This window comes from Monodon monoceros, unplaced genomic scaffold, assembly GCF_005190385.1.
Source record: "Monodon monoceros isolate NGI ecotype Baffin Bay Population unplaced genomic scaffold, NGI_Narwhal_1 Super_Scaffold_6, whole genome shotgun sequence".
Taxonomy (NCBI): domain Eukaryota; kingdom Metazoa; phylum Chordata; class Mammalia; order Artiodactyla; family Monodontidae; genus Monodon; species Monodon monoceros.
Window position 1 is genome coordinate 43,018,377 of NW_021703783.1, and position 64,749 is coordinate 43,083,125.

Below are 64,749 nucleotides of genomic sequence, written 5' to 3' on the forward strand. Positions count from 1 at the left end.
ATATCCTTTTATAATAAACTGGTGATCTAGTGAGTAAACAGGTTTCCTGAGTTCTGTGAACCACACTAGCAAATTAATGGAACTCAAGGAGAGGGTTTTGGGAACCTCCAACCTGTAGAGAGTTAACAACCTGGGCTTAAGATTGGATCTGAAGGAGGGGTGGGGGTGGGGGACGTCTTGTAGGACTGAGCCCTCAACCTGTGGAATCTGATACTATCTCCAGGTAGATAATGTTGGAGCACTGCTTGTTGGTGTGGGAAATCTCCCCCTCCACACACTGAATTGGGTCTAGAACCTTTAATACCGAAGTCTTTAAAGTAAATCATCATGTAATAACAATAGCACACATATGCAAAGCTAACTGGAGAAGGGCCAGGAATTCAGCCCAAGGTCTTTTTGACCAGGTCCCCTTAGGCATCAACATCTTTACAACAGGAAGAAGAAGGCCAGGATTCCTTCACACATTCTCCAAGCACAAAAACAGAAATCCAATTTAAGGTTTGTCTTCATTTTGCCTGTAATGCCCAGTACTGCAATTTTCATTAGTCCCACCAGAGAGCAACCTTTCTACACTTATGCTCCTACTTGGCAAGAACAGAACCACCTCGTGAAGCTTTCATGACCCAAATAAATTCCCCAGACTCTGCAAAATTACCCCACTTTTAAACCGTCTAGGTAGATCATTTTGAAAAGCCAACAATATAACGCGTTGGAAAAAGGCTTGAGGATTTGGGGTGAGGGTATTCTTTGACCTCTAGCAATAAACCTGACACCAGAGATACTGAGGTGAGCGCCCGCACCATAGAGCTGTGGGTCCAAAGTTGCCCCAGTCAGGTTCTGGGAAGAGAGCACTTTCACTGGGGTGAAGGACCTGCAGGAACTGGTCTCTGGCTCCATGGCCCTGACTTTACACAGCCTTGGGAGAACTGAGTGTCGACTTTGTATCAGGGTGGTTCAGGACCATGGCCAAGTCCCCTACACCGGGCTAAGACAGGGAGCCTGAGGACTTCCCAGGCTGTTCCATTAGGGTACAGAACTCCCCTTGGGATCAGTGGGCTGTGATAGCTAGCACATCAGATTAATAAAAGACACCCACACACACCTCATTTAAGTGCCTTATGTACACTGCAGACTACTAGACCAGCATTACAGGGGCTGGTAAGAGTTGCATCACAGAAGAGTAGGAAATAAATGTTTTCCCTTTATAACTGGCCACTAAGGTGGCCAGTTAACACTAAAAAGATCTGCTCTCCTCTTTCTCAGCCCCTATAGTAACTTCCCTGTCTATGCCCCACCCTAGCAAGATCAAGTGCTGTTTGCTTGTCTAAAGCCCTGCTACAATGTAAACTCTGTTTACGGATCACCATCTTATCCACACGACCTGTTGCAGGATCCAAGTTCAATATTCGGTGACAGAAAAATAGTACAGTGCTTGGATGCACCCTCCTCTGGGCTGGATCTTCGCACAGCCTTGACCCCACTTCTCTTCTTTGAGTAGGATTCAGGGACTGATGTCTCCCAGGCCCATCCTGGAAATACAGACAAGCCATTCAGAATATCTGTACTTCTTTATCTAAATCTGGTCTGCGAAAGTCTTTGAGTGCTAGAAACCATCTTCCAAATTCATTTCTCCTTTTAATCACTAAATAAATCTTCTGATACTAATTGTATGAAGCAAGGAGTAAGACACTGTTGGGGAAACCAATATGTGTACAAAATAAAGATACTTCCATTTATATATGATATATGTGTGTGTATCATATATATATATTTGTGTATGTGTGTGTGATGTAGCTGCAAGAGTCAAGAAAGAGGAAAACCCACCCACCAACTCACCAACCAAATACATCACTCTACGTCATAATATGTAAAAATTCTTTATTGTTGAGGCGTGGAGAGAGACATCATATTTTTAGGATGCTACAGAAACTCCAGGGCAACCTATAGTCAATGCCTGCAGGGACTGGGGCGGCTCACTAGGCAGTTTCTACAGCGGGTGGGGTAGAGGGTTGGAGAAGGGGTCAAAGCCCAGGAGTGTTACAAGGATGTGGGAGAGGAAGGGAAATAGGAGTGCGTGCACCTGGGGATTGGGAGAGGGTGACAGATGTCTTCACGATGCAGCCCAGGAGTCCAGAAGTGGAGTGCTGAGGACCAAAAAAAGAAGAAATCACATCTCTGTCCTGTAAAACTCCCACCAACCACCCACTGGGGAGGTGGGGGAGAAAGGGAGGGGCATCTGTAAGGGAGAAGTAGAGAGAATGGAAGTCTTAACCCTCAGCTATCCCTGTAGTCTTTGAACTAGAGGACCGAAGTCTCCTAGCCACAGGTGCATGCGTCTTCCCAGCTTCCATGTTTATCACGCTATGGTCTGAGGGGCCCATGCAGAAAGAAGTACTGGCAAAGTTCATAGCATCCTGGCATCCCTATGAGCCAGGCATACACACAGCCCTGTCCAATGCACCCTGGCACTAATGCTCCCCTGGCCTCACTCAGTCCCTCCTCCTCTTTCCAGAAACCTCCCAGAGGAAGGACAGGCCCAGGGATCACTTCCTTTTTCAGCAGTTTCACATGAATGAGATAAGATGGCACAATGATCTGTGTTGATCCATCTCATCTAACCTCCTTTAAATGCCAGCCCCCAGGGACCTAAGTGTCTATTCTTCCCAGCACCTAACAGGTTGAGAATGCACCATCAGTGGTGAGATTATGAGGGCTGCAATTATGGGCCTGGTCCCTCTGAAAGAGCCTACGTTCACCAGAAAGCATTACAAGTAGATTTCCACGATGCACTTGTTTCTGCCATTTGTATAAAATACTATGGCAAAATTGCACTGTAGTTATCTTTATGGTTGATGCATAACGTTGGGGAGTGTATATCATCCAGATATAGCCGCCCGTATAATTATCTGACCGTCAGCAGGACTGAAATAACAATCTAATGACAGCAAAATGATACAGTAAGTACCATGTAATCAGTGAGTTACGGTTATTACGGCTTTTTGTACCCTCTCACCCAACACTGAATGGGGGGCCAGACCCGGTCTCTGGGCCCGGGGAGTCACACATAGGCAGTTTCATTGAGAACCTGCTCCTGGTCCTTGGGGCTCCCTTGAGACCAATGAGTGTGGGTAACAGGGCCACAGAGAGAGGGGCAGGAGTCTCTGTGAAGACTGAGCCTTCCTGATCCCTCTCCTTTCCTCCCCTGACACCTTCAGTGGAAGCCAGTGCAAAGAAAGCCATCAGTGAGCTGCTATTGCTGTGTGTGGGAAGATGGTGTCGAGGCAGACGGTTCCGTGTTTTGACAAGACACTTCCCCGGGGGACTCACACTTGCATACCAAGTGGAAGAGCTGTCAGCCCACTCGGGCCCAGGGTCCAGCCCAGACAGCTCCAGGCAGACAGACCGGAGCCCGCCAGGGTCAACACTGGGACCTTCCCCACACTTCCCAGACTACAGTCACAATAAAGCCAACACACAGCACTGTGTGCCAGGCACTGTTCTGAACACTTTACCTAGACTCAAAACCACAGCCCTGCAAGGTAATACTATGACCCCTGTTGTTCAGATGAGGAAATTGAGGCACAGAAGGGTTTTGTAACCTGGCCAAGGGACACAGCTAGTGAGTGGCAGGATTCGAACTCAGGCCATGCTCATATTCATTACACTGCACAGAGCGATTAAGATATGGTTTCCAGCTACTCCCCATTAGATTTCAGAGTTTGTTGCATTTCTTGCTAAATCACCCTTGCAAATAACTATATAGTGGACCCAGTAACCCGAGATTCTGAATGATCTGAATGGTTTCAGCCTGCCTGGGAAGCAAAATGCTTCACCTGTGAATAGATGTGGTACCTGTAATTATCAGATGATGGTCTGTCCACCTTTTGCACAAATCACAAGAATGGAGTCCAAACAAGAGAAGCTGCTCATCAAAGAAACCCCAGGGGAAACCCCTCCCTTGCCATTTCCTACCACTGAGCCATAAGCAGGGATCCATGAGACTGGAAAGAGATGAGAAACAGGGTGTGTGTGTGTCTGTGTGTGTGTGATCACAGGCAAGCACACACTTCTAAGTGTCAGGCACTGGTAGTGTATTTAGGCCATTAATTATGAGCATTAATACACATAGCATCAGAGGAAATGCTCCAATGCTCCTCTGGCAACCTACTCCCCCCACATACACACACACAGTCCCCTCTCCTCTCCCTAAGTACTTACTTCATTCCACATTGGAGGGATACTTGAAGGTGCCAAAGCTGGGGACGTTCTCTTGGTTCACATCAATAGGATTGTCTGTGGTGAAGTAAACAGTGTAGTTAGGAGGGATTTTTTTGCATATGACCTTCACCCTGACCCAATAGCAAAGGGCTGGCTATGAAGGACAGCTTTGGAAGACAGAGTTGGGAAGTAGACGGATGCTCTGTTTGGGAGATGGGGGCGGGGGGCGGGGGAGAAGCAGAGCTTGCCTGACCCCCTCCCAGCTACAGCAGAACTACCTTATAAAGGTCTCCGTCCTGTGCTCCCGGGGAGGGCTGGACTGTGGACCCAAGCCGATTGGGTAGAAGGGGCAGAGGAACCCTCACTGTAGCTAAGAAAAGTCCTGTCTTTCCCTCTGGTGACAAATATGAAGCAGCTGACTTCTGCTACATCTTTGCCAGCACCCTAGCCCTTCCACCGACCTCCACATCTTCCTACCTGGCTGGATGTTCCTCTTGCCCATGAGACCCACAAAGAAGTCATGCATGTCACCTGCAGAAACAGGGCCAACATTTTCAGCGGTGATAGTGAGGGGCTGATACATTTCCCCAGACATGTGTCAAGACTTCTGAGGTTGGGCTTCTGGTCTCTGTTTCAGTGTCTCACCACAGCTTACTCCCCGCAGTTAGCAGGCTGTCCCCTAGGCCCACCCTCTCTGTCTACCTCTCCCTCCCCCACATTTCGAGAACTCTCTGAAATTCTCCCACCCAACAGGTACCTGGCTTAGAATCTTCACAGCCACCAAGAGATCCTCTTGGTTCCCACTAACCTACCAGTGGAGGGAGACTCCACCGTGCCCTGCACACCTGCTTCCTCTGGCTCTCAGCGGCCTCTCCCGTTCAGGAAAGGCTGGCTGAGAAGTTGCAGCTGGCATGCTGTTTGCGCCAGCTGAGCCGGGGCCAGCCGAAATAGTCACTGTGCCCTGTGCCCATGGAGCTCTAGGCAAGTGTTCAGCAGAGATCAGGAGGGAGAAGAGTCTACTCACGTTTCTGGGGAAGTGACGACTCCTTAGGACCTGTGAAGCAAGAACAAGCATGTAACTGGGGAAAGGAATCTGCAAAGTGATGATTAGAGGGGGTTCAGATCACAGCCCTCAATAATTCACTAAGCCATCTCCAGTCTCCTTCCCACGCGAAGGGGTCTCCCAGGCCTATTTAATCTTCAGAATCCTGCCCCACACGCCCCTCTGCCCGGGGCTGCTTCCTACCCACGCTAGCCTTGCTCAGCATTTTGAGCAATCCATCTAGGGAGACTGAGCGGCTGTCATCGAGTCTCCGGAGCAACGACGGGGGCAGCTGGTAGAGATTCGAGTCCTTCTGGGGAGAGAAACAAAGAGGGCTGAGGAGGAGGCTCACACCCAATCCACTCACTCTTTCCCCACAAGAAATGGCCTCTTCTTGAGCTCATCACAGCTGAACTTAACATACTATTTCTTTCAGGATTTCCTCTGGTTTACAGCAGAAGCGAAGTAGGCTCTCAAAGTGTGGTCCATGGACCAGCAGCATCGCCGCTGGGAGCTTGTTAAAAATACATAATCTTGGTCTACGCCAGACCTACTGAGACAGAATCTGCATCTTACCCAGGCCCCCAGGTGACTCATAGGCACAGCAAGGTTTGGGAAGCACATGTAAAGGGAACACATTGGGCATCCCTGTAGGCCGACCAACTGTCCCGGTTTGCCCAGGTATGTGGGGCTTTCAGTGTTCAAGCTGGGACAGTCCCCGGAAAGCTGGGAGTTGGTCATGCTATATCCCAAGCTCAAAGGGGACTGACCCTTGGGGCCCCCTCCCAGCTCCTGCCACCTCTCAGTGAGAAGAGCCATTGGTTCTTTTCTCCCTGGCACACCCGGAACCCGTTTGACCAACGATGTGGTTTCCCCACTAAGTGAATGAGCCAGGAATTCCCGCACTCACAAGAAAGGCTCATCAGACAGAGCTAGTGTCCTCTGGTCTGTGCTCCATGATTGAGTCACAGACAGGACTCAGTCCTGGGGACAGGTGGGGGTAGGCAGTCAGGGCCACCAGCAATCCTGAAATTGCCCCCACTCTTCACTGTGTCCGTGGATGTTTCTCTCCCTGCGTTTCCCACCACCTCGCCCTCTCTTTTCTTCTCCATCAGGTTTCTGCCTCTGTTTTTGTCCCCCTCTCCCCTCTCTCCCCTGGATTTAGAATTTCACGCAGGCAGCATGCTCAGAATGAAGCCTCTTCTTCCCCTCCACAGATGAACCCCATTCTAGACCTGCTGCCAAACAGGGGTTCTTTCTCATCTTGGTGGTTTTTCTTTTTTAGCAACTTGGGCACAGCAGGATGGTTGGTGGGCACACATCACACACCCAGTTTATTGCGGCTGCAGAGAGATAATGACAATTGATCATGTTTGGAGATTTTCACCTTGAATCTCAGCGGTTCCTCTCTCTCCAGAGCCTAGGGGTCCTTGGGCGGCTGAGCACACGCAGATGGGCATTTACCCAGGATGCACCCACACACGTGCCAACCTGGCTGCCCAGGCACACATACATCCTACTCCCGTTCCGTCCCAATTTCCCTCATCCTCTCGGACCTGCAGGGAGAAGGGGCAGGATGGCAATCTCTATTTTGTTGACCAAGAGGGGCAAGGTCTCAAAGCAAGTTTGTCTCAGAGGAACAGACCCAGATATTCTGACTGTCTCCAGCTGGAACTTGGGGCTCCAAACACAGTGTCCAGCCCATATTTGGCACTCGCTGTGTGTTTTTTGAACTGGTTCTGGTCTTTTGGAGCTGGTGCAACTACTGCAAGGATGCCAACCTATCATACCTTGGGACACCTCACCAGCTGGATGAAGGCTGGTGATCTCTCTCTTTGCCCAGCCCACAACTTCCCACGCAGCCACTTCCCCAAATTGTTCAAATACTCTGCGCACCTCCTGTAATGAGATGCTAAACAGATCTGAGCTGGAGAGGCAGTTAGACTTCACACACTGAATATGTAGTAAGTTCCACATGTAATCATCTTAAAAACATTCGCACCAGTGTAACTGCTGTCTTGTCAAAACCTTGAGAAGACTTCCTCCCTGCTCTCCCCCAGCACCCCTACCCTGACATCTCCTACTCTTTTTCTTAGATGAACTTTGGAAATTGGGGCCCAACCTGTTTTGTGGTGTCTTTTCCTATCTTGACTAAGCAGAGGCTAGAGGAGGACATGGGAGAGGAGGGAAGAAAGGGTTGGAATGTTAGGAGCACCTGAGGTTATTGGGGGTGGGTGAGCAGGGGATAAGGGAATTTATTTGAATTTTGAAAAAAAAATACATATAGCTGATAGGTAAAAGAGCACACAAATGACTATTGGGGAGAGAAGTTCTGACTGTGTTTCATACCATCCAGGAAGTGGGGAGGATCTGCCCCCCTGCAAAGGGACAGAACCTGAGCTGGACCATAGGGAACCTGAGACAACGCTATCCTACCCCTCACAGTACCACCCGATCACCAGGTCACCACACAACCAACCAAACAACATATTAGTGCCGCACATTTTATGTACAAGGTGTCAAAGACATGCAGGGGGACAGAGACACTGACAGACATACTGGGAGAACATGAGGCCACTGGAGAGGCTGGGCTGTGCAACCCTCTGATGGGTAACTCCCAACCCGCCCGTCCCACCTTCCTCCCTACCACGGTGGGACAGGCAGAGTGCAGCCTTATGATGCCAGGCTGGGTGAGCCAGAGTGGGTGCCTTACCTTGCTGTGGCTCCCACCAGGCACCACCTGTTCCTGTGACTCCTCACACACTGCCCCCAAACTCCGAGCCAAGCTGAGGGCCAGGATAACTGCAAACAGCAGGGCACTCCTCATGATACCTAGGAGTGCAGACGGACAGGACAGAGGGAAGGCAAGGAGGAGGAGGACACAACACAGGTGCAAACATGGGAGACATTCATGACTAGCAGCCTGGCTTGACCCTGCTTCCCCAGCCCCCAACTCTCCCGCCCAAGCCTTAGTCTGGGAGAGTCTCTGAGCTGGGAGGCGCTCAGTTTCCCTGCTCCCCCACCACATATTTCCCCAGGATATGCACCTGGCAATGAGCAATGGCGCAATAATGTGGGGGACTCTAGCCTCCCAGGGAAGATAATAGATTTATAGGACGTGCATGGGTCAATTTCCTTAGTCGGCTTGAGGAGGGATCCTGGGTGCTATTTTCCAGCCCTAGGTACCCCAAGACTTAGGCAAAAACTTTCTAATATAGGAAGAATCAGTCTGTACCCACAGGCTCCAAACACTACATCAACCCCCATTGACTCCTCTTCACCTTCCCAGTATCCTGCTCCCCGATCAAAGGCTGCCACCTTTATTCCCTCCTGACTCTGCCCCTGTCCTTTGGTGCCAGCTCCTGTCCATCCAACATTCTGCCGCTTGTGCCTACCTGTGGAGCAGCTCTGAGCCTGGGGCAGATGGTCCGGCAGGATCAGGGAGCTGGCCGGGAGCACTGTCCGCTCCCCACACACTCTGCTGGTGCTGCCGTGAAGAGAGAAACAGGGAGTGGAGGGGCTTGGGGAATGTGGCAGGAGCTCTGGCCCAGCTCCCAGATAAAGGCTCTGGGAGGGTCTGGGGGAGCCGGGGGAGGGGCTGAGAATCACCAATCCCAGGGTGGCTGGAGGGGAGGGGGAGGCTGGTGGGGGGAAGAGGGATATAGGCTGCAGCCACACACACACACACACACACACACACACACACACACACACACACACGCACACACCACAAACCCAGCAGTGAACGGCGGTTATCCAGCAGCCCACAGTCCAATAGCCCCTGAGCTGTGCATGCTAAGGGATGATGTTGCATACGGTTTGTCACAAAATTTCCATGCCGGAGCCTACTCAACAGGTGCGGTCCCTGGGCTCTTTCTCCTCCTTGTCCACCCACCAGCTCTTTGCCCTTTAAACTTCCAGCCTCAACTGCATGGCCAAAACAATTTCCGCCAGGTGCTGCTCTGGCCCTTCTACCACCAGGATGAGCAGGCTCAGGTCCCTGACGATTGAGAGGTGAGTCTGGCACACCCTCCAGTCCTCAGTTCTCCCTCTGTCCTCCTCCCAGCTGGAGCTGACCCATCGCGTTGGTCCTCAGACCAGTAGGGTTGGTACTTCTCCCCACTAGTGAATGCAGAAAACTCCAGGGTCTGCCCCCCTCCACCTCCCCAGTGCCAGAGCCTCTCCCCATGGCCTCCCACCCCACTCTTGACCCCTGAATCAGCCTGACGTAGTTGCATCCTTCCAGGGTTCTGACTTCTATCCTTCCTGCTGTCATCTCTGAAAGGAGGGACAGAGCACCATGGCTGAGCTCTTCCCCTACCCTCACCCCCGCTCCAGCATTGATCTCTTAACTGCTTCTTTTTCTCCTCACAGTTGCATTTTTTTCCACTCTAATCTGTCTCCCTACAGCTCAGGCATCTTCTCCCCTGAACTTTCAAGCCTCTAGTTCACGCCCCACAGTCGAGGGGCCTTATTCTGCTCACTTCACACCCAAGGTAAGAGAATCCCAGGGGAGAGGCAGAGTCAGGATCTGATCCAGATCCAGAGAGAAAAGACCCAGAGAGGAAAACATACTGCTGTAGGAGACGAGAGGAGGGAAAGAGAAAGCCGGCTCCAGAGCAATCATCACTCTTAGCATTTGTAATGGGTGCAGAATTTGAACATTTGCAAGACGCTTCGGCAGAGAGCAATCCAACTGATTCTCATCACCTCCACCGTGTGAGTAGGAAATATTCCTATTTTCAGATGAGAGAACTGAGGCTCAAAAAATTCAGTCACATGCTCTAGGACATATAGCTATTGGAGAACAGCCTCAAATTCAGGTTTTTCTCACTCCAAACTTCCCCTTCATTTTACTGCACTGGTCTGTACTTTGACCAGTAAGGGAACAGTTAAGTCTCCCAGAGGGAGTTGGGGGTCCACCTCTCCAAAAGACCTGGAGATTTGGGACCTTGTGCTCTTCTACATCTTGGGATTGGAAAGAGAATCATAGCTCTGTTGCATATTTACTACAAAGACTTCTGCTCACCAGCACCTTCCCCAATCACCCTATTTAAAATTACTACCACTCCATTCTCCATATCCCTTCATTTCTTTTCTTCATATATTACATCAAACATACTACAATTTTACTTATGGTCTGTCTACCCCACATCCCACCAGAATGTCAGCATTATAAGGGCAAGGACTTCCGTCGCTTTACTGTTGGATTCCTAGCTCTATAGTGCTTGGCATATAATAGGTGCTCAATAAAAATTTATTTATAAAACGAAAAAGCAAGTCTGAGTCCAGCTTCTTGCATTGCGGCCCACAATGTGGATCCTCCACAGAGCCTCTCAAGCACTGCTAGGGTCCTGAAATGTTTGTCTCCCCACCCTACCCACCCTGGGGTTTGGGCCATACTGAGAAGTCATTCCGGCTTCACGGGGCCCCATGTTCATCCCCGAGTGAGGGCAGCAGCTAGGTCTCAAGGCCCCTTAATTATGTGAGAGGCCAATGAGGCCTCAATAAAGGCTTCCCATTACCCAGCTAATTACAGGGCTCTGTGGGGCAACCATGGCCCAGGACTCAGGGTTGGGAGCCATTAGTGGAATAAAAGGTAGAAGTGGAAGGCTGTTTACATGTTAATGGCATGACTTGTTCATGCCTTTAAGAAGCTCTGATGCTATTCCTAATTGGACCAGGTCACCTCCCACCTCCTCCTCTTCTCCTCCCTCACCAATCTGGAAAAGGAGGTCCAAGCTGGGCAGGCTGGAGGAAATTGGGGGTGCAGTAGGAAGAATGTGTTAGACTGAGGGCTAAGAACAAAAGCCTCCTGGGTCCCATCTCTACATCAGCCTCCCTCCCCCACCAACCCATCCATCCCTGCCCCCAAGCCCTGGGACTAGGGAAGCAAGGATTCAGCAAAGGTCCGTCATGAATAATCTCCTTTGATGATGAGGCATCTCACAGAGGATGGCAGGAGCCAAGGATGGGGGGAGCAAGGAAATGGCAGGGAGAATTGACCACCTCTTGATCTCTGGGATTAGCAAAGACTTGAAAGAGCTGATGCTAAGTCAGAGAGGTGATGAAGGAGGGAGGCTTTGGAGGGCTAGGGCAGGCTGGGCTTCACTTTGCCCACAAATCATATGCAAATGACATGTAAAGCAGGTGCTGCAGCTACAGAGAACCTAGGTGTGTTTCCTTTGAACACTTACTCTTTGAGCCACACCTCAGACACTAACTGTCACTGGCCTAGTGGAGCAGGATCCCTGGCAGACCATCCCTCTGGAGCCCCCCCTCTTTATTGCTGGTGCAGGTTGGGGGTGAAGCCAGTACAACACTGATCTGAGATGCTTTAATCGGCCATTCCCAGGGGTCAAGGTGGGGCACGTGCCTGTGCGCGCGGAGCTGGCCTGCATATGTCCACCACATGCACAGCTTGGGCGCGACACGTGGACCCCTTCGACATCCTGGAGGGGTGCTGCGGGCTGCTGGGGGAGGGGGCTGGGCCATATGTGACAACGGGTGGAGATACCAGTGAGGAATGGAAGGATGCCGAGTCCTGTGGCCAGGACACAGTCGGGAGACAACCCACAGCACAAGGAGAAGAGTCCCTCAGAGCCTGGGGAAGAAATGGGCTGAGCCAAGAGGGCTGAGCTAGAGTGGTTTGTGCTGTGAGATGCTCAAATGGCCCCTCTTGGGGGTTAGGGGACTCCAGGATGGCTTGTGCCCCTCAGAGGCTCAAACAGCCTAGACTTTGAGAGAGCTGGACTGGCTGTGAGCAGGGGGGGCAGCAGAACTTCAGCTTCTCCCATCATGATGGAGCCAATTCAAGCCCTATAACACAGGTGGGGAAACTGAGCCCCTATAGGCTTCAGGGAACAAAAACACACACTCCTGAGCTCCAGAAGAGAAGAGAAGCAGAGACAGGAAAGAGGAGGAGGGAGGGAGAGAAGGGAGAGTGAAGAAGAGAGGACCCCCCACACACACCTCCCTCAGCCTACCATCTATCCACATGACTGACGGGGGGAGGACAGGAAAGAGAGCAGGGGCCCCAGCACTCCCCGCTCCTACCATCCCCAGCCCGGAGAGCTGACAGTGCCTTCAGCCCTGGGAAAGGAAAAGCAGGATAGGGAGCAGCAGCTGCATATTCTCCTGAAATTGCTTCTGAAAATGACCAGACACTTCACTGGGAAAGTGACGACAATTTGGGCCCTGGGAGCAGCAGATGAGGCGAGAGCGGGGGCGGTCAGGCTCTGGTCACCACCCCCCTCTCGGCCTGGTTCTGAGAAGTAAAGGACGGGGGAACTGTTGGGGGTGGCGGAAGGGTGGCCAGAGCCCCAACTCTGGACACGGCTCCCCACGACAGCTCTAACCCCTCACCCACTGGGAAGGGCTGCCTCCCTGGGCCCCATCTCAGCTCAGAGCAGGGTGTGCCAGAACACGGGGCTGGCTTGTGCTCTGAGGGCTAGATTAATCGGCAGTCAGAGGAGGAGCTAATCAGGTCTCCCGCCAGCATGACTACCTGGGGAGTGAGCTGCCTGCCAGTGGAAGCTGAGGTGGAGGGAGACCCCAGCCTCAAGGCACCGTGAGCTCAGCGGAGACAGGGAAGAGGCAGGGAAGGCAGAGGTCCGAAAGGAGGCAGAGCCGTCCAGACAGAAACAAAAGGCAGCCGTTTGTGTGCTCGCACAGAGCGCAGTCTACATTTTACTGCAAACCCAGGAGATGCTTGTTCCCCAAAGGGAGAGAGCAGAGTGGGAGAGGCTTAGACAAGACAGAATCTATGAGGAAATAGCCATGAAGGAAGTGGGGGAGGGCGATATTTAAAGCATTATACAAACTCTTACGTGTTAACATTAGTCAGAGCCCACAGCAACGGAGACAACGAGATGGTGTGAGACAGTTGGAAACCAAGAAAGAAATAATGACGATGACACATGGAAAATAAATGAAGACGAGAGGGAAGAGGTCAGTCATAGGGATGGGAGAGTCCGGGTGGGGGGGGCGTGTCCCCCTGTCAAGTGCCACCAGCTGCAGGCCCCAGCTGTGGGGCAGTGATTAGTAAGATAACTGTTGGCAGCAGCCTGGCATCTCTGGTGTACGGAAAGGAAAGGGGTGTCAGGGGGCAGGTGTGACAAAACCCAGTGCTGAGCTTGGGGTGGAGGGAGCTATGGAGCCGGGGACCCTGCATTCCCCAGGTCACCTCAGCTCGCATAAGCCCTCCAGCCTTGGGCCTCTTTCCGGGCTAAATCTCCAAAGGATCCCAGTTTCTGCCAAGACAGGAATCCTCACTTCTTCCCTCCAGGGACACACTTAATGAATCAGCTCATTGGCCACCTGCGACCTGAGCCCCATCCCCGACTGCCCCACCCCCACCCCAGTCTCTCCAAACCCCGCCAGAGCTCAGCCGGTCAAGGAGCCCGGAGACAATTTCCCTTCTTTTTCATTCTTATTATCTGCATTAGCTGGCTCCAAGGAGCCTGAGGAGAGGAAAGGGAGGGGGGCTGAGGGTCTAAGTACAAGCCAGTGAAAAGATGGGGGAACAGGGACCCACCCACATGACCATACGTTTGCAAAGCCTCTTGTTTTATTAGTGGGCAAAGAGGCTGAGGGCGGGAGGAAGCTAAGTTTGGAGAGAGGACTGGAAAGGATTGGGAGAAGCAAGGTCCTCTTCAAGGGTTCTGCACTCTCTGAGCCCCACCTCCCATCAGAGGGCTCAGGCACGGGAGCCTCCCACGAAGGTGGGTGGGTGGGAGTAGGGCTGGTGCTGGTCCAGGAAGAAGAAACTGCTGCACCTCCTCACTGCACAGTCACCTCCAGGCAACGACTCCCCTTCTTCTTGCAGCTCAGCTTGCCATTCCCACCACCCCCAGGGCCCTGGATGACCCTGACAGCCAAGCTGCTCTCCTTGAACCTCACTGAGAACCTGGAGGGGGAACAGACAGAAAGACAAAGCTAGTGCCCTCATCCCCTCACTCCTACTCCTGTATTTTCATGGTGGCTTCCCCTCCCCTTCTTGAGGCAAGTACATCCCCCCACCAGCCCCCTATGTCAGAAGACTCAAGGCCGCAGAGAACTTGGGTGGCCCTGACCTGACATAGTACGCTTCACTTTCTGACAGGACAAATTTCCCCGGTCACAATGACCGCCAGCTTGGTCATCTGCCCCAAGCCATCCCGCACCCCCAGCTCATGGCCTTACTCCTCAGTCACGGTGACTGGAAGCTGCCTCTGTGTGGCATCCAGCACAGTCCGGTACATTTTGGTCAGCAGTTCAATCACATGCTCGCTGACCAGCAGGAAGTCCCCCTTGGAGCCCACTGATGATATCTTAGGAAGGAGAGAAACAGCAGGGAAGGGATTCATTTTTTTCTCCTCAGGAGCAGCCTGGGAGATATCAAAGGCCCAGAGTGAGAGGTCTGCTCTCCATGGCCTCCAGCTCGCCCCAGCCCTGTGATGCCCACCACCTTCTCCAGTCTGGGGCCCTGCCCCCACCCAGCTCTGATACCTCACTCAGATGCAAGCTAAAAAGCCCATCCTTGAAGCTGGTGACTGACACCCCGGCCACACTGTTTAGTGCGATGACAATCTTGGCCTGGGAATTCTTGGTGTCTGAGATAATCACATGCCCCTTGGTCAGAAGGAGAATTCGAGAGGAAGTCTAGGGACAGAACAGGAAAGGGTGAGGAAGGGTTGTGATGCATCCCCACCCTTCCAGCTACCAGCCGAGGCTCTGGATCAGGCTGGGGGAGGAGTTCAGGATATGGGCCTTCACCTTGCCATTGCCACGGTTGACCTTCATCACAGTCTCAGCCACCAGAACAGGCCCTTCCTCCCTGCCCTTCAGCTTCTGTAGCTTGGGGTTTCCTTGCAGCCCAATGTAGTCACCGTGGAATGGAATAGGGACACTGAGGACACACGGGAGGTACGCAGTGGAGATAAGGTCCTTACCTCCGACCTCCAAGGTCCTTGTACCTCCCCCCCCGGGGTTCCCATCTTGGTCCTCCCGTGCTCCATCCCCCATCCTCCGCCGTACCCTGTGTCTCAGCGGTTCTCAGAGCACGGTCCAGGACTGACATCAGCATCCCCTAGGACCTTGTTAGAAAGGCAAATTCTTTGGCCCCACCCCAGACCTCCTAAAACAGAAACTCTGAGGAGGGCATGCCGCAACCTGGCTGTTATCCAGTCTGCCAGGTGACTCTGAGGTGCACTAAAGTTTGAGAACCACAGCTCTGTTCCACCTGGGGAATCTTCTCTTTGCTATTGATGAAACTGCACAGGGTCTGGGAGGCACTCACCTCTGGGGGTATGAAGCCTTCTTGCCCTTGAACAGTTCGCTGGCACAGAGCTTCTCCCTTAGGACCTCTACCTGCTTTGGGGACAGCTGATCCCGGAATTTCTTGCACTGTGACAGGGGCGGGGAAGGAGGACACTTCAGAGAGGGCAGGGGCTGGAGGAGCACTGGGGAGGGGAAGGGGGACTGAGGGATGCTGGGGGAGGGGGATGGAAACAGTCAAATACAAGCCCCAGGAGGGCTGTGTGCCCACAGCACAGCACAAGGCCTACTCCCAGACAGGTGCTCAAAAGTATTTCTTGAGTAGAAGAACTCTGTGCTAAGTGAAATAAGCCAAAGGACAAATGTGGCATGAGTTCACTTATATGAGGTACCTAGAATAGTTAAATTCATAGAGACAGAAAGTAGATCACACTTTCTGGGGGCTGACGGACAGAGGAATGGGGAGTTATTGCTTAATGTGTACAGAGTTTCAGTCTGGGATGATGAAAAATAGTCTGGAGACAGATGGCAGTGATGGTTGCACAACAACGCGAATGTGCTTAATGCCACTGAACTGTTTACTTAGAAATAGTTAAAATGGTAAATTTTATGTATTACCACAATAAAAAAAAAATTTAAGTGGAAGAGGGAGGCAGAAGAGGAAAATCAGGAGGAGGAGGAAAAAAAAAAAAAAAAAAAGACAAATGAGAGAGGAGTTGCCTGAGCACCAGGAGAGGCTGCCCAGGCCCCGCTCACCTTCCACTGGTAGAAGAGCTTCTGAAGCTCGTGGTTAGCTGTGTTGAAGTACTTGTAAGGGGCAGCTGGCCACCTTTTGTCCAAGACATTGGTAGGCAAATCGTTCTTCAGCCCCAGGAGGAATTTCCGTGCCTGGGTTGGGAGCAGGGGCGTTGGGAATGGGATGACGAGAAGACCTCCTGACAGGCAAACTGGCACCCAGATCCCACCACTTTGAGGGAGAAAGCCACCCACAGGGAGAAGCAACAAGTGGAGTTGAGGAGATGGAAGGGAGTCCCCTCCTGATCTCTTTCAGTGTGAATGTAGACTTGAGGTTGGGCAGTAACAGCGTGATCAGGAGATGGAGGGGAGAGGAGTAGTTCCAAGCAGATACCTTCTACACAGGGTGGTGAGGTGGGAGGAGCAATATGAAAACTGGCCTTAATATTTTGCTTCTGTAGCTTCCTATTCTCGAGGCTTATAATTGCCTACAGATGGCTGCCCCACTGTCTGTGTTAGCTATTGGACAGGTGCCAAATCTTCCCTCCTCTCTGCTCAGTCAAGGCCAACACCTCAACCTGGCATTCAAAGTCCTCTACTTAGAGCCCAACCTCATGTCACAGGGTCCCCTGCATTATCTAATCCTGGCACACCAACCAGACTGGACTCCCTGACTTGCCCCTGCCCAGCCCACTCATTATCCCTCTGTGCCTTAGCTCATGCTGCTCTCAGCTCAACTCTGCCGACCCAGATTCTACCTATCCTTTGAGATGCAGCTCAAAGCCCTCCCAGATTCCCTGGGCCAGTGGTGTCTCTCCTTTCTTTGAAGCCCCATAGCACTTTGTCTATACATTTGTTTTTGTACTACTGTTATTTGCATGGAAATCTCCCTCTTCTACAGGGTGGGTCTTTGGGAGTCAGGATGCTAGGTCCTGAGTTTTTTCACCATTCAACATCATTGAGCATCTGTTCTGTGCCTGGCACTGTTCTAGGTATGGGGACACAGCAGTGAACAGAGTAAACAAAGTCTCTTCTCACTGAGTTTACATTCTACTGTGGGTGGAGAAGGAGACAGCCCACAAGCAAATAAACATAGACTGTAGCTTCCAATAATTATATACGCTATGATGCAAAAAAAAAGCAGAACAGAGACAGGAATGAGTGGTAGCATATTCCAGACAAGAAGGAAAGCCAGTGTGACTGGGCTAAATTGAGCAAGAGAAGAAAAGATCAGAGAGTAGGTTAGCCAAGGAGAGATCATGAAGGGCCTTACTGTAGGCTGTGGTAAGGACATTTGGCTTTATGTGGGGTGAAATGGAACACCTTTAGAGGGTCTTAGAGGAAGAGTGACATAAACTGACTTAAGGTTTTACTTTTTAAAATGTAATACAACTTATTTTCTTATTTTGAAATTTTTTAAATTTGAGTGAAAGCTGAAACAACATTGCAATGAACATCTGAATAACATATACTTCTCACCTAAATTCACCAGCTGATAATGTTAACATCTTACCCTATCTTTGTGCTCTTTCTAACACACGCACACATAAATACAAATGCATGTAAGTATATAAATACACGCATATGTACAAATCTTGGCTACTATAGCATCCTAAAGTAGGTTACAGTTATCATGACATTTTCCTCTAAAGCTTAAGCACGCATTGCCCAAGAACCAGGATATTTTCCTACACAATCATGATTCTATCACCATACCTAAGAAAATTAACATTAATTGGACACACTCACCCAACAGTAACGTATATGCAAATCTCTTCTAATGTCCTTTATAAACTTTAAAAATGTACTCTTTGACTTTGTTTTTATTTTTCCTGATCCAGGATCCAATCAAGTTTCACCCGTGGCATCTGACTGTTTAGTCTCCCCCAATCTAGAACAAGGACTCTTAAGTCTTTATATCTCAGGGAGCACCTAGCACCCTGTTTATTTAATGGGATAGAATTACTGAAGGTATAGAAAATGACTTGACCTTGAACACTTCCAAATTTTTGGAATTTTTGTGAAAACTTTTTACTGAGATATTAGGTTAAAAAACTAAAATAGAAAAAGGCAGAACACACAGTACATTGCTGTAACTCTCCAGGAACAATCCAAGCTCTTTGTACCTTCCACTACAAAGATCTAGTGGGCTTGGTCTAATCACCCTGGAGTCCCCAGTCCTTGGCCTGGTTTGATTTAATTCAATAAACATTCCTTAGCATGTCCCATAATCCCATAATCCCCCATGTTCCAACTGATGTGGAGATTCTTTTTTGTTTGTTTTTTTAGATCTAGAAAGTTCTGCTTTTCCCTATGCAGCCCTCCTGCCCACAGGTCTACCCAGAGCCACGGATACCTGGGTTGTCCAGGCCTCTGTGAGTGTGTTGGGAGTGGTGAGGCAGGAAGGGGAGGGGAACAGTCATAGGTGGTGGTTAAAACTAGAGTCAAATAGCTTGTACCCCAGCTCTACCACATACCAGCTATGGAACTCCTACAAGTTATTCAACTTCTCTGGGCCTTAGTTTTTACCAATAAAATGAGGGAAAGAGTATATTTTATTTTTAAAAAGCATATACTTTGAATAACAATTTTCTGAGCATGTTTAACTAACCTAGGTAAGAAAACCATGGTGTTTAATTGTAAATAGATTGATATAAGATTGGACCAATACTTGATGTGTACAATTTTAGTATATAGGGTTTTGTCCTTTTAAAAAGAAAAGGTCGGGACTTCCCTGGTGGTGCAGTGGTTAAGAATCCACCTGCCAATGCAGGCGACACGGGTTCGATCCCTGGTCCAGGAAGATCCCACATGCCGCGGAGCAACTAAGCCTGTGCACCACAACTACTGAGCCCGCTTGCCACAGTTATTGAATCCCACAAGCCTGGAGCCCCGTGCTCTGCAACAAGAGAAGCCACCACAATGAGAAGACAGCGCACCGCAATGAAGAGTAGCCCCTGCTCGCCACAACTAGAGAAAAGCCCATGTGCAGCGATGAAGACCCAAAGCAGCCAAAAAAAAAAAATTCAATTAATTAATTAATTATAAAATAAAATGAGGGCAATATAAGGGCCTACCTCAGAGGGTTGTTGAAAGCATTAGAGTTAATGCATGTAAAGGGCTTAGCACATAGTAAGTGAGTTATAGGCAAGGCAATGGCAAAATATGGACTAGTCAGAAACACTGGGGCAATCAATGCCCTGTGGTCCCCTATAAGCAGACTTCCACAGTGGGTTTGATTTATTGAAATACTGGTTTAAAGGCAACAGCTCCTGTGGTGACATTCAGCAGATGCCTGATGATATACAGGTGAAAGAGAAGGTAGACTAGAGGTCATTCAGGAGATAAGAGCAAAATCAGATTACAGGTCTCAGGTGTGCAGCAAGAGAGCACGTACTCTGGTAAGGCAGACACCCTGGAGCCTGCCTGAGGAGAGCCCTGGCAATGGAAGAGGCCTAGGACAATGGAGCTTCCCCGGGGAGGGGGAGGAGGACATAGTGAAGACTCAGGGAGGTGGGAAGAGGCCCAGAGCCCCCATTCCTCAACTTAGCCAAGGGAACAGAGAGGAGCTCCAATGCATCTCGTGTCTTTACGAGCAAAGTCAGTAAGAGTCCTAACAACCATCAAAAATCAAATCAGCCGAGGTCAGTTCTAATTCACTCCAGCCCTCTGTCCAAGATCTCCCGCTCTTCTCTCTGGTCTTTCCCAAGGTTTCAATGGAGTGCTGCTCTCCCCCATCTGGTTTCCCTCCAACACTTCTCAGAAGCACTGTTGCTATCGGATGTATGTCTCTGGAAATCATCCCTCTCTGTCCCTGTTTTCCTCTCACTGGAAACTGTCCATAGTTTGAACGTCCAGACCTGCTCTTGGCTTCTTCCTGCCCACCCTGACCCAAGTCCTCCAGAATTAAGGTCCTTCCTGAGATTCAGTTTCAGCCTGGCCTGCTACAGTGTCAGAAGAGATAGAAGGAAGATATGATTCCTCCACCTTCACCCCCAGCCCTAAAATGAATCTCAGAAGGTTGGGTTACTTAACCCTATGTGTGTCCTCTCTCTGCTCTTCAATGAAGCGCAGCCTCTTCAACTGTTGTTAACCACCTAGTCCCAGTCTCTTCTCCAGCCTACTCACCATGGACTAGTTGGTGGGTGTGCTGGGACCCCTTCCTGCCACAAGGTTGCCTGCAGTGTCTATTCATGCCAAAATGTGCTCTGATTCTGCCGCTAGGTCCCTAGGCGCTGGGGCCCTCCCCATGCAGGCTGCTGCCCCATCCCCTCTGCTCCCAGGGTTTAAGTACATCAGATAGAGGAGGCTCTTGGGGAAAAGCTTTGAGTCACCTCCTCTCAAACCCCACATACTTCCTCTTCCCAACCTGTCCCTCCCTCCTCAATGCCCTGTTTCCACCCTTAATCCCCACCACTTACTATGCTCTTGTAGATGAAATTTGACAAGGTGAGGGCAGCCCCTGACCGGAAGTACTTCCGATAATTCTTGCGAGCCTGGCAGGGACATACAAGAAAAGGGCCAAAGTAAAGATAGAGAGTTATACCTGGAAGATAGAAGACAGGCCTAGAAGAGGTTCTACTATTTTTCAACCACACAAAGAACAGAGTAAGGAAAAGAGCTGAGACTATAGCTGGAGGGAGAGAGTAAAGTCAGACAAGCTGGCAGTCAGGAGGACACTCAAAGCAGAAGGCAGAGCTCTGCTGCTAAGTCAGAAACACACCCAAGCATATACTCAGATCTCCCCAAGATGCATCCACACTCCCAGACACACACAGAGCAGACCCAGAAACACACCAAGACACAGACATACCATCACACACAGATGTGTCCTGGGTGAGGGCAGGACCTTCTCTCTGCTACTCTTCCCCACCAGCAGCAGCTGGCATGACCCGGAGGAGCCACGTGAGGGGAGGAAACCACTCTCCCTTCCCCATTACCTTCCAACCTCTCACAAAAGCCTGGATCAACAATGCTGATGCCTTCATCTTCGCATAGCGTTTCTTTTGCTGTAGAAAACAGTGGGCCTGTTAGAAAAACTCCACCTCCTGAACCACCTCTCCGCTTCCCCCTCTCCTATTAGAGTAAGGGGGATAGGACTTTGGGGATAACAGATACCATGTTGCCCCGAAACCAAGAGGAAATGAGGATCTGACTCTTGCGCATCAGTTGGTAGTGGATGCGGCAGCGCCAGCCTCGGTACATCTTCTGTATGAGTGTGGCCAGCTCGTGGATTCGTAGGCGCCTCTTATCTTCCAGGTAGAAAAGCTGTGGAGAGGTGGAAGGGGGGCAGAGAGGGGCTCACTTAGGGGAACCCCACGGCACCAAAGGCTTCCTAGCCAGTGTTTTATTCAATCGTTCCTTAGTCCTCTTATTCATTTATGCATTCATTCATTTAATAAGCAGCTACTGAGCTCTGACTCTTTAGCAGGCATTGTGCTAAGACTTGGAAACTCAGACACACTGACTCTCAAGGAGTCCTGCTTCAGGCAGAGGCGTTCAGACCAGCAATGCAAGCACACCTAATTCCAGGGCTCAAGGCAGGCAGGGCAGGAACCCAAGAACTCAGCTCCCAGGGATAAAGTCCCTGCAGAGAGGAGACTTCCTCATCCACTATCCATTCCAGGTTCTAGAAGCTCCCGTCGCCCAGCCTCTCACTCACGTGGGCTCTCCAACTCTTCCACCTTCCAGCCCCACCAAACACAAGTGCACCCTCCAACTCACAGTCTTGGGGCTTCTGATGAAGATCTTTGTCTTCCCAAAGGCCATCTCCTCTGAGGACACACTCAGCTCCCCCAGGACCTTCTCGACCCCCTCCCTACAGGAGCAGGTGGGGAAAGCTGCCAAAGGGCATCCCAGGGGAGGGTCCTCTCCCACCTGTCCTCTACCCCCTTTCACCTCAGGAGAAGAGTTCAGTGTTCGAACAGACTTCAGAGCCTCTGAGAAGTGATCGTTCAATTCATTTCCCCGAGAATCCCTTCACGAGCTTCAGCGATACACATGGCACCACCTGGTCTCTTCCCCCACAGAGGTTCCCTGCACTGCCCTTCCCTTCTCCCCAGTCTCCCACTGAGTCTTACCGGTCTCCACCGTCCCAGTGAGGCCAAGTGCTCCGGCTCAGCAATCGGTACCTTTCCAGGAAGGACCCGTAGGCCTGGCGGTAGGCATAGCCTGCTCGTCGCACCCGCACATTCTCCAGCAGCCCCAGGTACCGAGACTGGACGGCCACCAGCTCCGAGGAGAACTCACCTCGCTTCTGATGCTCATTGGGCTTTATACACCTGGTGGGAGGTAAGGCAAGGCCCGGGCTACAGGAGCTTCACCCTTGCCAGTGTCACCCATCCTGGTCTCTACACCTCTATCCTGTACACATTCCCGTTAGCTGAAAATTTTCAGAGGAAGCAGACACACTGGCCTTCCCAGTTTCACTCACTATAGCATGGTCCCTACTTGACCATGACGCTCTGCCCCTTACAGGACTCTCAGCTCCTCAGCTGGCTCTGTTTTTCATGAGGCAAAGGGAGCTGGTATCCTATTCCAGAGACAGCCACCCCCCCACCCCTGCAAGGACATGTTCTACCATGCATGGACCCTGCAAGTGTCATCACAAATGCAGCATGTTCCCCTATGTGCCCAGCATGTCACCTGATGTAGTTGGGTTTCTTGGAATACAGGTTCTTCATGAGAATGGCCACAGAACCCTTGAACTGGACCCCAGCAGTTGGGGGGCGTTTGAGAGACGCCTGCTTTGGATCACCCTCAGGAAACAAGGACCGAAGGAGGGCGTGCTGGGCCTTCCACATGGCCTGGGACAAGTCCCGGAAGAGTAGGTCGTTATTCTTGTCGATGAAGCTGTTCACGTTGTAGGTCACCTGTACAGGAACAGCACTTGGTCTGGAGAGCCCACCACATTGTCTGTCGTGCGCGTGGCCCTCCCAGTCTCACTGCGAAGTGTTCCTGGTTCTCACCTCCCCCCATTGCCTCCCCCATTGCCTTCAGCCTGTGCCCAGGCCCTAGTCTTCACCCTCCAGCCCCGTGACATCACCTTGCCCGCATAGTGGCAGATGCGGAAGCAGCTGAGGCCCATGCTGTGGTCATACTGGTGCTGGGCGTTCTGGGTGACTTTGCTCTCATAGTGGCCATGCTTGGAGAAGACCTGGTTCAGCTTTGCTAGGAAGGTGGAGTCACTGACCACCCCAGGCCGCAGGCACTCCTCGTCCAGCATGGCCAGGATGCCTCGTTGATTCTGGCCAGGGGAACACGATCAGCCCAACCTAGACCTCGTCCTTCAAGACGTCCACATCCTCACTGCCGCCCCTCTGCCCCCTCATCCTTTGCCCTCTTTACCATCCTTATCAAGTGGGGTCGGGGAGGAGGGGAGAGAGAGACAGGGGAAGGGTGTTCAGGCAGTCTGGAGGGGGAGGTCCCAGAGATGAGAGAAGGATAACTTACATGCTCAATGAGGTTACAGATAATGCCATTATCAAAGTAGTCCACCTTCACCCACGGTATGCCCTGGCAACGGGAGATGACAAATTACATGGAGCAGGTCCAAGACAAGTCTCCAACGGTCTCACCAGAACCAGGCCCCCTTTCACCCACCCCACAAAGGACCATCAGAAAGCCCTATAGTTCAGAGGGGTCCTTGGTGTGGTTTCTATCACGTCCTCATCCCTCCAAGGTTGATGGAGAATTTGTGGGGTGGGTGGACAGACGTGTGGGAGGACCCAGAGCAGTTGTGAGAGAGGGTGAGACAGTGCAGAAAGCCATGTAGGTGCTGTAGGTTGGAGAAGGAAGTGGAATATGTTGGGTGAAGACTGGGATAGGGATTACCCCACTGTGGGAGTGGGGAAGGGTCCTTGAGTATGTAGAAGAGCAAATGGCCATACTGTTCTGGCAACAAGCTATGGAACCAAAGCACATAGGTGAGTTTATCATAAAACAACAAAGCTAATTTGATACATCTTCAAAGACCTTCATCAGTGATTCCCAAACTCAAGTGTGCATCACAGTCACCTGGAGGGCTTGTTAAAATACAGATGGCTGGGCCCCACCCCCAGGTTCTGATTCAGCAGGTCTGGGACAGGGCCCGGGAATCTGTCTTTCCAACATGTTCCCAGGGGATACTGCTGCTGCTGGTCCAGGACCACACTTTCAGAACAACTGATCTACATGATACTTTGGGGCTGTATAATTTGTTTTTTAAAAAAGCAAGAATGGTATAGAAGCAGAAGACCCATAAGACCATGCATCTCTAATTTAGAGCTTTGCTGGGTAACAGGCCTACAGACAGGAGAGCTCTGGACCAGCCAAGGGCCAGACCTCCCAGGCTCAGGCCATTCCCAGGTGTGGTTGGGGAACACGAGCCTTTCTCTTCCTCCTCCCTCACAGGTCTTTAGGGAATGCAGAGTGGAATTAAGTAAAGTTGCCCGCCCACCTCATCCCCCAAATACCTCCCCAACTGGCCAAATGAACGCTCCCCCAGGACCTTCTAGAATGCTTTCCCATTCTATGCAGCTATAGAAAAGCACCTTTATGTGCTGACGCACAAAGGTCTCTTGTTAACTGGTGGAAGCAAGATGCAGAACAGAGTGTATTCACTGCCACTTGAATAAATTTTGAGGGAAAATATATTTACAGATTTTTTTGATTACACATAAAAGACCTCTGGAAATAGGCCGACTTCAGTTGCCTCTAGATGCGGGGGGAGAACTAGGAAGCTGGGATGGGGTGGGAGGGAGACCTTTCTTTATACACCTTTTTAAGCTTTTTGAATCTTGAAGCATGGGAATGTATATCTATTTGCTGATTTAAAATTTTAAAGTAAAAACATACAAAACTAAAAAAACTTTTAGTTGTGACCACATTGCCTGAAATTCTGCCACAGCAGGTTCCTGAGGGCTCACAGGGAACATCCCTGGGAGGGTTTTGATGAGTGAGACTCAGCCATTCACACTTTGGAGTGAATTAGCTCAAACAGAGATGACCAGGGGAAGGAGTGTGGAAACTTTGAGCCACGGGGCACTTCTGGTGAGGAAGTCTGGGTGCTACAAGAGGGGACGGCAACATCAGTCCAGCCCAGAGGAGACAAAAGATTCTGAGACGTCAGAGAAGGGCACTGAAAGGGATGTGGTAGGGTGCCAAGCCCAGGAGAAATGCCCCTTCTAGATTCGGCTCATAGCCTGCCCTGGGCCAAGCACAGCTGTCACTTCACTCTTGTCAGGCCTCTCCCCCACCCCTACCCACCCCAACACCCTTCCATCAATCTGCTCCCTTCCTCTCCTGGCCTGGAGTGGAAAGCAGAGAATTAGGGCTTCTTGGTAATGCTGGAATATTCAGCTGTGCAAGGGAAACTTTCTGTCCTTAGTGTTCTCATCTGGGGACAACTGGGAGGAAGCTGTGATGAAGGAGAAAGATCTGGCATACGCCTAGAAGTCATCTGAGAGAGGGGAAGCAGGAAGTCCTCGTTTACCTCTCTCTTATATTCCTCTTGCTCCTCTTTCAGCGTTATCTCTATGAACACCTGCTGTAGCTTCTCATTGCAGTAGTTGATCACAAATTGCTCAAAGCTATTATCCTGTGGTGGGTACACAGGTTAGAGAGTGAGACCAAGACACTTCCTCTGTCTCAGCCCTACCTCCCCTCTCCCACACCCCCCTTGGAGCCTGCCGCTCCTAACCCTCAGGAAGCAGGGTGCTGAGGTTGCTGAGGCTCTCTCACCTCTAATATTTCAAAGCCATAGATATCCAGGACCCCCATGACCTTCCTTTTCTCCCCCGTGCCCACCTGAAGAGGAGGAAAAGATAAATCTGAGGACCGGCCCTCTACACACAAGGCCAGGCCCCTCTGGGATGGATGTGAGTAAAGCAGGGAGCAAACAGAACTTGGGTGAGCTTGACCAAGCTGGAAAGGAATTGGTGTAATTTTACTCTCCCTCTTCCTCTATATGCTGAAGGACAAGCAAAGAGGGAGGAAAGGAGGAAAAGGAAGATGTAACAGATTCCAGGAAAATGCTCCCATGGTACAAAGTAGAAAGACGTTAAAATCTTCTCGGGAAAATATCCATCCCTTATATTTGTAGAGCATTTTACCAAAAATCCTATGATCTTATTTCATTAATCCATCTATCCCTATAAGGTGTGATTATTCCCATTCTATAGATGAAAAAAAATCGAACTTCAAAAGAGCTAAGCATTTACCCAAATCTAGATTCAAATCCTATATTACCCTGCTGCCTTCTGGTAACAGATTCTAAATTGATGGCACTTTCACATACGAATTTTTAAATAATAGCTCTATTTTGACCTAATTTGCATACCATAAAATTTACCCTTTAAAAGTATACAATTCAGTGGGATTTTTTTTCCAGTATATTCAAAAGGTATACAACCACCACCACTAAATTCCAGAGCATTTTCATCATCCCCAGGTGAAATCTTATACATGTAACCCATTAGCAGTCACTCCGTATTCCCCTGCCAACTGCTGACCTACTTCCCATCCCGATGGATTGCTTACTCTGGACATTTCATATAAATGGAATCATACAAAATGTGACCTTTTGTGTCTGGTTTCTTTCATTCAACATCTTTCCAAGGTTCATCCACGTTGAGCATGTATGAGCACTTCGTGCCTTTTAATGGCCAAATAATATCCCACTGTATGGATATACCACATTTTGTTTATCCATTCATTAGTTGATGTACACTGGGGTTGTTTCCACTTCTTGGCTATTATGAATAATGCCTCTATGAACATTTATGCACAGGTTTTTATGTGGACATCTGTTTTCAGTTCTTTTGGATATATACTTAGGAGTAGAATTGCTGGGTTATATGGTAACCACATACACAATTTCATCTGATCCTCACTAAATCCTGTGAAATGAGTAGGCATTAGTGTGTCTCATTTCCCAAATCGGGAAACTGAGGTTCAGAATCTCTGTGAAACTGAAAGACCACACAGTTGGTAAGTAGGGAACCCAAATAGATGAACTCAAAAAGACAGAGATGTTTCCAAAACACTACATTATCGTGAATAAATAAATACACCCTATCCTCCTTACTCTGTTTATCTCAGAACCCAAGGCATGGGGCGGGCAGAGGAGACTGCTGAGGGAGGAGGGCAGTCTCTCACCTGGATACTCGCATTGATTCGATTCACCAGCCAGGTGAAAAGGCGGCTGTAGACGTTCTTAGCCAGAGCATCCCGAGCGTACTGAGCCTGCAGGGCAGTGCCAACTGGTTAGTGTGGCAGCCACAGAACAGACTCAAAACTCAGCCTCCTCCCACAGGGCCCCTCACCTGGACGACATTCAGTGCAGTGACCACTTTTTCTTTGGCCGTTTCCATGGTCCTTGAGCACAAAGCTCTCTCTAGTTCCACTGAATTCAAACCCACCATTTCCCCAATCTCTTGAATACCTGGAGAGATGAGGAAATACAACATGGCCTGAGAGAGGGCTTGCTCCCAGGGGAGGGAGGGAGGGCTGAAAAGTGGAACTGCTGAGAGCCTGCTGTTCCTGGGTCTTACTGGGAAAGTCCTTACAGCCAATCCAGAACATGGCTCTGGAGGAATCTCTGGGGAGGAGGAGGAAAGGGAGATCTTGACACTTTGCATGCATTATCTCCTTTAATATGAGAATCTCCTGAAATGAGTGTAATTGTCCCCATTTCTGCAAAGAATCCACCGAGACTCAGAGAGGTCTCAGAACCTAGGTCTACCAAACATCAAAATCTCATTCCAATATGCCTCACAGGGAGTTCTGAATGAGTATGTTTGGGGAAGAACTCCTGAGCAGGCAGAGGGGGACTGAATCAGAGTGAGGTCTATTATGCTGGAGATGGTGGAAGAACAGAAATTGTAGCAGGAGATTCAGGGAGCTGGTTGGGTGCAGACCTCTCCCATCACGGATGCCACTTGCTGGTACCCCATTGGCCTGGAACTCGTCTGCCAGTTCCACATTCCCCAGCTTCAACACCAGGGCCACCACCTCTAGCACCTGCCGAATCTCCTCCTTGGAGAACCCAATCACAGTCATCGCACTCTTGGAGAGAAAGGAGAAGTCCAAAGTTGAACTGCGGTGCCAGTCTAACGCCTCCCTTCTCAAAGCCAGAGCCTGGGCTCAGGGCATGGCCTAATGGCCCATCCCAGGTACTCACCTGGAGGGCCTTGAAGTTGGCAGTGTCGTCCATGCCATCCACCCTGGATGCCCCCGGGTTCAGGTAGGCATAGCCATTTGTGTCCCGCTCAAGCTTCAGGGCCTCTGGGAGGGCCAGCATGAGGGAAGAGGGTCAGTACACATGCTTTCTGGAGTCCCCCAGCCTTGACCCTCACGGCCCTTGTCCTAGGTTGGTTCGTTCATTTATTCAGAGGAGCCATTTTTGTTTTAGGTTCTTCCCCTGCCTCTTTTGTTTTGGGATCACTAATTCCTGTGATGATAGACTACATTTTTAAGTGGTATTTAGGGTTTGGGTGTTCATAATTGTTGAGGTTTTCCCCAACTTTTATGAAAGAAAAGTCTCATTCTACTCTTTTCCCCACCCTCAGGGTTCCAAACAATAAAAACAAACAAGAAACCTCTCTGTCCTGCTCAGTAGTCAATGGTTCTCGGAGGATGAAGGTGAGGAAAGAAGGGTGAGCACACATCTGCCACCCACCCCCAGCCTCAAGGCCTCACCCTAGGCCCATGTTGGCGCACCCATTATTTGTTCACAAAGCACCAACCAAGTGACAGATACTATGTTCCCCAACCCTGACTCCCTTCGGGAAGGTTTTCTCTGCGCGTAGCTGAGCCAAATGGCCCTCTTGTGTTCCCCCATTGTGCATCTCTACCCCAGACCACATCACATGGGCTGGGCTTTGGGTTTTTTTCTGTCCCTCCTACCAATGAACAACTTGTGTGTTGGGACTGTGTTTTTCATCTTCATATTCTGTGTGCCTGGCTGGCATGCAGGAACTTTTTTCTTTTTAATAAATGAATCAAGGGAATGATCAAAGCCGTTCACCTGAGATGGGAAGGAATGGGTTAATCATGGAGCTTGAAGGGTATCAGTTATCTGTTATTCAAATGATCTGAGAATCAGGGAGTAACCCTCAAACTAGAGTTTAATGGCAGTTTCCCCTGAGACACAAATTTTGAAATAAGAGCCTGCTAAAGAGGGGTGTCTGGAAGGAGAATGAGTCAGAAAGGCCCTGGGATGATGACACCAGGGAGGGAGGCCCCACCCAGACTCAACTTAAATCAGTGAGTGAGAATCAGCTGGAGCACAACTCTAGTACCTATGATTCAGAAAAACGGAATACAATCAAGACAATTAAGCCAGGAGGGAGGATGAGACCTGTGGGGGCTCTTGAACCATAGAGATCTCCAGGAGGGGGAAAGGAGACAGGCACAAGTCCAGCATAGAATAACCAGAAACCAAAGGGACAGGTTCTTGGAGGCCAAGACACCCACAGTGCCCACAGTTAGAAGGGGGGTTGAGAGGGGAAACTCTGGCAGGGCTTTAAGTCCCATCAGACCCTGCAGTAATGCCCATCCCGAGCCACCTCAGGCCCATCCAGCATCCAGGCTGAGATGGTCTCTTCCCCAAGACAACGTAAGGTGCTCCATGCCTTCTGCCCCTCTAGCCAGCTGCAAAGCCTATTGGCACTGATCACACTGTATTGCGATGTAGCTGTTCATGCATCTGCCATCCCTAGAAGACTATAAGTTCTTCGAGGACAAGGTCTCTTACTCACCTCTGTATCCCTAGAAGCTAGCACAATGTTCAAGCATAGTAGGTGTTCAAGAGATGTTTGATGAATGACTGAATGGAACCTCCACAGAACTATCTAAGAAGAGAAAATCAAGGACAAGGTCCTGGGCAAGGCAGATGTACACCCAGGACAACTTCAGCTAGAGCTCACTGAAAGTTCTTGAACACTTGTAACATCCTGCCTGCTTTCCTGCTGAGCTACAGACAAAGTCCCTTAAATTGAAGATAGGAGAGATGGTAGATGGAAATAAGTGTTCCATTTTTGAAGCCAGCTTGGGGAAAGAGGAATCCAGACAAGACAGAGAAATAAGAGCAGGGAAGAGGTAAGAAGGCTTATTCCTAGCAATAAAACCCCAGAAAAGGAAGAGAACACAGAGGTCAAGGGATTTGTTCCCAACAATGGGTGGATGAGATTCAGGGTGGGGACTGCCCTGAGATTCAAGGGAAGAGGGCTACAGGGATCCAGAGGGGCCCAGGGGTTCTGGGCATTGAATGGAGGCTAGGGATGTTCTGCCATGTGTCGGGGGCAGGCACATACTCAGCAGCTGTGGATCTGCTCCAGCCAGTAGCTGATAGAAGATGTGGAAGTTCCTTTCTCCTTCAAGGTGCTTCACCACGCGGGATTTCTCAAGCAGATCTGGCAGAGAATTTGAAAATCATGTTCTGAGGACCTGGGAGGTACTGCAGCTTCCCTCTAATTCTGCCCTCATCCCTAGTGTTCCTAGTGGTTGGGAAGCCTGGTAGTCTAACATTCCTCCTTCCTACAGCAGCAGATTAGCCAAAAGGAACACCGTGGGGGCAGGTGGGACAGGTGGTAAGCGGGATGGGGAGACACGTACAGTTTGTGATGACGCCACCAAGGGGGGATCCCTTGAAGTCAAACTCAACATCCATGTATTTTCCCTTCAGAGACCAGAGAGAGACAGAGAGAGACTTGGCTTCCTCCTCTTCTCGCCACCCTGTCCAGGAGGGATCTGCGCCTTGTTCCTCCCTCTCAAGGCCCCACACCCTCTTGTCCCAGTCCGGGGAGATGTTCACTCACAAATCGAGAGGAGTTGTTGTTGCGAATGGTCTTGGCATTGCCAAAAGCTGCGGAGATGAGGGGAGGGGGAATACGATGGCTGAGGCGAGAAGACGGACTCCAGAGCAGGGGAAGGGGGAAGGCCCTCCAGCCATGAGGCCGATCTCAGGTTTCTCAGGCTGAGCAAGAACAGCCACGTGGGGAACACTGGGGACGGTAGGGTGGGGTGGGGGTGGATCGGGCAGAGACTGGACTTCTCACCCTCCAGCACTGGATTTGACTGAAGCAGTTGTTCCTTCACAGAGTTCACCCGTTCCCCTTCCCCACAGACAGCCGCCACGTAAGTCATCACTAGCTTACTAGCCTCTGCAAGAGAAACCCTCGCGTGAATCCCCACCAATGCCCTTAACCTCCCTCATCCCAGCACCTCACACCACTCAGAGTCAGAAAAGGCCAGGGAGGAATTTCAGGGGGTGGGGGCAGAACTGGGCCTGGCTTGGAAAGAGACAAGGGGGTAGTTCCAGCAGTGACTCCACGGCTTCCCCGCCGGGCGCCTCACCTGTCTTGCCAGCTCCACTCTCGCCCGTGATGAGGATACACTGGTCTTGGTCCTGGTCCCTCAGTGACTGGTACGCCTCATTTGCCAGTGCATAGCTTGTGTGGAGGAAGTGGGTGGTGACTAGTGTGGGACCAGTCCAGGACAACACCTTTCACTCGACCCCCAACCCCCAGACTCATTCGCCCTCCCCACTTGGGCCAGACCAAGGCAAGTGACAGGCCTAGGAAGGGGCCTCCAGAGGGCCAAGGGAGGAAGGGGCAGCTGGAGAACCTCCTTCAGGAGGAAGGAAAGAGGAAATTAGGATGTGTCATCATAGCGAGCCGGGGCCCTGTCACCTTTCCTCGGTCCCTCTACTCACACATGGGGCTTCAGCTCGTAGAAGGTATAGTCCCTGTATCTGGCAATGAACTCTGGGCCATAGATGGGCAGCTGTTGGTAGGGATTCACTGAGACCAACACGTTCCCAATGTAGGTCTGGAGCCAGGGAAGATGAAGGGAATGAGTGAGGGTGGGGGTTAAGGGGAGGCACATGAACTCTCTGGCCACATGGCCACAGGCAGGGGCACCTGTAAGCACTCACATAAATCTCCCTGTTCTCATAGCGCAGCTGGAGGTTCTTGATCAGAGACTCCTGCTCCAGGGGTTCCAGGAGCACAAGGTCTTCCACCCCAATGGACCCTTCCAGGAGAGTCATGTCCAGAGGAGCAACTGATCCTGGGATCAGTTTGTTGATGTCTGCTCAGCTTTAGAGGCCAGTAACTGTTTGAGGGGGAGGAAGGCAGAAGGACCTAAGAGAGCTTTCCCCTCCCCCAGTCCTGGCCCTAGAGAGAGCCCCCAACCTGGGAAAGGCCTCTGGGCCAGCCCAAGCTAACAGTGGAGGCTGCAGAAACTCCTGGTGGGAGGCGAGGGAATCCTCTGCTCCCTGAATTAGGGTTGGTGGGGGTGGGACAGGACCACCAGGGTAAAGAAGGCACCCAGTAGGCAGCAGCTGGGGGAGCATCCTTGTGCTTGCAGGGGAGAGGGCTGGGGAGGAAAGGGTAAGCAAACTTCATGCCACAGCCAGGGTGTGGCTGCACGGAGGCTGAGGCCAGGGTCCAGACTCCCTGACTCTTTGTCCCCCATTCTCCTTCTCAACTCCCCGCCTCTCACAGCCTCCGTTTCAGTCACCCAGCACACCCCATACCCCTTTGAAAACTTGTGCCAGTGTCTTTCCTCCCATCTTACTGCTACAGTGAGATTCATTTTTTAAATGGGGACTGGAAGAGGTGATGAGCTCAAGGACAGAGACGGAAGTTCCTCCGTAAAAGGCTGGAATACCCCAAAGAAAATGAAAATGAGGTTTGTTTCCCCAACAAGCAAGTAGCTGTCAGTACCTCTGGATGTGCCTACATGTCTGTCCCTATATTTCCATGTCCAGATTTTACACCCATGACCATAAGCTTCTGGCATGGACTTTGCCCCAGAGGGACACACCTAGCTTTTTAGTAGCTGGTGGGAATGGGCAGAGTCAGAGGGGCAGGGGACACCGTGCGGCTCGGCCTCCACGCAGTAGGCATATGGCAGGTGCTCCCTAGAGTGGAAGCCCAGCCCTCCTCAGTCTTTCCTGGGGGACTGAGTAGGCAGGGCGACCTGGTGCGGGACGGGACTATTACAATGGTCAATGCCACTCCCTAACAGGAATAAAAGAGCCACATCCTCCTGTGCCGCATTGCTGAAACTGACTGGGGGAAGGGAGGGAAGCAGGAAGGGAAGGTGGGGCAAGAAGGGGGCACGGGCTGCCTTCTCCCTTCACTCTGCCTTCCCCAAGCTTCGGGAAAAGGCAGCACCTGTCACTTCCTGTAAAGTCACAACGGAGGGAGCAATAAGAATAATGACTATCGCAACCTTTAGCAATCAGGTAGTATGTACTACGGGCTAGGCAGGCTCTAAACACTTTACATCCACTAATTCACTTGATGCTAACAATATCCCCATGAAGTAGATACTATTATCATCCCACATTTTCTAGATTAAAAAATAAAAGTTAAGATTTTAAATAACTTGGCAGGGAAGGGAGAGAAGCAGAAGCAGGGCTGGGAGAAGGCATCTTCTTTGGATTTAGATTTGAAAGGAATGGGAATAAGATTGGTTGGAGGTGGGGAAGAGGGAAAAAAAGCAGCCCCCACATGGGGCACCCAAAGATGTGAAAAGAGGAGTACAGGCAGGTTAAGGAAGGACTCACCCAATACTGGAACTAGGGTGTAACTTCAGTGTCTCTTGGAGACTGGTGGATGAAATCCCAATTCGACAGGAAGGGGGCATAGGAGTCCCAGGCCCCAAGGCTGGAGAGGTGCCCTCGTCAATGGGAGCTGTCCATGGTGTCACAGAAGACAGGAGATATTCGACCCTCTTCTTCCCAGTGTCCACGATTCTGACCTTCCTCTGTGCAGCCTCCTCCAGCCAGGGTTCCCTGTGCCAGTCAGGCCAGGCGAGCCCTGAGATGGCTGCTCAGCACAAAGTCCGAGGCTGTTCCTGCTGAGGGTGTGGCTCGCTTAACCCTTCACAGGCCTGCAGCCCCAGAGGGAGACACTCAGTCGCATGAGAAAGCCCCCTCTAGGTAAGAAGGGGTATCTGGCTGGCCTTAGCTAAGGGGTTCAAGCAGAGTTCTTGCTCCATTGCCCCCAAAATTTGGAAGTGAGGGCAGAAGGAGCAGACTTTATAGCCAAGGAAAAGCTTTTTCCAAAAGTCAGGAATATTGTCAAAGAGGAAGTTAGGCTGGGGTGTCTTCTAACCAAAGAAGTAGTACCTCCCTCAAACCTACCCTTCCTATCTTGTTCGGAGCCAGGGGGTACTGATGACATTATTGGAAGAACTAAGCAGACAAAATCCCCAAATTTCTCTCCACTTCCCTCCCCCCATGAATCAGACCCCATCATACAGGTCCAAAGATTAAAGTTAGTGTTAACAACTGACATTTCATTCATTCAGTGAACTCCCACCTGTGTCACCTCATTCAATCACACCACCCTGTGAGGTAGGCAGTGCAGACTCACTCCATTAAAAAGGAAAATTAGAGACCAACACCGAGGCTCAGAGAGGTTACACAATGTGCCCCTAGTTCCACAGATGGCACATGGCAGAACCAGGAACAGAAAAATGCAGCTTCCTGACCCTAAGTTGGCCACAGGTTCCAGCCCAAGTCCTGGTATTTCTCATTTTATTCCTTCTTCTGTGCTAGAATACCGAATAAGACCCTGGGATGCTCTTTCCTGGGCACTATCTCAGCTGGAAATAACTCCCTCCAGTGGACAAGAAGCTTTAAAATCCTATTTCCCAGGGTACCCCCTCATCCACCCAGGAAAATTCCTAAACAGCAGGCTCCCTATGCCCACCATCCTCCCTCCCAGGCATGCACAAAGAGCAAATTAGGTCATTACAAACACTTAGCTGAAGTTAGAGACTTGACTCTCCAACTCCCAGCCACAGCTGCTTGGTTCAAGGTCCAAACTCTATTGCTCTCACAGAAGCACTCTGCATAAACCTGGCCCATCAGCAATTCCATTACCAACCTGCCCTTACATAAATTATTGATCTACTAAATATATATATATATATTTGAAGGGGGTAAAAAGCAAGGGGCGAGAGAGAGAGAGAAAGCTGAGTGGAAGTGACATCAGAACATAATCCCATGTACAGGGAGAGCAGTATCACAGCAGAGGCAGAAATGACTAAAGTTCCCCTATTTTGCAGTGGAGGAAACATGCCTAGAGTGAGAAATCACTTTCCTAGGATCACACCGCTGCAAACCTGGCAGCGCCAGGACCAGAACACAGGTTTCCTGTACTCCAGGCCAGGAATCTGCAGCTGCCTACAACTGAGGTTCATTTGTGTCCATCCACAGACTCATTTATCAAGTGCCTGCTATGTGCTCACATGAGAGAAGTGACTCTAAAATGAGATGGCAACCTCAGGCTTAGAAACAATGGCATGAACATCACAGCTAGGGTGACCAACCATCAATGGTTTGTCTGGGACCTAAGATGAGTTTTCTGGACATGGGTATTTGAGTGCTAAAACCAGTAAAGTTCTGGGCAAACGGGGATGAGTGGGTCATTCTAAATTAACAAGGTACAAAATACACATCCAACTCAGCTGGGATTTGAAGATCTGTCAAAGCACTCTTGGGGTGGAGAGGAGGCACAGGGGATGCAGGGTTGTGATCTCCTGCTTCCCAGGCAAAACTGAAGCAACTGGAGCTTGTTGGTCTTCCTCCACTCTGACTCTGAAATTCCCTTCCTTATCCCCCCATTAGAATTTCTAGTCTGCGTAGGGGGAAATGAGGGAACTGTTTTCTTTTTTTTTGCATTGGGTCTTCGTTGCTGCTCGTGGAGTTTCTCTAGTTGTGGAGAGCAGGAGCTACTCTTCGTCGCGGTGCACGGGCTTCTCATTGTGGTGGCTTCTCTTGTTGCAGAGCATAGGCTCTAGGTGCATGGGCTTCAGTAGTTGCAGCACGCGGGCCCTAGAGCGCAGGCTCAGTAGTTGTGGCGCACGGACTTAGTTGCTCCACAGCATGTGGGATCCTCCCGGACCAGGGATTGAACCCGTGTCTTCTGCATTGGCAGGTGGATTCTTAGCCACTGAGCCACCAGGGAAGTCCCATGAGGGAACTTTTTGAGGTGATGGAAATGCTCTATAACATAACTGTGGTGGTGGTTACACAACTGTCTCCATTTGCCAAAATTCAGCAAGATTTAAGACTGGTGAACTTTATTGTATTGTACAATTTTATAAATTATACTTCAGTAAAGCTGGCAAAGAAGCACTAGAAGCAGCAGCAGCAATTCTAAGCCCTTCAATGCTGACTTCTGAGAGCTGTGAGGGCGGCAATCTAATTGGTCTCATTCACACTCACTAGTCCTCCCAGGGACATTCACTTTTTTAAAAGATGTTACACAATAAAAACACAGGAGTTTTCAGACATGGTGGAGAAGATATTTTGTGGTAGAGGGTCTTTTTGACCCTCACAAACTATCTGGTGTCAATTAGTAACAACATTGATCAAGTACGGTTGACCCTTCAACAACACAGGTTTGAACTCTCTGGTCCACTTAAACTCGATTTTTTTCAATAAGTACTTACTGCTGCTACATGATCCATGGGTGCCTGAATGTGCAGATGTGGAAGCACAGATACAGAGGGCCTTCAACTGTAAAATTATAGGTGGATTTTCCACTGGACAGAGGCTTGGAGACCCTAACCCTCCCCACCTCCGATTTAAGAGTCAGCTGTGCTACTATGTGCCAGGCAACAAGCTAAATGCTATCCAAAGTGAGGTCCACAGACCAGCAGCATCTGAATCACCTGGGAGATTATTAGAAATGCAGAATCTTGGGCCCCAACCCAGACCTACTGAATCAGAAGTCTGCAGTTTAACAAGCTCCCCAGATGATTCCTATGCATGTTAAAGTTTGAGAAGAACTGCTTTACACACCTTATCTTTTTTTTATCCTCACTAAAACCCTATGATCTTGCAAACCTGGCAATTATGCTTTAAGTTTGTATTAATTCAACCATTGATGATCATCCAGTGTCTCTTATTTACCTAGTCTGGTTGTAGAAGGAAGAGGAGAAAAGACGTCATCGGTGTGCATTAATCTACATAAATTTACATATGATCCACACCCTGTTTTCTTCCTATTTCACCAACTGTCTTTGAAAAATGGACAGTGGATTTCCATGTAGTCAAAATAACTCAGAAGAGACAGGTACAGAATTAATGCAAATGCTATAATGGATTCCCAGAGCAAAGAAAATAGCCAAAACATAAAAGAAAATGGAAGGTACCAGACTCCGTCCTAATGCAGAAGCTGGGCCTAGTCATAATTGAAGTTTTTTGTTTGTTTGTTTGTTTGTTTTATTTTTGCTGCATTGGGTCTTCATTGCTGCACACTGGCTTTCTCTAGTTGCAGTGAACAGGGGCTACTCTTCGTTGTGGTGCGCAGGCTTCTCACTGCGGCAGCTTCTCTTGTTGCGGAGCATGGGCTCTAGGCGCACAGGCTTCAGTAGTTGCAGCACATGGGCTCAGTAGTTGCGGCATGTGGGCCCTAGAGCACACGGGCTTCAGTAGTTGCGGTGTGTGGGCTCAACAGTTGTGGTGCACGGGCTCAGCAGTTGTGGCGCATGGGCTGTTGCTCCGCGGCATGCAGGATCTTCCTGGACCAGGGATCGAACCCGTGTCCCCTGCACTGGCAGGCGGATTCTTAACCACTGCGCCACCAGGGAAGTCCAAAACTGAAGTTTTTATTCCATGCCCCCTAATACTCACTACAGCCCTGCTCCCTTTCACCCTACATAAAGCTCTTGGCAGGCATCTCACAGCTGGATCAATAGGTCTTCCCCTCACCCCAACTGAGAAACAAAAGAGATACTTTATGCCATTAAAAAAAGAAAAGAACTAAAGTACAGAGTAGCTCCCTGGACCAGGAATAACCTATACATTGTTTTCCTATGAGACAGCACAGTGGTACAACCTTCTGCTCCTGCAAGAATACGCCTTAGAGATCTGGCATCCTGGGAAATCATCCAGTCCAAGGAAGTAGACCAAGACAGACCCAGGATGGGGAGCAGTAGTTAAGAAAAAAAGGAAAATAAACGGCATACAAAACAATCTCATCAGAAAGATGAAACAGAAGAGCTAATTGCTGATTACCTGAAAACAAGAGATCAAACACGAAAAGTGCATGTTCGGGACTTCCCTGGTGACGCAGTGGTTAAGAATCCGCCTGCCAATGCAGGGGACACGGGTTCAAGCCCTGGTCCGGGAAGATCCCACATGCCGTGGAGCAACTAAGCCTGCGCGCCACAACTACTGAGCCTGCGCTCTAGAGCCCGCAAGCCACAACTACTGAAGCCCGTGCGCCTACAGCCCGTGCTCCACAACAAGAGAAGCCTCTGCAATAAGAAGCCCGCGCACTGCAATGAAGAGTAGCCCCTGCTCACCGCAACTAGAGAAAGCCTGTGCGCAGCAACGAAGACCCAACACAGACAAAAATAAATAAATTAAATAAATTTTTTTTTTTTAAGTACATGTTCAGGGCTTCGCTGGTGGCGCAGTGGTTGAGAGTCCACCTGCCGATGCAGGGGACACAGATTCGTGCCCCAGTCCGGGAAGATCCCACATGCCGCAGAGCGGCTGGGCCTGTGAGCCATGGCCGCTGGGCTTACGCGTCCGGAGCCTGTGCTCCGCAACGGGAGAGGCCCCAACAGTGAGAGGCCCGTGTACCGCAAAAAAAAAAAAAAAGTACATGTTCATTAAGAGAAACCACTATATAGTCTATAAAACTTTATTAAAATTGGGATTACTTACAAACTTGTACAATAAAAATTAAAAAATATATAATAAGACGTCGTTGTTTTTCCTTACAGGAAAGAGTGAAAATGAGACCCATGGCAAAGAGTCATCCCTGATCATTTTGTTGCTTTCAAACATTCATGAACTTATTTTAAATATAAATGACAAACCTTTTAAAATAACACTAAGGCATTACCCACAGGCTAAAACTTACCCAGTAACTCCCTATTTCACCATCAATTCTAGAAACTTGATAAAGGGAGGCAACTGCAGGCTGTAACAGTCCTAACACTCACCTTATGAGCTATCTATTATGTTAATAAGAAAAGAATGTTGTCCATGCTGTAGAAAATTTCGGAGAAGGTGGTTTCACCATTTTCAAGTTATTGTCAAGAGTGTGAAAAGGAAGATGAGACACATGGGCGGGGGGTATGGGAGACAAAAGCCCCAAATTTGGGGATACTGTGTGCCATCCCCTTCCCCACTAAAGCTGTGTGTTGACACTGGTGTGAATCCGCTTTGTTTATTCCCAGCAGCGTCTGGCTCCCATCATATAAGGCACCAAATTCCCTTTTCAAGGTAATAACTGTCTAGAATCCAACTCAACAGCAACTGAATCCATAAGCTAAGTTACCAAGAGATACCCCTGGAACACCACAATTGCATAGGTTTCCCTAAAAATCAATCTCTGCTACATCAAAACATAAACAAAAGGTTTTAGGTGCGTTTGCCTGTGCAATGGCTATTTTATGTTTATTACTTGGTTTCAGTGCCTATGTAACGTGAAGGCATAATAAATCTGTCAAACTGTCCTCTCCTTGGTTCAGATAAAATTCTTGGCATTTCAATATAGGTTATTATCTGTTATGTCAGACCTGAGTCCAAAGGAATACTAGAAGGACATTTAATTTCCTTTTCTCCTACTTCAACTTTCACTACTCAATTCAGAGAAAAGTTATGAGTACATAGCTAGGAACCATTTTTATGTAGGCATCCATCTGGGCCCATCATTTTTTCTGGAACAACAAAAAGATTGAGGGCAATTGCATAATCCATTCCCAAGCCTTTATGGATATCAGGGCCTGGGGGAACTATCTAGCCTATTTGGGTCCTTTCATTCATCAACTCTCTATTGTATATGTAAAGTGGGGATTGGGTTGAAGGGAACACAGTCAATGAAGAGAAGGCTAGGCCCTAAAATGGGATGTATTAGCACAAAATGGAACACTGGGACTCAAAGTCTATCATCAGCAAAATCCCGTAACTAACATAAAGGTCACGAATTTGGGGGAAGAAATAAACTAGTTTTGGTGGGATGAAGTGGCTGATAGGAATTTCTTATTAGAAGATATCAAAGTTGCTAAATTTTCCTTATTATCAGTCATTGGTTCCATGGGTCTTCTGAAAGTAATCTGAGTGGGAAAGTGAAGGGGAAATGTTTTAGGCCAGTTGGCTCTTGTATTCCCATTAATGGGAGTCATGCTCTACACAACTTGGTCAGACCCATTAGGGGCAATAGATTTCTGATGCTGATGGGACCCAGAGCCCTAGGGCCAATTTACAGCTTGATATTTGCCGAGCAAGATGCTGACATGGCAGCAGACATAGCTCCAATGTCCAGCTCACTCCACAGTTATCCCTTCAATCCTTCTTGATGAGATCTGTCTGAGACGAGACTATGCCGAAACTGCAAGAGTTGTAACTGAAAATTAAGTGGGGGCTTCAAGTAGTGACTGAGCCAGCAGACTAAGTGGCCAAAAGGGAGACAAGAACAGCTCCTAAAAAAGGTTTACGAAGTCAAGCAATCTCCAGGCGCACAGAGGCTCTGAAGCATCTGGGGCAGAGCCACACAGGAAGACAGGGCAAGGACACAGCACACCAGAGGCACCGTCCTTCACTGTCTGAGAGCAGCTCTCATGCTGCAGGACCCATTGTCATTGCCACTGCCTACAGCTCAGTTCTCCAACTACCAGACAGGGAGTGATAAACTGAGTTTGATTTTACTCCTCCCAAATTCAAACACAGTGAGAAAAACTCATCTTGAGATGGAAACTGTATATCACAAGGGGTTTACTAAACAGAAAAAGACGAGAATCTTTCTCTACTTCACAATGCTTTCTTGCTGAAATAAAGACATGAGTCGGGAAAAGTCACACTGGAGGCAAGCAACCATGTCTCTAAGTAGTTATATGGGGAAGGCACCAAAGTCTCCAGGGAATCCTGAGACCATTTGTACAGCCGAATTATTTTTTCAAATCAGCTTAGGCTCAAACATGCTAAGTCTCGATTTCTATTAATGAGGCAAAAAATAGTAAATTTCAGAGGTCTTAACAGTTCTTTGTAGAGAGATAAAATGTTACCATGTACATAATTCACAAAGATAGAAAGGTTTCCTAATATAAAGCAAATTTAACCCATGGCATCTGTCCAAATACTGCTTATTTTTCACTTTCTGCTATATGTCTATTTGCTGCCAACTGAGGTAGTTGTCACTTTAGGACAGTTTAAAGCTATGGGAAACACCGGCAGAAAAAAATCCACTGGCCACCTGGAGAGGAATCTCAGAACTGACATCTTGGAAGTCTGTAATGGAGTCCAGAACCTTTCAACATGATCTGTTAACGGCTGGTCTGAAGGAGTCATTACAGCTCTTTAAAACATCATCTGCCTTCTCCATGATCACGGTTAAGCCACTCAGTCCAGTGCTGTGCTCCTGCCATCAGTGTCCATCTTCCTGAATAAAGTAATCACAGCTTTTTCCAAGGTATGAGGGTCACAAAGACAGAACCAAGCGAATGACAGAGACTTGGGAATTTGCTCCCTCATAAATGGCACTGCTTGTTTATAAGGGTACTTTGCAATGGCAAAAGAAAGTGAAACCAATGCCACTGTAATAAAAAGCAGCATGAACCTCTGGTCAGAAATGGAACTGCAAATAAGTACAATAAGTTCATAGAACAGTGCATCTGCTCCTGATGGCTGAACAGGCACCCAGAGGCGTAAGGATTATCTGGAGGTCTATCTCCTGACAATGCAAACTGCGGCAGCCACATAGCTACAACGTGTATATTGTATCGAGAACCTTCACAGACAGTTTTAGGCTCACAAATTAGCCAGACTTCCGGTGGGGAGGGATACAGGTGGTACTGAAAGGCTGAAAAGAATAGGTAGAATGGGTAGACAAAGGAAGGCAAGGGAAAAGGAGATAGTTTCTTGATCCCACAGCAATTCAAAGATATGTGACCCACCGACAGGAAAAATGGAGAATCTTACAAAGCATTTAAATTCCCTAAATAAGATCACTCCTCCTAACCAGCAGAAACAATGCTATTATAAACCAAAGGGAAGAGAATATAAGAAATGAAACATGTATATACTTGATGAAACATGTATATACTTAAATGTATATACTTGTATATATAAACATGTATATACTGAAATGTATATACTGAAATGTATATACTTCAGAGGTGAGGGAATAGACCCTTCCTGAAAGGGCAAATGGGGCAACGAGGACTTAGAAGGGAAGAATGCAAACCTATTTTTAAAAGAGAATTGAAAGTTAAATATAATAAAAACCCCAACAGACCTCATCTACAGAAAGGCCTGCAGGCAGGACTTAGAATATCATAGGTGTGAGAACTAATCCAAAGCTCAGCACAACACTCCTTGGGCTTTAATGGATAATCCATATTAATAAATACGTAGGGGCCTATTGGGCTTGTCACTCTGGAGCACTTGCTGGCTCTGGAACGAGTTTGTCACATTTTTTTAAAATGTATTCACTTAAAAAACAAGACAGACAAATAATAATCTATTTTCCTCTTAAAACAAGGATTATGCTAAAGTCACTGAAATAAAAGCAGAAGTAAAAGAGGCTCAGATTTGTGGATTTGTCTCTGAAAGATGCAGCCTATAGTCTGAAAGCATTACTTCACATATAACAGTTATCACTTCTGAGTTTGAAATGCCACGACTGAATCAACTTTCAAAGAGGAGCTGGAACGCCATGCTACCTGTGGCAATCCAGTTTCTTCGGAAATATAAAGGTGGGCCATGAACTTAACCAATGGGACGTGTTGGGAAGCAGTCACTACTTTATCCACTCTGCTTCCTCGGGACCCCAGAGACCACCAAGACCATTTCCAGAGGGAGGTCTACTCAGGCCTCTAATTTCAGCGGGAGAATTTCAGCACTATCTCACTCAACTTCCAAGATTTGAGAAGCAATTGTGCAACACATGCAACCTGGACCATTGAGGTACCAAGCCAATCCACATAAAAATAACTGACGACCACCTAAGTCAAGAAGCTGTTCTGTTGTGTGATGGGGGGGTACCGAGAATCTAAGTCCTCCTCTTCAGAGGATGTTTCTTCATAGAGTTCATCCTGGGCAATAATGCTCTCTAACCCATACTCCTGCTCATGGACAGAAACCTCATTGGGTGTGAGGTGGAAAGATCCTTCCACAAAGTCAGCAAATCTGAAAAACAGAAGATAATACTCATTAGGAACCTGCCTTCTGTCCTGTTTTCTTTCAAAATAAGAACAAACTGAAACCCTTGATATGCTCTCAGCTCAAATTATATTGAGTCTAGCCAACACCCTTATCCTTACTCTGGCAGGTAAGTAGACTAAAGCAAGAAATAAGAAGAAAAGGAAAGCTGGGATCATAGGCCAACATCTCCTGCAACCCCATCCTGCTTAATAAGCACTTTTAGTTATGGAAGTTTAGTTACCCTTTTTAGTTATGGAAGTGCTAAAGTTCCTTTAGTCATCCGTAATCCTGATAAGATTAAGGGGCATTACACATTTATTTGTGTTTATGGCCCTATAAACTTTATGCCATCAGGATACCAAATTGAAGCTTCACATGTTTCCAAATAAAAAGGATCCCCTCTCCTAAAAAAAAAAAAAAATTAAAAAAAAACACTCAAGAGAGCAGTGCAAAACTATCAAAGGGGAAACTTAATATGGTACTAAAGTCTTCTCATCTCAATGCTAAAATCAAAGCTAGAGTAAATAGTTCTTTGCGGAATCAGAAAACAGGCTACTGCTTAACACGTGATATGAGTACCTTTCTCTTGACTGCTCCTAGATGAACAAGGAAAACAAAGCCACAAATACAAAATGATTACAGAAGCATAATCTCTGTTAAAACTGAAGGTCACAAGCACCCTGACAGACACTTGGCACTTCTGGCAAAGAGTTTATTTACCTTTTTGGAGACTGGATTCGAGAAACAGTCTTCCAAGCCGAGCAGTCTGGACTGTTGCAGTATTCTCTAAGCTTCTCTAAAGCCTTTCGGGTCTCTACCTCTCCTTGTATCCGATATTCTTCTTCTGTCAGAAGACGAGGGGGGACAGCCTTTTCTGTTGCATTACACATCTTTCTGTGCTCACCAAAATAACATCATGAATGATTAATCAGTAATCTACATCCACCCTTATGTCTAACTCCCTTCAGTGGGTCAAGCATACAGCAGAGACCCTGAGCATTAAGAGTCACTGCTCCCAACTTTCTTCTACAGACATCTTTAGTTATAATGTACCCTTGACATGTTAGACTATGAGTGACAAGTCAGAGTAGTCAATATTATTCATTAATGTGAACAAATTCACTTATTTTCCAATAAGTGACAGACAAAATATTTATTTCCCAATAAATGGAAAAACCACAAGAAATGATGGCATAAGGCTGTGGTTCATTAACTTGGTTCCCCCCGAACTGAAGACATTACTTTGACTATCTGTAATAGAAAGAACATTGATAACCTCAGAACCTATGACCATTCCACAGTCACCATACAAAGTGACAACATGCTTTGAATTACATCTTAAACTAAGAATAGGACTCCCAGGGGGCTTTCCTGGTTGTGCAGTGGTTGAGAATCTGCCTGCCAGTGCAGGGGACACGGGTTCGAGCCCTGGCCTGGGAGGATCCCACGTGCCGTGGAGCAACTAGGCCCGTGAGCTACAACTACTGAGCCTGCGCGTCTGGAGCCTGTGCTCCACAACAAGAGAGGCCGCGATAGTGAGAGGCCTGCGCACCGCGATGAAGCGTGGCCCCCGCTTGCCACAACTAGAGAAAGCCCTCGCACAGAAACGAAGACCCAACACAGCCAAAAATAAATTAAAAAAAAAAAAAAAAAAAGACTGGGGGAAAAAAAAAATCGGACTCCCAGAGCAATCTGAGAGCCAGTGTGAAATAATCTGAAACCAGGTGACCTGAGGCATGCGGTATAAAAGTGATACACTTTGCATCACCTAGTGGTAACAAGAACACATGACACTTTACTAGATGTTTTTATTTTATATATAAAATAACCAGAATTTATAAATTCTATAAAAATACCTACAGAGAATCTAAAAAGAAAGACTTGAAGGAAATAAAAGTGAAGCATAATACCATAAATTTGCATTAACAAAGAGGCTCCCAGGTCAACACCTCTGTCTCCTTTTGCTGCAACTGCATCCCACATTGCATGTTTCAGTACAAAGTTACACTGCCTTTCAGTCACCTGTAGGTGATGTACAGCCAGTGAATAGGGTACTCCAGGCTCTTAGTACACAGTGCAGTGATGATAATGGCAAGGGCAATGTGTGGTATCTGGATACTGGAATACATGAAACATAAGCCCATCAGCTGCAAGGTCCAAGTCAGCAGGTTGATACTTCGTTCATTCTCCAAGGGCCCATACTTGTAACAGACTGCAAAACTCATGAATCCAACTGCAAGGACATAGCCTATGAGAAGAGTTATCAGAAGACATTCTTTTTAATCTACAGTTGGTAAAAATAATCTGTGTGGGGAGCAGCAGTAAATTCACTATGTAGCGCCTAATGAACCAGGGAAATAGGTAAGATCTTTACTCAATTATTCACACTTTTTTCATTATTCATATATATTAATCTCTTTAAGCTTCTATCCTTTCTACTATCCTGAATTTATTTAATTCTCAAATGGAGAATTAAACCTACATGTTGAACAACTCTAAAATAGTCTGTTTAAAAAACCTAATATATGAAAATCCAGATTAACCTGCTCTCAAAGGATAGATTAAGAGTTACTATCTTTATAACCAAAAGATTCTCGCTTTGTAGATAAGGTTCACTGTAGAGTCCTTTACTTCTTAAGGTCCTCAAGTGTATTTAAAATATGATCATATTCATAAAGTCAATCTATGGCTTTTCAGAAAGATGGCTATTGTGTAAAGAGAGATGTATTTATAAACACCAAGAAATTAAAGTCTTCTCCCTAGCAGCATCATTTTAATTTAAGAGAAGGTGACAACTGTATAGAGGGGTTAGAAATAAGTAAAGAACTATGATTCTTACAAGTTAACAAAATGGCATAGACTATTAAACTCCTGTAAGCAGTAAGCAAGCAACATCTTTTCATGATCAAATTAACTAAAGCAGCCTATAAACATATAAAAAGTAAAGCAAAACCAACAACACTTACTTAAAAGATACTGCCAGTAACATCTCCAGATCTCTTGTAAATTTTTAAAAACTAGCTGAATGAGGTACAGAGAAAAGGACCAGCCTCCTACCAGGATGATGTAAATGGGACTTTTCTAAGAAAGAGTAGAAGTGAAAGCAAAAAGTTACAATGGGCTTTCCATACATAAAAGAAACAAAATAGAACTGTGATTTAAAAAAAAAAAAAATTCAACCTACTAAAAATGCACAAAACACATCTCTTAAAAAGATGTCCTTTATATTTTAAACGGTACAGTCTGCAAAGAAAACTGGGAAAATGAGACGCTAAATAACTTAAAAGCCTGGCTATATAATCTATGTAATTAACAAACAGGAAGAAGACTTTAATCACCCCCACTGTATACAGGATTTCAAATAAAAAGGGAGAGATTGTATGTAATGAGGCTCCAAGTTTCATCATGGAAAGTACCTTTCTGAATCAAGGAAAGAGTAGGACATTTACTTATCAGCCATCAATGCAAATTTTCAGTGCTGTAAGATTATCCAAAAACAATCCTTCAACTATCCAAGCTCATACTAACTGCATGTGAGGATTCTGCTCCTTACCTTGGGCATAAACTTGGACAGCATAAAAATGATGATTAGTAAAGAGGCCACAATTCCCACACTCATCCCAGTGGAATAGTAGAAGATTTGACTTCTGCAGAGAGAAAATTCATTTCATAACTACGTGTGTATTCATATATGGCACTGTTCAAACTAGACAACTAACCCAGCCAAAAGACAGAATAAAGGTACATGGTGAGAGCAGGTATTTGCCCAACACTTGAGATGAGAAAACTGAAGAGACTAGTACAATGTAGTTGCTGCCAGATTATGAAGATTAGTATCAATAAGGGCCCCTCAAATATATCCCAGTAATAAACCTCTGCTTAGTCTCCCGCTCCCATCCCCAGTACCTCTCCCCACGCAATTTCTAATGAGAATCTTTCTTCTGGGAACTGCACAGCTTCTCTAGGGAGAAGGAAGAGCCCCAGTAGACACTGGAAACTAGAACTGAACTGATCACCCAGAAGGATAAACCAAACACAGGGCACAGAACAGAGAGCTCCTCTTCCTCTTCTAGGTTCTTTCTACCAGATATCCCTCCCTCACTTTGAGTTTCTCTCAGGATCCCCAAAATAAGGAACAACTTCCACCAACCTTGCTCCAGCTGAACTTCAATTGGTAAGCTTTCATTCACTATTCCACAAATATTCTCCTTGTGTTCAAAGTTAATGTTAATTCTACCTTTGTTCAATGTTTGTTATCTATATGTTTTCTTTATATTTGTACATGTCTGTTTCATCTAGCTAGTAGGTTCCTAAAGGCAGGAAATGAGTAAGTGGTTGATATTTGTTTCTTTACTTCTGAACAGCATTAAACTCATCAACACACAGCCCTGTAAAAATGAGGGCTAAACATTTCCAACGGTGGAAAGGGTGGTGCTGTATTGGCTAAATCCCACACATGATGGGTAACCTAATGGGGGAATTTCATTATTACCAATCTTATTAATACAAGAAAATAATTATAACACATATTATTTTTTTTAATTATTGAAGCAGGCAATGGCCTAGCCATCCATAAAGGTCCTAGAAAAGGGAATGGCAGCACTTCAAGTCTTTATGATAAAAGTCAAGCAGGGTTGGACTTCCCTGGTGGCGCAGTGGTTAAGAATCTGCCTGCCAATGCAGGGGACATGGGTTTGAGCCCTGGTCTGGGAAGATCCCACATGCCACAGAGCAACTAAGCCTGTGCGCCACAACTACTGAGCCTGTGCTCTAGAGCCCGCAAACCATGACTACTGAGCCCATGTGCCACAACTACTGAAGCCCACACGCCTAGAGCCCGTGCTCCGCAACAAGAGAAGCCACCACAGTGAGAAGCCCGTGCACTGCAATGAAGAGTAGCCCCCACTCGCCGCAACTAGAGAAAGCCCGTGCGCAGCAATGAAGACTCAACGCAGCCAAGAATGAATGAAAAAAAAAAGTCAAGCAGGGTAGGTCTGAGCCTCCTCATTCTGCCCGCTAGCCTTGGAACCTACCTGCTCAGCAAGTCACCACAAAAAAATAGAATAAGTCCAAGGAGAAAAATGAGGAAGAGTTTGGGGTCAAATCCTGAAATAAATAAAAGACTTCTGCTTAATAGGGGAACAAAACAATTTAAGGCATTACAGAATAAAAGACAATGTTGGCGTCATTGGTCAGCTAATAAAATATATGCAAACAGCCCAACTAAACAGCATTTTAAATTCCACACAAAGCCTGGGCACCCTTCCAAAGAGAAAGTATAATTAGGTCTCTGTCTAACCTGTACTTCCCTCAAGAGTTTATTTTTATTTTGGCTACTAAGCTAAGGCTAAAAGAAGCTAAGTTTTGCTTTGGATGGAGCCATAGTGCCATCAGCGCTTCATGCAGTCGCCCACAAGGGGTCTCCACCACTCTGGTTTTCGGGCCTTAAGTCACACACGCTCAGATTCAGATTAGCCCAGAACTTGGGGTCAGGGCCCTCTGCTGTTCTCTAACTGTTGGTCTCTGCTTGACCAACACCACCACCTACTTCTCTTCACTACACAAGCACTGTGTTGGAAAAGCCTATACTCAAAACACATCTCACCCAAGACCAGGGGGCCCAAGCATAGACCCCTTACTGGCATACCAGACACTCCCACAGCTTTCACATTCAAGAGCTCTTGAGTCTAGGGGAAGTCCACAAACAGAACAGGAGTGAGAGGGATCAGTAAATGCAAAAGGAACACCAAAAAACAGGCTGATCCTGTTCAACCAAAGAACTGTGGAACCCTAGGACAGTTAGAAGGGCACAATGTATTTCGTAGCAAAACCCAGGAACATTTCTACTACTTAAAACATTACTCTCCTAAGACAGTAGTTACCAAGGAGAGACCAAAAGTCACAGAGAATCCAAAAGGATAATGATCCACCTCTTCTGTGAAACTTTCTCAGACACATTCAGAGAAGGGAAAACTCCCAATTAGACTGAATAAGCCTGAAACTGCAGTGATCTTCATATTTATTTATGGTTCCACATATATTCTTCTGTTTGTGAAGTATTCAGTTCTACCCTTCTTTAGTTTTTATTGTTAACCATTCATGTCTTCAAATGTAGACCTGTACATTTCAAGACATCTATCTTTGTCTATAAGTGCCCAGAAGACAAGGAATACATCTATCTTACTCTGAAGAATACTAGGCATATCAGCTCAGAGCCATTGGAAGTATTAGAAATACAAGTCTTCACAATTCCAGGTAAGAAAGTACTCAGAATGACTTATGGTAAAGTCTCAAATCTAGGCCTAAAGGGTTTTATGAGGGGTGGAGGCTCTCTGAACTGTTTGGAGCAGTGGTATATTCAGGTTATAATCAGAACCAAAATGGAGCTGTCTTGGGCTGACTTTTCTCACTAATTACATCCTTGAAAGCTCAGTCCCTTCTCACCATAGAATCCATCAGAAAAACAGAGGTAAGACTTACTCCGGGTCACAGTGACACTGTACTTGGTGTCTTCCTCTATAATCTCAACTTTGAGGCAGGTTTTTGTGCTGTATAGACCCACGTTAACATAGGTGTCATTCAATTTCTCTTTTAAAAAGGAGGAAAAAAAGTTCCAGATACTAAACTGCTCTAGCTCCTTCAGTTTCTCCTCATTCTCCACCTGGGTGACTCGGACCAGTTTGGAACTATTTACCCGAATCTGTAACACAAGTAAAATCAGGATGAGAAAGAAGAAAGTAGGAATTTAAAATTTTCCCTAATTAAAAAAAAAAAAAAACCTTTAGAGTAAATAACTAAATCAATAATGGCACCAGCTTTCCACAGGCTTATGAGAAATACAGAGATACAGCAGCTAAAAGATAACTGGGCAAATAACACTGTACATGGTACAGAGAGGCAGCTGTTAGAATGTTTTATTGTTAACATGATCTGAATCTAGTATTAGGCCAGAACATAGGGGGAAAAAAAAGACTTCCAAGCTGAAAGAGTTACCAATACAGCTATTTATGAGAGATCATGCAAAGCAAGGGTCTAGAATATTAAGAAAACTGCCAGGCATAAACAGCACCAAAAATGTTTCCCATAATGACAAGCTGAAAAGTTCAACCCTTTGTCACAAATCACTGATTATGGGTAAATGTTGGTTATAATGTGCTCCAGATGGAATATGATCTTTATATCAGACAATGAAAAAAGAGAATTTTTTTTGAAAAACCCACGAGCCCACCTTATGTTTTTGATGTGAACAAATCCCTTATCAGTAACTATGCTTATAGCAGCAGAAACATTTCCAAGGACTCATTTTGTTCAATCATTACAGCCAGACACTCTGGCTCAACAGTGTTATGAAATAAATGAGACCAAAGTCATTCTATCAAGGGGAAACTTCAGCTCAGGGCATTTATGCAACACCTTGTGTAGAATCAAAATAGAATAGGAGCAGCAAGGCGAGAGTTTACATCCTGATAGGCATGCAACAGTTTCCAGCCCAAAGAAGGCCTAAGACCTTTAAAAAGAAAGAGAGGTCTATATGTGTGTATGTGTGTGTGTGTGTGTGTGTGTGTGTGTGTGTCTCTATGAGTGTAAAAGGAGTGAGGGGAAGAGAAGGAAGTAGTCTCTTGGGGAAAAGGAGGAAGGAAGTTTATCTCAGGCCACTTAAAGAAACAGAGAGAGAAACACAAAATAGGCATAAATGCTTTACTGACGAAAACACTGATGAGATTAAGAATAATCATAATCTTATCAAGGTTGTTAATTTTACACACACACACACACATATATATATATATATATTTTTTTAACTGCATATGAGAAGGGAAGAAAGTGTCAATGTACTCACTTACCACAGACAGACAGATATTCACAGAAACTGCCCCTGCCAGGAGCCTCCAAATCATTACCTGTATCTGTGTCCATATATCATGCCACTTTGGGATAAGCACATTTTTATAACAGGATTGTTGACTGGTATTCATATAATAAACTTTGGATTCCTGAAGCATGACCACGTTTAAATCAATTCCGGCTTTATGCAAAGAAAGAAAATAACAATTAAGTATAATAACAGAACAAGCTAGTAACTATAACTCATTTCATAAAAAGAATTAAACTGACCACTTTCTTAAAGCTGGGGTTAAAAATATCAGCGACTAAGACACAAAGAAGAAAACTGAGATGAGAGAAGAAATAAGGCAGTCTTATTCCTGCCAAATGTAATTAGTTAAATATTACAAATAGTCACTAATCCAGGATAAGTAGTAATAAAAGCCACTATTACGTGTTTATTAAGACAGACAGTATGTTGTCTGTCTCACTGAACCCTCCCACAACGCTGTGAGGTTGGCACTCTCATAACCCCCATTTTACAAATGAGGAAACTGATGCTTAGGAAAGATTAAGTAATTTGTCCAAAGTCTCACAGCTAGTAAACAGCTTAACTGAGATTCACACCCAGGTCCTGTTTCTCTTATAAAGGCATAGCTAAAGTAACCCCATCTGGTGACTTTCTCTATCCATATCCTGAGTAGGATGAACAGAATTAGCAACACTTTTTGTATTTAGAGTACTTTAAGCAGATACTAAAAGACTGCAAAGTTGCTTTTTTCCAGCTGTTTTGTTTCATTCAAGTTTTAAGAGCAGCCAATGAACATATGCAGTCCCTCTGATTTTACCAAAACAGATCTCCCCTGAGGAACTTATATTCAATCTCAGCTAATTTAAGGTTTACAAGTGACCATTATCATATCTTCCCACCCAAGTTTGCACAAGTTACCTTCTTTACCACAAAACATTTCAATATCTTCTTCCTTGCTCTACACTGTACTTACCAACTCATTTAGTGCTACTCTAAGGGGAAATTTAGTTAACTCTTTGGTTCTTAGTATAAAGGTGGGTAGATTTAAATAAACAAAACACCCCAAAACACAAAAACCTCAAACAAACCTTAGAAAGCCAAAGTTACACACACAAAAAAGGTAATGACACCCATCAGTTCAAAATGGTTTTAGAGTGAAGCTCAAACTAATTTTGAAGTTAAATTCGGTCTTAAACCTAAATATTGGGCTTCCCTGGTGGCGCAGTGGTTGAGAGTCCGCCTGCCGATGCAGGGGACATGGGTTCGTGCCCCGGTCTGGGAAGATCCCACATGCCGCGGAGCGGCTGGGCCCGTGAGCTATGGCCGCTGAGCCTGCGCGTCCGGAGCTTGTGCTCCGCAACGGGAGAGGCCACAACAGTGAGAGGCCCGCGTACAGCAAAACAAACAAAAAAACAAAAAAAAACAAAAAAACCAAAAAAACCTAAATGTTAAGAACGAAAACTAAAAAACTCTTAGAAGAAGAAAACAGGTGTGTAAACCTTTGTGACCTTGGATTTGACAATGGTTTCAAAATTTTTAAACTTTTGTGTTTCTATGGCCACTATCAAGAAAGTGAAAAGATGACCCACAAAGTGGGAGGAAATACTTGCAAATCATATATCTGATAAGGGTCTAATATCCAGAATATATAAAGAACTACTACAATTCAACAATAAAAAGAGAAATAACCCAATGTTTAGAATGCATAAAGGATTTGAATAGACATTTCTCCAAAGAAGATATACAAATGGCCAATAAGCACAATGAAAAGAGATTCAACATCATTAGCCATTATGGAAATGCAAGTCAAAACCACAATGAAATACCACTTCACATTCATTAGGATGGCTATAATCAAAAAGAGGACAATAACCACGTGTTGGCAAGGATGTGCAGAAACTGGAACCCTCAAACATTGCTGGTGGGAATGTAAAATGGTACAGGCTCTCTGGAAAACAGCTTGGCAGTTCCTCAAAAACTAAAACATGATTATTACATGACACAGCAATTCCACTCCTATGTATACACCCAAGAGAAGTGAAAACATGTTCACACCGAAACCTGTACACAAATGTTCACTGCAGCAATATCCATAATAACCAAAAAGTGGAAACACCCCAAATGTCCATCAGCTGATCAACGGATAAGCAAAATGTGGTATTATTGATACAATGGAATATTATTCAGCCATAAAAGTACTGATACATACTACAACATGAACCTTAAAAACTTTATGTTGAATGAAAGCCAGTCAAGAAAAAGTCCACATATTAAATGATTCCATTTATATAAATATCCAGAATAAGCAAATGCGCAGAAAGTAGATTAGTGGTTGTCAGGGGCTAGGAGAAGGGAATGGGGAGAGACCTTTAAGGGGTATGGGGCCTCATTTTGGAGTAATAAAAGTATTCTGGGGATCCCTGGTGCTGCAGTAGTTAAGAATCTGCCTGTCAATGCAGGGGACACAGGTTCGAGCCCTGGTCCTGGAAGATCCCACATGCCGTGCAGCAACTAAGCCCGTGTGCCACAACTACCGAAGCCTGCGCACCTAGAGCCCATGCTCCGCAACGAGAAGCCTCCGCAATAAGCCCTCGCACCGCAACGAAGAGTAGCCCCCCCTCGCAGCAACTAGAGAAAGTCCGCGCACAGCAACGGAAGACCCAACGCAGCCAATAAATAAATAAATAAAATCTATTAAAAAAAATTCTGTAATTCGTCAGTGGTGATGGTTGCACAATACTGTGAATACAGCTGCCCCATGGACGACCATGGTTAGGGATGCCACCTCTCTGCTCAGTCAAAAATCAGCGTATAACTTTAGTTAGCCCTCTGGATCCACAGTTCCGCATCTGTGGATTCAACCAACCAAAGATCAGGTAGTACTATAGTATGTATTTATTCAAAATAAAAATCCACGTATAAGTGGACCCATGCAATTCAAATCCGTGTTGTTCAAGGATCAACTGTATACTGAAGACCAATGAAAGGGTGGATTTTATGGTATGTGAATTATATCTCAATATTTTAAAATTCAGTCTTGATATTGTAGGGGAGGAAAAGTTTTCCTTGACTGTCTTGGGTCCCTGGCTGGGTCCAAAAATTAAACTGACAAAGACATATTAACAGGAGAAAAGCATACAAATTTATTTCATATCTTTTATGTGACATGAAAACCTCTAAGGAAATAAAGACCCAAAGAAACAGACCCACGTACTTTTATGCTAGGTTTGACGAAAAGTGGACATTCGCAGAGGAACGATAGGTTGAGTATGAGGTAAGTGTAGTAAACTGGGGGAAACTGAGCAAGGCCTGTTTATTAGGATTCTTCTTCATGCCCCTTTGTCTTCGAAGATAAGGATGCTCCTTTCCTCCAGGTATAGGGAGGACACCTCTCACATGAGGATTTTATGGCCTATTTCAAGGAAGGAGGGCAAAGTGCGGGAGGTCAGAGTGACTTTTCAGCTTTGCTGTTTTCTCAAACTCCCTCAGCTTAAAATATTCAATATGCCAAGGTGCCATATTTTGGAGTAGTATGTCCTGAAACTCATCCATCAATCTCTCACTAGGGTTTAATTCAATAGTAATTTGGATTTCCTCCAAGCCTATTTTTCATAAAATGAAACCCTTTCAAAATCCTATTGACATTTGTTTCACTAGCAAGCCCAAATATACTGAAAGAACACCCACTCACAAATATGGATCAAGAGTTTATTTTCTTCTGGAGACTGTAAGAGAGTAAGATTATGTGAAGCTTAAAACTAGTGTATTTACAAATAAATTAAAAAAAACCCAAGAGTCACACTTTATTAACTCCTTTCTCCCACAGCACCAAGTAATATAACACAACATCTCTTTAAGCCCATTATTATTTTCAAGAGGGTAGTAAGATACAAATAATATGTCAATAGCACAGGAGATTTGAAAAACTTAATGCCAAGAAAAGACATCAGTATTTTTAAACCAATTTAAAAATTCTTCAATGCCATTTTCCTAAAGAAATAAAACTTTTATAAAAAGCAACATTTTGGGGGTAATTCCCTGGCGGTCCAGTGGTTAGGACTCCCGTGCTTCCACTGTAGGGGGCACAGGTTCTATCCCTGGTCAGGGAACTAAGATCCCACGGACAAATAAATAAACAATTTAACAAGCAACATTTTCTTAAACCTAGTTCTTCCTTTACCCAAGTTCCACACCATTCAAAGGAAAGCACTGTAAATAAACAAACAAACCTCTCTAACACCAACCTCCTACAGAAATCAGCACCTTGGCCAGCCATATCTTTGGAAATTCATTGAGGGAAAATACACCAAATCAGCCTAAGGGGATAATCTGTGCAAACAATCACCACTCCAGCTATAGCTTAAATTATTAGAAAAACATAGAACTAAACCAATTACCTTCAATATATACAAGCTGTCAAAATGCTCATGTTACAATCTTGTGCTTCCCATAGCAAAAGGACATACACAACACTTTCCTTCCCCTCCCCAAAGTGAGTTAGCCAGCATGTTAAAAAGCACAATGAATTAAACATTTAAAAAATGTCTTCTGAGCCCAAAGATCTAGTTCTTCTTGGAAAATGCCTCCTTGGAATTTAGTGAATCACAACTTGCTTATTGTATTTACCCATAAACCAGCTACTTAAAAGTTAGTAACTTCGTATTTACTTATATTCATCAATCAACAACACTGATCATTTAACATCTACTGGTAGAAGGTAATGAAAATGATTCATAGTATGTGAGGACCAGAAAAGACCCTAAAAATTTATGAAAAACCACCTCTTCTAATTCTTAAGTAGCCTCTATTCATTTCTGTCAAGAGGTAATCCAGTTCATACTTAAAAGCATCTTAAAATGCTCCTTAAAAACTAGCATCTTAAATTAGTGGGCTTAGCAAAGGATTATTCAATGTGATGCTGGTACAACTGACTGGTTATTTGGAAAATAAAATCTATCTAGATACTCACCTCACACCAAATACTAACATTAACCGCTGATTAAAAAGTAAAATGAAAAATAATTAAATTGTACCACAAAATACACATATACAAAAATTTAATTTTGGAGGACTCTTCAAGTACAAAAGCAATGGAAATAAATCTAAAGAATAAAATCAAGTGATCACATAAAAAATATAAATCTTCTATTTAAAAAGATAAAGGGGGCAAATTAAAGTTCTGTAATTAATAATAAACAAATAGATTATAAAAATATACATCCTTAATATATTAAAAAGTTCATCAACTGATTTTAAAAGTACACAAACATCACAATAAATAGGCCAAGAGCAAAGGACACACTCTCCAAAAAATGTAAACTCTAAACAGAAAATTAAATAACTAATTAATATTTGAAAGATGCTTCCTCACAAATAACGCAAGAAATACAAAGTAAATTAAGATGCCACTTTCAATCTATCAAATTAGCAAAGGTGTTTCTGTCTGGAATATTCAATGCTGGCAAGGGTATGGGTCACAAGCAAATATAGCTGATAATCGTATAAACCGGCACACCTTTTCAGAAAAATATTTTAGCAAGATGTTTCAAGGGTCTTAAATATATTTTCACTTTTGATTGAATAAATCCATTTCTGAGAATCTATCCAAAAAAAAAAAATCTGTCCACAGGTTGAAACTAAAAATAACATTTATGAAGAATTTTAAATGACATAGGAAAATGTTTATGCTACAAAACCAAATGAGAAAACTATCTCTGGCAGCAACTGGTGGCCTCCAGGGAAGAGAACTGAAGTGCTGACAGGTTTATGAATATATTATCAATTCAAAAAAAATTTTTAATTAAAAACACGTGGAAACAGACCAGAAGAAAGTGTGCTTTAAGGGACTGCCTCTGAATGGAATAAACAGTAAGTGATTTTTCTACTTCCTTATAATTAATTGTACTTGCCAAATGGTCTAAAAGAACTCCCTGCCTTTTCAAGTACTCCATTCTCTCTTTAGGTAGCTCCCACTTTTAGAAAGTTCTACTCTATTACATGATTGTCTCCTTGTAGCTGCCACCTACAGGATCTATTAGGCCACAAAGAACACGTATCCCAAGTTTACCCTTCTCCAAGCCAAAAAGTCCCCATTCCTCTCCTTATTAAAGAAACTTTGAGCCTGCTGATTGAGCACGGACTACGTGGGAGCATTTTGATATAAATATTCTCTTTCATTTCCACAATACACAGCCTCTAAGGTTAAACATCTGGTCAAAGTTCATTCAGATCATATGTAGCCCTTCAAATGTTACTCTGGGCCCTGCCCCTGGAAAAGTACCTTCTTGGTTACCTATTCCCCTCTCCCTATAAAAACCGTTTCAGAAGGACGCTGCAGTTTGAAACCAGTTCTATGGATCCTGAGATAACCTTAAAGCTGCATAAGGATAATCATAAGTGACAGCAAGAGATAGGCAGCAAACGACGGAAAGGTGAGAGAGCATATGTGTTTACAAGATACGATTCTCCTTAGCCCCATGAGTCTCTACTCCCTCCAGTGGAAGCTTGGAAACATCGCTTATCTTTCTGTTGTGCACTTAACAAGGGTAGAAGGAGGTTTTTTTTACAAACACACTCTAGGTTTTCTGAATTAGAGCGTTAAAGGAAAACAATTTCATCCCAGTCCAGAGCCAATTATGCAGTAGCAGGCATCAAGAAAGTCTGCTTGAGGAATGAATAAATTTCCAAAAGAAAACTACTCGATGCTGACTAGCGTTTTTGGAAACGGGAATTTAACGGCTCCAGGTCGGTTCTATAGGGCCGGTTGGAGCCAGGATCTTACAAGGGCGTAAGATACTGAAAGAGATCACTGCATTTCAGTGAGCTATAATTATCTGTTCAGCCACCCATGCCGAGTCCTGACAGCATACGTTCAGGTGTTGCTAATTTTCTGAATGAACGGTATGCTTCCTTCCCAGTGGCAGCTCTGCCTGTCCATTCGGTCCTCGGGTCACCTTCCTTTGAACAAAAACAAAAAAAAAAAAATCGAGGAGGCCCATGCAGCAGGACGCAGCCCCCAGGACCGCTTCTCACCCAGTGCAGGCCTCCCCGTCTCCGCCGAAAGGGCTTCAAGCTCCTCCCCACTCTGGGTAGCTCCCGCAGGCCACCCCAGGGCCCTGGTCCCTCAGTGCCGGCGCCCGTTCGCCAAGGATGAAGCTTCTTCCTTCGCACCACGCCCGCGCCCGTCAGAATAACGGCCCACGCCCTGGGGACGCTCCCCACTTTTCTAAATATAACCCCTCGGTACCCGCTCCCTCGGCTGCTGCTGCCGGGCGGTACCTGAGCCGCAGACCAAGCAGCCGGAGAGGACCAGGAGCAGTCGCACTGCACCACCGCCCCCGGCCCCCCAGCTCCAGGGCCCGGCACCAACTGCAGAAAAGACCGCCACTTTCATTCCTCCCGCCATGGTCTCCTCACGCCACCTCCTCCTCACGTGCCTCTCCCCAGCAACTAACCCGGAACTGGCAGGGCCAGCAGCCTATCCGCTACAAGACCCGCCCCCTACCAACCAATCGGACGGGCGAGGCTTCGAGCCTTCAGTCCTTTATGGACCCTATAGTCCCGCCTCTTAGCAACTGATGCGCGAGGGCGGAAAGAAGCAGCTTTCAGCCTATTAGAAAATTGGTTCTCATATTAGCAATGGCGACAGGAAGATCCCACCCCTTGACAACATGCTTCCGTCTCCAGTTTATTTACAACTGGAGCGATTGATGGTAAGCTTAACCAATAGAAAATCAAATTTTTTCGGTACGCGGGCCTCTCACTGTTGTGGCCTTTCCCATTGCGGAGCACAGGATCCTGGCGCGCAGGCTTAGCGGCCATGCCTCACGAGCGTAGCCGCTCTGCGGGACGTCATCTTCCTGGATCGGGGCACGAACCCGTATCCCCTGCATCGGAAGGCGGACTCTCAACCACTGCGCCACCAGGGAAGCCCCGGAGTAAACTATTTTTTTACCAAACTTGATATTTCCATCGAAATTGGCTCAGGTTCCCTCTGTTTCCTTTCTTTCCTTTTCACCACGATCTTGTCACTGTGGGAAACTTAAGACATTGTGTCCTCCAAAATCCTAAATGATTTAGAAGGGAAGTGACAAAAAGTTGTGTTGACAGTTTTATAAGGAATAAACATTAACGTTTAAAAATGTGGTCATACGGGGCTTCCCTGGTGGCGCAGTGGTTGAGAATCTGCCCGCCAATGCAGGGGATACGGGTTTGAGCCCTGCTCTGGGAAGATCCCACGTGCCGCGGAGCAACTAGGCCCGTGAGCCACAACTACTGAGCCTGCGCGTCTGGAGGCTGTGCCCCGCAACGAGAGGCCGCGACAGTGAAAGGTACCGCGATGAAGAGTGGCCCCCCGCTTGCCGCAACTAGAGAAAGCCCTTGCACAGAAATGAAGACCGAACACAGCCATAAATAAATAAATAAAAAGCAGTTTCTTTAAAAAAAAAAAAAGAGTAGCCCCCGCTTGCCGCAATTAGAGAAAGCCCGCGCAGCAACGAAGACCCAACACAGCCAAAATAAATTAATTTTAAAATGTGGTCATAGGGTAGTTTTTGTTGGAAGCAAAATGCATGTGAATATTAAGAGAAACTTTTTTATTCCTCACAACATCCTGTGAGATAAATAGCTTCATTTATGAAGAAGCCAAGGCTAAGACAGGCAAAGGAACCTGCCTAAGATTGCATAGTTCATTGGGCTGGGCTGTGGTTCCAACCCAAGTCTTACCCCAAAGCCTGGGTTCTTTCTATGCATCAGGCGCTTCCCATTAAATGATTTACACAGTGAGGGCCTAGCAGAATGCCTAGCACATAGCAGGTGTTCAGTAAATGTTAGTCGAAATTGAAGCATCTTATTTTTTAGAGGATCTGATAGTGGTGGGTAGGAATACTAGAGATAATGGAGGCTAGTGAGTTAAGGGGGAAGTCATGGAAGGAGGTAACTGCTGGGGAAGGTTCAAGGTTTCAAAACAAAGGATTTTTTTAAGAGTCAAAATGCGGTTGAGCCATGGGCAAGAGAAGAAATTTCATCCTCAGAAAAGTCAAGGCCACCCCTGGCTGCAGTGGTCATCCTATGTCTCTCATATACATACACCACACACTCCCCTAGCTGACCTAAAGAGGTCAGTTATCAACAAAAATTAAGCTCGTTGCTACTATGTACCCTTGATATTGTATGAAGAAAATCGTATTTCTGTGGTTTTCCTCCCCAAAACCCCTAAAACTAATCTAAGTATGAGATAAACATTAAAAAATTCAAATAAAGAGGCAACCTAGGGAATTCCCTGGCAGTCCAGTGGTTAGGACTCGGCACTTCCACTGCCGAGGACAGGAGTTCAATCCCTGGGTGGGGAACTAAGATCCCGCAAGCCGTGTGTGGCATGGCCAAAAAAAAGAGAGAGGCAACCTACAAAATACCTGACCAGTACGCCTCGTGGTCATCATAAACAAGGAAAATCTGAGACACTAACAGCCAAGAGGAGCCTAAGGAGACATGGAAACCAAATGTAATATGGTATCATGTATGGGATCCTGGAACAGAAAAAAATTAGGTAAAAACTAAGGAAATCTGAGTAAACTATAGACTTTTAGTTAATAATAATGTATCAGGGGCTTCCCTAGTGGCGCAGTGGTTAAGAATCCGCCTGCCAGTGCAGAGGACACGGGTTTGAGCCCTGCTCCAGGAAGATCCTACAGGCCACAGAGCAACTAAGCCCGTGCGCCAAGACTACTGAGCCTGCGCTCTAGAGCCCGTGAGCCACAACTACTGAGCCTACGTGCCACAACTACTGAAGCCCGCACGCCTAGAGCCCGTGCTCCACAAGAGAAGCCACCGCAATGAGAAGCCTGCGCACCGCAACAGAGTAGCCCCCACTTGCTGCAACTAGAGAAAGCCTGCATGCAGCAACAAAGACCCAACGCAGCCAAAAGTAAATTAATAAAATAAATAATTAAAAAAAATAATGTATCAACACTGGTTCATTAAGGTGGCAAATGCGCCATACTAATATATGATAATAATAGGGGAAACTGGATGTGGGGTACATAGAAACTCTCTGTACTACTCAATTTTTCTGCAAGTCTAATAAAACTGTTTTAAAAAATAATTTATACACCCACACACCCACCCACAGCCACACCCACACCCATACACACACTTCATTTTCCACCAGGTCCCAAATTCTCAGCATTTAGAGCTTGCTCTTTGGTTTTGAACAAAGTCCAGAGAACAAGGGAACTAATTCCAGAGGATCACTGACCACTGTTTTGTTTTGTTTTGTTTTGGTTTGGTTTTGGTTTTGGCTGTGCTGCGTGGCTTGCGGGATCTTAGTTCCCCCACCGGGACTGAACCCGGGATCTGGCAGTGAAAGCACTGAGTCCTAACCACTGGACTGCCACTGACTATTCAAATGTGTAAACAAAGTGTACAGTAAAGAGACTGGTTGTCCATAAACACATCACACCTTATCATCCAAATGAGTTCTGTCACTTCCAGGTAGACACTCAAGAAGCTTTTAGCCTTGTTTTAATAATAAGGACACTGCTCAAAACACTTTGAGAATCATCTTCAGACTCCATAGCACACAATGCAATGATTATTCATTACCTGCAGGCGGATCTGATTTATGCAAATAGCCAAAAGAACTCAGGCCAAGACTGATGAGTAAATGGGGTGGAAAATCTGGATAGTAAATGTGTTTCAGAATTTTGGATTTTAGAAATGTAATATGATACATATACAATATATAAGGCAGCAATCCTAATGGGGTCTGGGACAGCACCTCATAAACAAATTAATATTTCTGCAATAAGAGATATGAAGATCCACATTGGTATAAATGAAAGTGGGAGAAATGAAACTATAAATAACCTCATGTAAGTTTAGGTGGTCTGCCACAAAATAAGTTCAGGTCAGATTAGGTTCTGTGGTCAAATGAGAAATTAAAAATTTTGGTTTTCATAACTTTCTCAATTTAGGAAAAAGACTGCAGATGGTAAATATTTGAAGATGCTCCATTCCATTTACTCAATCACCCAAGCTAGAAGCCCAAGAGTCACCCTAAACTCTTCTCTTCCCCCAACCCTTTAGCCAGTCATCAAGTCCTATTGATTTTACCTGCTGACTATCCTTTGAATCTGTCCTTTCCTCTCCATCCCACGCCAGTGATTTAGTCTAGCACCTTACCATTGCTCTCTTGGACCACTTTAGTTTCCTTCAAGCTGGCCTCCTTGCTGTTTTTGCAGCCATAAAACCCTTCCTCTACACTACTCCTAAATGCATATCTGACCATGTCACTCCCATGTTACCAAGTCTTTATTTTTCCATGGTATGTCCTCTGATGAAGTCCATTGCCCTTACATGACCTAAAACATAAACAAATTTTAACTACAACAGTGCTACTCAAAGTTTGTGACCAATCTGCAATGAAACAATTTCAGAAATTAAGTGTAGGCATTTAGAAACTTTGACAGGAATTTGACAGAGAAATTTTATATTTATTGAATTTAATAAAAATGGGATTTTATGTCATCTTTTTCAAATAATTCACTTTTAGTGTATTTTATAGAGTAGTGGACTCTACCGTGATTGGAAATTGTTGGGGTTTTTTAAAATAAATTTTTATTTATTTATTATTTTTTTTAATTTTTGGCTGCCTTGGGTCTTTGTCGCTGCACGCGGGCTTTTCTCTAGTTGCTGAGAGCGGGGGCTACTCTTCCTTGCGGTTCCTGGGTTTCTCATGAGGTGGCTTCTCTTGTTGAGAGCACAGGCTCTAGGTGTGTGGGCTTCAGTAGTTGTGGCACTCCGGCTCAGTAGTTGTGGCTCATGGACTCTAGAGCGCAGGCTCAGTAGTTTGTGGTGCACGAGCTTAGCTGCTCCGCAGCATGCGGGATCTTCCCGGACCAGGGATCGAACCCGTGTCCTCTGCACTGGCAGGTGGATTCCTAACCACTGCGCCACCAGGGAAGTCCCTGGAAATTGTTTTAAAAATTGGTCCTTTACTATAGTTTGAGAAGCACTGGTCTCTAATATTCTTAATGAAATGGCCTTGTACACCTCCCTGGGCTCTAGAACCTAGAACAATTTCTAGGTTCTCAAACATATCATTCTGTTTCATACTTCCACGTAAATTTAAATTCTGCTCTCTCTGATTTGACTGTCCCTTCTTCCTGGAAATCTATTTACACTTCAAAATCCTAGGCTGCATCATCACCTCCTTTGGATGCCTGTTTAAACCTGTCCCTCACAACTCCAAGCAGAAGACATCAGTTGCCCCCTATACTTCTATCATTGTTTGTACTCCTATTATGGCACTACATTGTAATCGTGTCTACCTCCCCTACTAGTCTATGAGTTCCTTAAAGGCAGAAGTCAGGCTTATTTGTCTTTGAGAGGTGAAGCATCCCTGGCAAGATGACAAAACTGAAGTACAGTACTCCTCCGAAGACTACAATTCTAACATGTTAACGAAAGAGAAAAAAAAAGAGGATCATTACTTTATATTCATATTTTTCTGTTACCAGCAAGGATTTCAGTTTTACCTTTAGCACCTGGGTATGAATTAATTTACCAGAGTAGTGGACATTTTAGAAGGCCAAGGAACCAGACTTGTGAGACCCACTGGAAACTTTAAGCTTAAAGGAAGGAGACACGGAAAACAATTGTCTCCACTTGAACAGTTCTGCCCAGGTTCAGCCCCCTCTGGAGTAAAATCTGTGTCAATTGCCCTTTTCAAAGCTGCTCAGGCCTGGAAATAGCATCATCAACTCACTAATTTCAGAGGGCCCACCAGAGACCAGATTAGGAGAGGTCCCAGGCTAAAGGTGAAACAAGCAACTATAATTGAAATGTATACAAAGAGCCATGGGGCCACTGAGGGATGGGAGAAATTAATTCTGCCTAGAGGAGGTACAAGAAGGAGAGGGACCAGGAAGGTGACATTTGAGCCAGATCTTGCTGTATGAGCTGGATTTGGTCTGGTGAAAACTTGGGGTGGGGGGTCAATGAGCAGTGCAATCTGCTGGATGAAAATCTACTCATGCCTAGGAATGACAATCCCTCTGGTTGGCAATTTCTTCACTCCTCTTCCACCCACTTTCTTCACAATCTTTTCCTCTGTTCTTGGAAAATGGGGACTGAGGATCGTTTCCCTTCCTGGAAGTGATCAGTGTAGCATTAAACTAATCCTTGATTAAATGGGATCCGTTGCTCAGCTCTGTGAGCCTCTGAGAGCACCGACGTGGAAGAAGAGGGGAGGGAAGCAAGTGAGTCAGGTAGGGAAGTGGGCTTGAGCCACACTGGGGAAAACGGGGCTCAAGGAGAAAAAGAAGAAATTAAGATTCTTAATTTGCCGCACCCCCTCGTTGTCAGCCTCTCCCCCACCTGTCTCTTATCTTTATTGTTTTCCCGTAGTTTCTCATAGTCTTCGTCTCTTTGTCTCTGTTTCTCTCCATTTGCTAAAGGCTGGAAATTCCTTGTTGTCAA

At 46.5% G+C, this 64,749-nt stretch overlaps 3 protein-coding genes across 5 annotated transcripts; all 3 read right to left on the bottom strand.

The window, feature by feature from the left end:
- Nucleotides 1-1,857: 1,857 nt before the first annotated feature.
- TAC3 (tachykinin 3) lies at nucleotides 1,858-8,783 on the bottom strand. Of its 2 annotated transcripts, XM_029206408.1 has the most exons (7): nucleotides 8,656-8,783; nucleotides 7,974-8,092; nucleotides 5,465-5,573; nucleotides 5,243-5,272; nucleotides 4,696-4,749; nucleotides 4,219-4,293; nucleotides 1,858-2,144 (listed from the first exon to the last, which is right to left on the bottom strand). In XM_029206408.1, the coding sequence occupies exons 2-6, from the start codon at nucleotides 8,085-8,087 to the stop codon at nucleotides 4,220-4,222; spliced, it is 381 nt and encodes a 126-aa protein (XP_029062241.1). In that variant the 5' UTR covers nucleotides 8,088-8,092; nucleotides 8,656-8,783; the 3' UTR covers nucleotides 1,858-2,144; nucleotide 4,219. The 2 variants fall into 2 exon arrangements, with proteins under 2 accessions (XP_029062241.1, XP_029062242.1); XM_029206409.1 differs by lacking the exons at nucleotides 1,858-2,144; nucleotides 4,696-4,749; nucleotides 8,656-8,783 and having other exon boundaries at nucleotides 4,220-4,293; nucleotides 7,974-8,087.
- Nucleotides 8,784-13,683: 4,900 nt separating this feature from the next.
- Nucleotides 13,684-34,060, bottom strand: MYO1A (myosin IA). 2 transcript variants are annotated; one of them, XM_029205289.1, is made up of 28 exons: nucleotides 33,810-34,060; nucleotides 32,169-32,302; nucleotides 31,947-32,062; nucleotides 31,589-31,683; nucleotides 31,291-31,395; nucleotides 31,051-31,097; nucleotides 30,848-30,911; nucleotides 30,547-30,645; nucleotides 28,413-28,516; nucleotides 28,150-28,297; nucleotides 27,556-27,674; nucleotides 27,389-27,475; nucleotides 25,973-26,038; nucleotides 25,725-25,829; nucleotides 23,705-23,767; nucleotides 23,298-23,498; nucleotides 22,898-23,124; nucleotides 22,333-22,533; nucleotides 21,977-22,070; nucleotides 21,371-21,520; nucleotides 21,193-21,261; nucleotides 20,674-20,748; nucleotides 16,274-16,405; nucleotides 15,540-15,646; nucleotides 15,017-15,149; nucleotides 14,750-14,902; nucleotides 14,444-14,571; nucleotides 13,684-14,168 (listed from the first exon to the last, which is right to left on the bottom strand). In XM_029205289.1, exons 2-28 carry the CDS (start codon nucleotides 32,280-32,282, stop codon nucleotides 14,042-14,044), a joined length of 3,129 nt encoding a protein of 1,042 aa, XP_029061122.1. In that variant the 5' UTR covers nucleotides 32,283-32,302; nucleotides 33,810-34,060; the 3' UTR covers nucleotides 13,684-14,041. The 2 variants fall into 2 exon arrangements, with proteins under 2 accessions (XP_029061122.1, XP_029061123.1); XM_029205290.1 differs by having other exon boundaries at nucleotides 32,169-32,347; nucleotides 33,810-34,029.
- Nucleotides 34,061-42,431: 8,371 nt separating this feature from the next.
- NEMP1 (nuclear envelope integral membrane protein 1) lies at nucleotides 42,432-58,687 on the bottom strand. The gene is made up of 9 exons (XM_029206572.1): nucleotides 58,549-58,687; nucleotides 51,317-51,441; nucleotides 49,896-50,115; nucleotides 48,449-48,521; nucleotides 46,969-47,062; nucleotides 46,382-46,496; nucleotides 45,438-45,663; nucleotides 44,136-44,309; nucleotides 42,432-43,400 (listed from the first exon to the last, which is right to left on the bottom strand). Exons 1-9 carry the CDS (start codon nucleotides 58,673-58,675, stop codon nucleotides 43,217-43,219), a joined length of 1,338 nt encoding a protein of 445 aa, XP_029062405.1. The 5' UTR covers nucleotides 58,676-58,687; the 3' UTR covers nucleotides 42,432-43,216.
- Nucleotides 58,688-64,749: the final 6,062 nt, after the last annotated feature.

Excerpts from the sequence above, each read along its gene's own strand:
- TAC3 (XM_029206408.1), bottom strand. The coding sequence starts at position 8,087 with ATGAGGAGTGCCCTGCTGTTTGCAGTTATCCTGGCCCTCAGCTTGGCT. Across the intron at positions 5,574-7,973 it reads CTGGTGGGAGCCACAGCAAG|AAGGACTCGAATCTCTACCA; the intron begins GTAAGGCACCCA and ends TTCTCTCCCCAG. Across the intron at positions 4,294-4,695 it reads CAAGAGGAACATCCAGCCAG|ACAATCCTATTGATGTGAAC; the intron begins GTAGGAAGATGT and ends ACTTCACCACAG.
- MYO1A (XM_029205289.1), bottom strand. The coding sequence starts at position 32,282 with ATGACTCTCCTGGAAGGGTCCATTGGGGTGGAAGACCTTGTGCTCCTG. Across the intron at positions 31,098-31,290 it reads GTCAAATCCAGTGCTGGAGG|CTTTTGGCAATGCCAAGACC; the intron begins GTGAGAAGTCCA and ends TCATCTCCGCAG. Across the intron at positions 14,169-14,443 it reads CCAGTCACCGTGACTGAGGA|GTTCTCAGTGAGGTTCAAGG; the intron begins GTAAGGCCATGA and ends TTCCCCCTCCAG.
- NEMP1 (XM_029206572.1), bottom strand. The coding sequence starts at position 58,675 with ATGGCGGGAGGAATGAAAGTGGCGGTCTTTTCTGCAGTTGGTGCCGGG. Across the intron at positions 51,442-58,548 it reads CTGCTTGGTCTGCGGCTCAG|CCGGAATTGATTTAAACGTG; the intron begins GTACCGCCCGGC and ends CTTTGCATAAAG. Across the intron at positions 44,310-45,437 it reads TGGCTGTACATCACCTACAG|AAAGATGTGTAATGCAACAG; the intron begins GTGACTGAAAGG and ends TGGTGAGCACAG.